The following is a 72,089-nucleotide window of genomic DNA, read 5'->3' as shown; positions in this document are numbered from 1 at the left end:
ATGTTCCTCATTTTATGCAGGATGACGTTTTCCGAAAATCAACTCCCAAGGGTGGTTAAGCCCGGGCAACAGTGGGACAGTGGGATTTTGCATTGTTTATGCCTTCTGCGTCTCCATGGCAACGAGCATTGCTTTGATTTTTTTTTCCATTCGAGGTGCGGCAGTGGCGTACCCACAAGGAGGGGCATGTATAATGAGCGGCGCAAGTGTTCTGCCTGTAGACTGCCGTAGCGAAGTACGGGTACATCAGTTGTACGTTGCGTGCTCGAGAATCGGGAAACCATCGGTGCTACACGTTTTCTTTCTGGTACATTACAAAGCATTGTAATAAATTTTTGTTGAAATTAATTGCATTTTATTTCAATTATTATTACTTTAAATGAGATATTTAGTCTCAATTTTTCACCATTAGTATAGCCGTGCGAAGCTTGGTCTGGCAGTTAGTATATTATATATATTAAATTATATTGTTCTATAACAATATTCGCTAAAAACACCTACACATTGAGTTGAGGCCATTAAGCTACTGAATCAAACACAACTTCACAACACGTTGCACTCAACGAGGTCCCTTTCATTTGAGGCGAGAAATTTACATTTCAGCTTTTCAATGTTTGAAACAGTCGTTTAAAATTATGCACCTTGTGATAATCAAACTTTTTTCTTCGTGTTATACGTACAGATGTACAGTATTTAAATGAAAATACCTGACTTGACAAAACGACCAAAAAACCTCCCATCCACCTCCCCCCCCCCCCCCCCCCCACATTTTTATAGGAGTTTTGTATGAAATTAGGTCGCAATCACTACTGTTACTCAATGCCCAATTCTACTAAGCAAATCTAAAAAAATAATCAAAGTAGTTGAACTGATTATTCCATAGACCAATCACCGCGATTTGAGAATTTAGACTGACATATCATGAACCAACCACTGCAATTAAAATTTGTTTACATTTACTTACCAATTGGGCTGCTTGGTGACGTTATTTCTCTTGTTGCTCTGTGTTTAGAAATTGAGCTCGAATGACATGAGTGTTCATAATTTTCTTGCCTTATTTGGGGGGGGGGGGTTTGAACCCCCAAAACATCCCCCCTGGGTACGCCTATGTATCACAGTTTACCCCAGATGTACTGAGCCTCGGCTAAACCTATTACATGCCAATGAAAACATTTCATGTTCCTGACTATGCCTTCATCAGAAGAGATCATAATAGATGAGGAGGGTATGTCACACTTCTCATTTGAAAACCTCTTCAGTATCATCACAAACAATTACCCCAGCTTGATGGAGCAGAAGCAACATCATTAATCATATATGATGACAGACAGCCAGTGACCATTGTGGCACTCTATATACCTCCTGGGCATATTTCTCCAACTGTGAACTTTGAAACTATGAGGGTCCTGGACACCCACCTCATCTTTGCCAGTGATTACAATTCTGCTCCCATTCATGGGGTTGCACTTCCATCTCAATGTGAAGTGAAACTCTTCTGTTAGCTCCTACAAAAGTCATTCGTGATTCACGTGCCCGACTACCCCACTTACTTCTCCATGATAGCCAAAATGGAGCTTAAAATAATCTACTAATTCCTTTCTTCGCTCTCAATGACAATCTACGATGTGAACATAGTCATTGTATGTTTTTCAGATAACAAACCTGTCACCAAACAGCTCAACATTTTGGCAAATACCACTAACTCACCACCGAAATCCGATTTGCCGAAGGCAGACTAGACACTGTTCGAACAACATACATCTACTCATCTCCACTTGGACTTTCCTCTCCACTCTACCTATCAACTATAACATCTTACCTCCAAGTTTACAGCAGTGATCAAAGTGACGGTCCACTCCTCGATTTTGTACACACAAGACACAATTGCCACACAAACTCTAACTACCTGCAAATGGCGATGGTCTTGAGGGATCAGGTCCTCCACTTTTAGCAAACAATAAACGACCCCTTTCACTGCCAAAGCTACACACTACAATGAAGAAGGTGCCACACATTCTTTTGGCATTGGCATGCTCTAGAAACTGAGCACCGACTAACTTCACTTGTCCTTGTAACAACACCATCTGGGTGTTCGTTCATTGCATGAACTCCAAATCCATCACGATTCCACCCATTGGCGATGTACAGGTATGCGAGATGCTGGAAGAAAGAGCAGACATTCTTGCCAGGACACTTGAGGCTACCTTTCTCCTACCAGATATTCCTGGAGATTTGTCGTACATAGAAGATGCTGCGTATGCTCCCACAACTGTCGCCAGCATGGCTTTTCCACCTTTGCCCCACTTACTGGATGTGCGGCTAGATTCGCTGTGTATGATATAGTACCAATTGTCGCAACTGAGAAAAGGTACTGTGCTAGGTGATGACAGAATTCCAAATGCACTGTTATACCACTTACCCATAAAAGAACTTGTGTACTGCACATGTTTACTTAATTCCATTGTTTCAGTTTGAACCTTTTTCTATCACCTGGTGCCAATTCTGAAGCCCAAAAACTGTCAGACATACCGGTGTCATATCATCCGATTTACCTGCTTTCTTGCGTAGGTAAACTAGCAGAAAGTATCATCTCATCTTCCGATGTCTTTTACAATTGGTGAATTACAGACAATTGCTTCCACTTTTTCAGTTTGGCTTATCCTTTTTACTCTACCATGCACGTGCTGGCAAGAGTCACCAGGGTAGTTCATGAAGGGTTCTCCAAAATACAGAGAAGGGGGCTTCTCCTTTTGGATCTGCAATGTGCCTTGGGCTATCCGCCACATGATATTGTTGGCAGTTCTCATGTTGGTGGTAATCCCACACACCCTTCTGTGACTGATACTATCCTTTCTAACTCAACATACATTCAGGGTTAATGAGAATGCTACCATCTCCAGGTGTTCCACTATGGGCGTGAGTCCCACAAGGCTATATTTTTCTGCGTGTCCCTTCGTCATATCACGGTACCTTGCTGTGTGAAACTCACAATGTACGCCAATAACACCGCGATATTCTCTTGCAGTACTATCAACTACGATATATGTCACACTTTATGAAAGGAGTACACTATTCTTCAACGATTCTTTAAGTCAATGGGATTCAGTGTCAATACCCAAAAGAGCACTACCATATACTTCTCATGCCTTCAGGATGAGTGCATTGCCTGCATCCAACTGGCAGCCCCATATGGCTTTCCAAGGGGAAGACTCCAAACTTTGTTTTCAAAATCACTTTCAGATTCCTATCGGCAAGGCCAAGGCAGCACCCAGGAAAATGGCTTCCATTCTTTAAGATGCAAAATCCCCTTCCTCTATATCACAAATATGGATATGCAAAAACTATTTTTGTCACTTCTTATTTATGCTGCTCAAATCTGGATAACAGAAAGAAAATCCACTTTCAGGTCACTGTTCACGGTGTACCACTAGGTACTCTAATTAATTCTCGGCCGACCTCAACTGACTCCTCGATGCATCCTTCTCTAGGGAATTGGATAATGCACCCTCTTGGAGTACCTCCAAAGGCAAATGGAGAAATTTTTTCAAAGACTGAAAATGCACCGCAACCCATTGGTTCAGCTAATATACGAGTCGATCTTGATTATTCTCATCAACCATTTAATTTTCACCATATTAGCGATGTCCAACCTGAAAGACTTTAAATAGGAACTTTCATGTCTCTTTTCTTCTTTCCACAGCATTTTCAGGACATTTCAGCTTAATTATTTAAATAAAAGACAACATGGGTTTTTTCCCATGGAGTCGTTCCATTTTTCCCATATCCATGAATAAAATACAAAGATGACTAGCCTCAATGACTAGCCTCAAAGACTAAGTCACAAAATCAAAGACATCAAACCCCAAAGAATAATTTTAAAATATGAGATAAAGAACCTAATCCAGATACACCAACAGGTGGGCAAGGATTCTCCATACCTTTAGAGTATATATAACTCGCCTTATACACCACAGCCTAAAAATTGTCAGATCAAACAAAAAAAATGTATACTTATTACTGCAATTTGTTCATTTCTCTCTCCCTTCCCTATCTTCTTTTCTGCTACCGACTCTTTAAAAACCACAGGCATCTTCCTTCCTACTTGCAAATTTTTTGAGACAGCATGCATCTTCCTTCCTGCTAACGACTCTTTGGATACTTGGGCCTTCACCTTTCGTCCTCCGTCTGCTTGCTTAACTCAAGCATTCTAATCGACAATTTCAGCCTATCATCCCTGATTAACCTGGAACAAGTCAATTTGGTGCCCAACATGGGGTTATCTTAGTCTAGATAGACTTGAGGACACCCCATCACCATTGCAGGAGCATCCACCCACCTCCAGGAATGCAGAAAATACCTGGTGATGTCTTCAGAGAGTTGTGCAGCACCCTGCTTCATAAACATGCAAAACCCAACAATTTCCAATGCATTTACCATACTAATTTTCACCTACAATATCTTGGAATTGTTAATCAAGTCATCTAACAATAGGTATTTATCCATATCTGCAACCTCTGCTGAGAGAAGCTTGTGGAGAAGAAGCAAAAAATGCCAGTGCCCCGTCATTGCTTTGCACCGAACTGCCTTCGAACTGCTCTAGTCCTTGTCACTTGCCAGACATACTATCGTGACTACCACCTCTCCTGTCTCGACTGGGAGGACACTTCGCTTAACCTTGTGGAGATGTCATTCATGTGCACCCAGTGTAGAGAACACCACTCTACACACTTAAGTACCAGATCTAGAATTGCACCCAGACCCTTCAGAGGATGAGATCATGAGGATCCTGTACAGCTGTTCTAAAATGGGAGCAGGCCTTACAGGAGCAAGCAACCCACCACACCAAATGGGTAGAGATGGTAGGCCAATTGCTATTGGAAGAAGCAGCTAAATGGTGGAACACACATGCATAGCTGTATGACAACTGGGAAGAGTTCACAGGGGGTTTCCTGAACAACTTTGGCAACCAACCAAGAATGGCAGAGCTTACTGCCCAGTTTTTTTGGCACTAAAAAGGTATGGGAGGATGTCGAAAGTTTCTTATTACAGAAAAGCAAACTCTATGAAAAGCTTCGTCCAGGAAGATATACTAATGAGTCCCCCCTACCCTACTGAAGCTGGTGCGACTCGAACTTCGGCCATTTGTGAAGTATCCACCTCACAAGGATCCATGAGAACTCTTAATGCGAACTGCTGCAGTCCAGAGAGATTGTTTTGAAACTCAAGATACCCAGGCAAGTAAAAAAGGCCCACCGACAAACTGATTAAAAGAGTATGCGACACCAATCAGAAGCTTGCCGAAGTGTTGACACTGCCTCGAAAAATACTTCCACCAAGAATGCCCAGTGTTCCGTCGCAAATAGGCTGAAAGGAAAAGCATTAGCCAGGGAAGCTCCTAGATAGATAAAATGGCGCCCAATAGCACAACCTCGGAGTCCAACATAAATGACTCTAAACCCCATGCTCCACCCGAATTTAACCTTACCCATTGTATTATGTACATACAGAATAACGCATACCAAGAACTGCCCTAAGTCGAGGTGCAACTCAACCTGCAGCCCATTCATGCCCTTATAGACTCAGCAGCCACCACCAGTTATGTGCACGAAAGTATCATTCTTGCAAGAGGGGCCCCTATGAAGTCCCAATTACGTCCTGCACAACTGGCCAAATAGGAAATCAACCTCGCCTTACAAGTCCAAACTACAGTGCATTATTGCATAGCAGATGTAGAGATGGAGATTCTCTCTCTAGCAGTGGTGGATACAGAAATAATTCAAGGGGGTGCTAAATGATATCTTGAGCTATGAGTGTGATAAAAAATCATCAATTCACATGCAAGTCTTAAGAAAACTTTACTCAAACTGTTTCCAAGACAAGAACTACAATCAACCGAATAAAAACATACATACAAGACAAAAGTAACAATTTGTGTTCTGTTCTTTAAAATGATCTGTTCTTCCTGGCATGCCCTCCCATTTCCATGAACTGCTTGTATAAAGACAGGCCAGAGGCTAAAGTACAGCTAGGTCGTATATGTAACTTCGATAAACCTGCAATGTTAGAGAGGAGATTGCTTCGAATCATGGCTGCTGATGGCCACGGTAAGAGAAGTTGTGTGTGCACATGCCTAGCCCATGCACGATGCACCTGCCCAAAGGCTAACCTAAACAAGCACAAGTACACCAGACCCCCAGGGTGCAGAACACCCACAGCCCAGCCACAAACCCTGCTAATCCAGTCGTGGATGCATGGCCAGTGAGTGCTGTGCATGCTGTAGGCTGTGATGCATGATCGGAGAAATGGCTGGGCCCATGACCGAGGTGCCGCAGGAGTGTATTGACACGCCCCTGCCGAGTGATAATGGCTTCACCACAGAAGTGCACAAAAAGCAGAAAACGAGGGAAAACCGAGAGAGGCTGCATTCCCACCTCACCAACCACGCTATCACCCACCAGCAGGCTGAGCAAGTGTACAAAACACAGGTGACAAGGCAGCACCCCAGCCAGTCAACAGGCTGAAAACACAAATGCAGGTTTAAGCCCTGCCATGCTCGACCACACTCCTCGGGCAAAAAAAGTTGCAGGTTAAGTCCCTGTACAAGGGTTACAGCTACCCTGCGATGAAGGATGTGTTGGACACAGCCCCACAGGAGTGCTGGTCGTGCATCAGTCACGGGCATTATCAACTCATGGTACATACTGCAACCATGGAGCAATACCACAGAGTAGTACGCACACTGGAGCAGGCCAGAGTGCAACACTCCGTGCTACTGCAAAGGGTCGGAATACCTAATAAGTTCGTGTTCTGTCAGGTACAAAACAGCAGTGACAAAGATTTCATTCAGGCAGAGTTCGCAGTAATGGGCTTACCAGTACAAAATTTTTGGTTCCTGTACAACATGCATCCTAGACAACCAATAAATAAATTAGTTGTACAACTGCCAAGGGCTGTAAATCTAGAGACAATTAACGACCTGAAGACCTTTGGTGGCCTCATCATTCGTGTTGAGGACTACCGACTCCCCAAAGGCCCCCTCCAGTGTGGCAACTGCCGAAGGTTTGGCCATCCTGCAAAGGGCTGTAGAGCCTCCCCTGTGTGACACTGGTGCAGCCAGGGCCACAAAACAGAGATATGTTCTCAGGGAGAGAACAGAGATAAGGCGAAGTGCGCGCGATGTGATGGCCCACAATATGTCAATTACAAAGACTGCACGGCCAATAAGAGGAGAACTGGTGCCACATACACAGCAGGAACAAAAAGAAAGGGAGCAACAGTCTAAATGTGCAGTGCACGAAAACAAGCAAGCTGCAGCTGCGGTTCAAGTCCACCCACCCTCGCAACAAGCAGGCCCTTCTAGGTAACACCCCCAGCCCCCCAGACAGTCATGGCATATGCCAAGCTACCCTGTCCCTCAGCAATAGCAGAGCCACAATCAGTACGCAGTACTGGGTGACAGGTACGAGCTGGAATACCCTCTCGTGACCAATCCGTGGAGGCCTAGAGGCCAGCCACAGCCCAAGAGATACCCGAAAAATCAATTTCGAACATACAAATGGACAGGGAAAAAGCACCTATCTGGAACAGCCTGCTCCTGGACAGGAACAGCATGATTTCCGGTACTCTGCCACCCTCCCCCACCCATCAAGCAGCTAATGCCAGTTACACCTCAACCAGAACCAGAAGCCAGTGACATGCAGGTCGAGCAGGCATCTGCAGTGCAGCCAACTGCTCAAATGCAGCCCAGCCCCACTCCAAAGACAGCTCTTGGCCATGAAGAATTTTTGAATGTCGTGGGAAAATCCAAGACCTTCACCCAGGACCCGAACCCTTGAGCCGATGTGCCAGCTGATAGTCATCTGGTGCAACCCGGCCATGTCCCTCCAGGACACGATACATTCACCATGGGCTCTGTGACGACTGTAGCTGCAAGCTTCAATGGCTCGCAAAAATAGTTTTGTTCCTGTCAACAACTCATCCCCTGTTTACAGTAGGTTAAGCATCATAATTTACTGGAATTCACGAGGAATTAATATTAAAATAATCGAGTTTACAGACCATTTTATTAGATAAGTAAAGTATTAAAATCGTGGCTATAAACAAAACACATTTAATGCCAACAGATCGCCTAGCAATCTTAAACTATAAAATGTATAGACACGACTGCAATGAAAGAGGCAGAGGGGTTGCCATAGTGGTCTACAGAAGCATAAAACTTACCGAATTTTCTTTACATGAATTTAATAAGTTAGATGCTGTTGCTATCAGTATTAAAGACAAAAACCAGCAAGTAGTGTTTATTCCAATGTATGCACCACCGGGTATGTCATTAAAAGTATGGATCAGGTCCCGTGTTTCTAGCAACTGGCGATATTAATGCCAAGCATAAAGACTGGAACTGTCGGAGCAACACAGCCAATGACTTTCTGTTGCAAAGACACAAGTATAATAAAAAATATCATGTAGCCTACATGCTCCCTCAAAGCCAACACACGACGGCGGAGCACTTAGGCAAAAATCTGATAGTTTAGATATTGTATTAAATAAAAGAGTTCAAACGGGATTCAAACTCAGAGTCAGATGAAATGTCGTCTGATCACTTCCCAGTTCACTTATTATTCGATGATGCGGACACTGTCACTGGCGTGGCTTCCAGACGTACCTACTTAATCGACAATCTGCCTGCAGTTGATTCTACAAACTAAGAAACGAAAGAACACGTAGAATCAGCAGTACAGAACTAACAGTAAAAATTCAAACTGCAATACTGGTATCATATTTAGATAAACGTTTGTTTAGAGCTATGACAGAAGGGGCACAGTCTGACGTAAAAATTAATCAAAGCAGGAGTCCCTTAAGGTAGAATTATAGGGCCCGTTTTATTTAATATAAATAATTCACGATATGCCTAAGCCCAGGTATCGGCTAGTACAGTTTGGCCTATACGTGGACGAAACAGTATTTTTTTAGCAGGTCTCGAAATTTAAATATTGCAGAAGAAAGGTTCCAAACTGCGTTCGATTAATTAGAACAGTGGTGCATTAAATTGCGAATTAAAGTTAATCCAACCAAATCTGAAGCCATTGTATTCGCTCGGAAACATCTCCCGCCACCAGGAAATAGACAGCGCTAAACACTTTTAAATGAGGAATTGCACATAAAAACTTAGTTAAATACCTAGGCATGTATATGGATAGAAAACTACTATGATGCAATCACATAACACAGAAAGAAAGGCAGTACAGTAGAACCCCTCATATCCGACCTTCCCACAACCGACTCCTCCGGATATCCGACCTAGTCTCCGTGGTTGGCGAGCCTGTTCAGACTTGAAAAAGTGATGCATCTACATATTTTCGTGTCGAAAACTGTCAGTTCAGCCGAGATTGTTGGTGTAGAATGTGCTCGTACTATAATCTTGTACTGTTCTATGTTTTTTAACGTCAATACTGTTTGTGTTTATTCACGACTACGCATAGCTTTATTGTACGGTTACATGGGTGACAATGGCAACTCAAAAACGTAAACGTGTTTGTGTTTATGTGCAACAAAAACTTGGCATGTTACAAAGATTGGACCAAGGTGAGTCTGTTATTAAGCTAGCTTCTGAGTTGGGTGTAGGGGGATAGCCTGCAACCCTCGGTGGGGTATCTCTGGAGAATTCCGCAAGTCGTGAAACAGTGCCGCCATTTGAGGGCTGTGTGTGCGGAGATTAGAAGGTAGACGATGATACGGCCAGTTACGTGACGGCGCCCTGTACCATGTGATGTAATGTACCGTGTGATGTGCAAATAAATCCAGTTATATTCACGTGTTATTTAAGTCGTTACGGTGTCCTGGGTGGCCTAAACAGCCCGGGGAGTCCTTTGTCGACGCGTCCCTGCCTGCAGCCACGAGGCAAAGAACCCCGCCCTCGGGTTAACATTCTAAATTTTCACAGCTTAAATTCACTAATTCTAAGACAGGCAGCGGGGACGGCGTCAAATTATATGAAAAGTTGGGAGGTGATCTAGAAACCTTTGCGCTAGCGAAGGGTGACTTCATAAATGGAAGTTGCGTCATGGCATACGACATGTTATAATTGCTAGGAGGGGGGGGGGGGAAATACTCTCAGCTGATGATTATGCTGCTGAAGAATTTGTACAAAAATTTAAGCAGTTGGTTACAGAACAGAATCTTGTACCTGAACAAGTCTACATGTAGACGAAACGGGCCTAAATTACAAAATGCTTCCAAAAACCACTCTTGCTGCTAAAAATGAACCTGTGTTAGGAACAAAGCTTGCTAAAGACAGACTCACAATTGCAACTTGTAGCAATGCCAACGGATGCCACATAATGCCGTTGTTCATCATATGAAAATCCAAGAAGCTAAGAACATTTAAAAATCTAAATATGGCAACACTTCCAGTTTACTATTGGAATCAGTCATCTGCTTGGATGGATGCTGCATTGTTTAAGGAGTGCTTTTTCGATGAATTTGTCCCTGCAGTAAACAAACATTTAAAGTCTAAAAACTTACCTGCTCGTGCTGTTTTGCTCTTAGATAACGCTCCCAGTCACTCCTCTGAATGTGAACTAAAGAAAGGAAATATAAAGGCTATATTTTTATCGCCCCATGTGACACCTTTAATACAACCCATGGATCAGGGAGTCATTGAGTGGTTAAAGAGAAGATACAGAAGAAAATATGTCGGGTCTCTGTTGGACAAAACAGAAGGATGTAACCTTTTTGAGGCAATGAAAAGTTTAAACATCAAAGATGCTATCTACACCGTTGCTGCAGCTTGGGACGAAATTAATCAAACCACCCTTCAGAAGGCTTGGAAAAAAAAATTTGGCCATCATTGAAACAAGAAGAACCTGAGACTGATCTTAAGCCGACCTAGACAGAAACATAAGTTGAGACAGACACAACAGAAATATTACAAAATCTACAAGTGTTTATCAGCGTGATCTCCAGATGACAGATGTAGAAGAGTGGCTTGTTGAGGCTGATGTTTCGGAAGTTACCATTGAAAATCTCAACGACGACCACATAATTGCTGTTGTGCAGAACAAAGCCGAGGAAGAAATCGACTCGGATGAAGACGAAACAGCCAGTGACAATGTACCGTAGTGAGTCATTCTGCTGCTAAGGACGCCTTTGAAGTTGAGCTGAAATACATCGAGCAACATCCAGAAGCAACCCCAATAGATGTATTGTGGGCAAAAGAGTGGAGGGACACTTCCGCAAAATCAAGATTGACAAAACTGAAACAAAAATCCATTACTGAATTATTTAAATAAGGTATGCTTACATTGTATTCATATTCTCATTTATAATTTAATATCAGTAAATTTTTGAAATGTATATAGCAACATTTTTTTTACAAATAGTATAGCTGGGAAAGGTTTTTTTTTTTGTTCCTACGGATATCCGACCTTTTGGCCGTTCCGGCCATGGCCCGGTCCCATCATGGTCGGATATGAGAGGTTCTACTGTATTTGAGAGATTAATGACACACTATCTGGTCATGAGTAGATGACTAGGTAGTTACATTTAAAATTGACTAATCAACGTGCTAATTAAACCCATTATAACATACGCGGCACCAGTGGTGGAATCTGACCTAATAAATTTGCAGAGAATACAGATAAGATAATTCGTATAGTAGCAGATGCACCTGTGTATTGCCCCGTCAGGGTCATGCATAGGGAGCTTAAACTCGGACTTCTGAAAGATTATTATTTCAGAACTGCCCAGAAAGTTTTCGATAAGTGTGCTATAAGCAGAAACCCGTACATTTAATCTCTGGTCGAGTAATATCCAAAGTTGCATCGCAAATATAAAATGACAAATTCAATCTTGGCCCGCAGACCTCTGTGGTGCGCTGTGATTGGCCAATCGCAGCGCGCCACGATCTTTTATCTTTATTTTTACCACGAGCCTAGCTCCGCTGTTGCGGAATGGCGAGGAAATTTTCTCCGCGATTTGTACATGTAAAATTATTATAACTCATGTTAAATTCTTAACATTGCTAATTCAAATTGGTCCGAAACACTCAGGTCCCCTTCGGTTCTCTGCCGGTTGTGTTAGGACTGACTCCCTATTCCAGATGGGCACAGCCCGCCTGGCAGGCCTCACCTCCAGTGCCGGTTGTGTTTCTCAAAGGTATGATATTTTGAATTCCAAGTTAAAAACGAAGACCATAATGCGAATGCATTAAGATTTTAACATTACATACTATGATCTAGTAGCCTTTAGAAACAAAAACATATATAGAACACAAAACCAATTCGAAAAAATATCAAACCAAAAAATAAAAAATAAAATCATTATAAAAATAATAGATTTATTTATCCTGATATTTTATCTCTTAAATACTTTAAGGCATGTACAACGGCCTCTGTAGGGCTTACACACGGTGAAAGATGTTTGTTATAGGTATTATGCATAGTTTGTAAGTTGTTATATTTTTTTTATTCTTTAGTTTTAGGTCCTGAATGGCGGCGGAGCGAATGTCCAGTGTAGTCACTCACCATCGGGGGCGCTTGCATCACTGGTCACAATATCCAGCCTTGGATACAAATATAAAGCAGACAATGTGTCCAAGTGCCAAACTCCGCTCAATGTAGAATCTTTTGTACTGTAACGCTTCATCCTGACCATCCACTGTCTCCTGTATTTTCCTATATTAATGCGTGCTAATTTTCTCCCCGCATGACTGCGCCCAATGTTTTCCCTGTGTCTATGCAGGTTTAACTTGGGCCCAACCTATCTCTAATTATAGTCTAGAATTAAGATTGAGGGGAGTTAGTCATGGTATTGTGTTCTTCCCCTCGTGTTCTCTGAGGTAGGTAACCTTGAATGATACTTTAGCAAAAAAAAAATGGAAAAGGGCTAGGCAAAAAACGACTAAGTAAAAGTGGTCCAGAAGCGAACACGAGAGTGAGCACATTAAAAACATCAGTTAATATGTGTTAAGATCAGGGGCGTAGCCAGGGGGGGGGGGGGTTATGAGTTCTAACCCCCACCCCCCTTACCACCAATTATTTTTTTCTTATCTGAAAGCAGGTTAGCTAAAAGCCTGGGTATCTTACTGCTATCACCGGCCACTGCACTGGAGGGGAAGAGTAAGCGAGCCCTACCGATTTTCCTTCCCTTCCCCTACCCCTGTCGCGAGCAGAAGCTATAAGGTTGTGACGCCGTGACGGGTCCCAAGCTTTCAAATATCTTACACCTATTGTATTGAACCAGCACGGTAATTATAAGCAGGTGTTGACTAGGCTTCCAAAAGTGTAAGGATCGCTGTGTGTGTATAGAATTGAGACAACGACATGGTGTCATGTAACTCTTCAAGCTAAAGCTAATAATTGTTTCCAGGAATAGATCAGTTCTGCCGAAACCCAACCCTTTTTATTCCTTTCTTTTTTTTGTATTGTCGAGCTTCGAGTATGATTTATGATTTTGAGTGGACGTAAACAAGGCACTTGGATTGATAAAAATATCTTTAATTAATTTCTTACTTCATCACTCAAAACAATTTTTTTATTAAAAAATTAATATTTTTACCATTACAATATTTAAAGTTAAGTACCAAAAACTGCTAAAATAGCACTATTTTACACCTTAAAATCCAAATTTTTTCCGGGGCTGGACCCCCGGACTCCCCTGTTTTATTAGGGGGGGGGGGACCATGCTTCTTAACCCCCCCCCCTCATACACAAATCCTGGCTACGCCACTGGTTAAGATTGATCGTATAAAAACACCAACAAATAAAAAAGACTGCGGGCGGTCGTCAGTGAGTTTATATTTTATTTTAGAGTTATTCTGTTTTGTTTACCCGTAATCACAGGCAAACAATGATATGAAACAGTTTATGCTAACTTCTACATATTTTAGTTTAAATAGTAAAGAAGAGACATTTGTTAAAGTTTAACAATAAACCCAGTATTAATTTACTATAGTAAATAATTTAACTAATGTTTTAACTACCCTGCCGGAATTATTTTAGATTAATTTGGCTACCCTTACACATTTTACAGTCACATATAGTTACATTATGGTTTCAGACATTTGTTTATGAATTTACAATGATTGTGCCTATTGGGGAGATCTTATATTTGCGTAATAGTCCGATGTAGGAAAGTACAGAACTGCAGAACTGTGGATTAAATAACTTATAACTATAAATAATTTTTTTTTTAAATCTAGGTGTAATCTGTCTGCTGGGGCTGTGGTCACCACCGAAGTGAAGGCACCCATGCGGGATCAGTGTAATTTTGATAGCCAAGAAGGTTATTCGGTAGCTGGGGCCTGGATATCAACTTGATTGCAGAAAGAAAGACTCAAAATTAGTAAATTGGGACACTGTGAACACAAAGGTTACACAATTAAGGCAGATTTGGTCAGGACCACAAATAGAGTTAAATGCGAAAAAGGAATTCGCAATAATAAATGAGAGAAAAATATGGATGGTGGGGGGGGGGGGGGGGGGCACCGGAGTTCCACTCATCATAGTAGGGAAAAGTCCGACGATCACCACTTGATGGACGCGGAAGCGTGCCGATAGCAAATGCCTAGAAGAGTCGAGCTGTTCCGACAAAGTGCGCGGCCTTCCATTTGAAAGCATGGATTCATATGATTGCCGAATGGTCCGAGCAGAACTGATTCTACCCGAGTCGAGATAAGCCGAGCTGATTCGAGCTGAGCCGAACAAGTACGCGTCCTGCTTTAACGTTTCTCCCGTTTGGACGACTTTCCTACATTATCCTATTACAATCAATATTTGGCAGAACTGTCCTATGCCAGAGGAGCGCTGGCTGTGTAGTTCTTGGTGGGTGCTTTGGTCCACCGCTGGGTGGCACAGAGCCTTATTTTCTCTGGCAGGTGTTAAATCGTGTATATTTTGCAACGGACTTAAGTTTCTGATCGAGAACTAACATTAAGATTTGCCGTGTCCTGAAGATATGGCTTTATGTTGTAGTAGGTTTACTTTCTAAACCACAAGTATTGGACGACACGAGTTATTTATTGGAACTCAGAATTAATAAGGGCGTTTCCATTACTTTATTACAATTTAATACCAAAAACAACATGGACATTGCACGTGAAACAAATCTAAGCTTGCTTCCTAAGCCAGGGCTTATAGGACAGGCATGCCTGTAAACAAAAGTTATGATTATGTAAACTAACACAAATAATATTTCTAATTTATCACAAAGACACGTGGATCACTTTGGCATCCCATTACAATACAATACTAATTGAAATTATAACCAAATAGATTAAAATATGGCTTTCGCCGTTATTATGGTGGAGTTCTAAAACTAAAGAATGTCATTAAAAAGTTAAAAGTTAAATTAATTAAACATAACTTACAGTCTCTAGCAGGGGCGCAACAACTAAATTTCCAAAGCGGGGGGTCCGGGGGTCCTCCCCCGGGATAATTTGTATTTCAAGGTGGAAAATGGTGCTATTTAAGCAGTTTTATTATCTAAAAATTGATTACACAGCACTTTCTTTGCCCCCGTTTGCCCCCACTTCAAGGTTTCAGAGGGGGGCAAAATACCCCCCCCCCCTTGTTGTTGCGCCCCTGGTCTCTAGTTAAAATAAATATAACTTTTGGAAAATTAAATTTCAAATCGTGTTCGCTAACCGCCACAGAGTGATGCGGCTCATATCTGGGGAACTTCTCGCCTGCTGTCACGTCTGACCCAGGGACGAACACCGTGACTCGCTGACTCGTCCGCAGCCCATTTATCTGTCACCCTGTGCAGCGTGTCATTTCACTCATCTCCACACGTCATCATCTACGTCGGTTGCAGATGGCTCCAGGAAAAGAAGTGTTTTCTATCTTTATTCATCGCATGCCCTCAGCAGCGATCCCGCCAAAGAAACAAATTTTAACAACAATTTGGAAGGAACCCAGTATCATCCTTTTCACAGACATCCGCACATTAACTCTAATTCACAACAAGAGGTAGTGGGCGGCATTCCGCGGCCTGGAACTCTTCGCGGGCCCTTGGTTCGATGCTCGGCTCTGGCATACGGACCACGAGGCCCGCAACAGCTACGATGACAATACAGTGTTGTCTGACTGAGCAAACAGTCTGAGCCCCTCTGCGGAGTGGAGCTCAGCCAGCGACCTTCCCTGGAGTCGTCGGTGGCTCCTGCCGCTAGCAATACTGACCCATCCCACGATCTCCGAAACAGGTTTTATTCTCACCCCACGCGCAGTTCTTTGTCGCTGTCACAAGGAATGCCAGACCAAAAATAACCCCTGCCTAACCAAACAGCGACTAAACAAGTCAATGCTAGCTGTGCCTTCTTATTAAAAAAAATTGCATTCAAGTATAAAGCGGTGTTTTAAACACTCATAAACACCGACTCGATGCTTATTTTAAAGTTCAAAATTTAGCATTGTTATAGAAGCACCCTCAAAATGTTCTTCATAAATTGTAGCTGGATAATATTAAGTTAATATTGAACTTTGAAAACCGCTAATTTAAAAAAAAAAAATGGTGCAAGACTTTTGGTATACCTAATTAAAGTGTTGTGTGTTCATGCCCGCTATGTATTTAGTAGATATTTAAGTTAAAAGCTAATTTCTATTAAAAGTTATAAAAATCAAAGTGTCTCGCCAAAGTTGGTTAAACTCTTGAATATGAAAGTTCGTTGAGATCAGTTCAACGAGAGTAGCGATTTGCAGGATTACACAAGAACACGCTCATTCGTCCACCCACCCCCCTCAAACACACACTCGCCTAAACACCCACACACATATATGTACATATATACACTTATAAAACACAGACAAAAATAAACCGATAGCACACAATCGAACGAAAACTTGAAAATGCCACTCTAGAAGTGTGTGATACCGGTTTTGCTCGAAACGTTGTAGGGCCTACATGGATTTTTACGAGTTTGGATCATTGAAAAAAAAAAGCACCCAAAAATAATAAACGCTATTATATTTCTGTGAATTGTTACAATATTGGTACAACTACAAAATTATTACTGTACAGTTCATTCCATGATTTTTATGCATTTATATTTTTTTGCCTTTTCAATTAAACTGTGTTAATACACAGTTGACAATACTCTCTTTTTTTTTTGTTTTGCAACATGGCGTTAAGATTGAACATTTAAAACATAATGAAGAAATTATGCTCAGGAACAAAGAATATACCATAATGTTTCACTAACACACACAGTGCTATGTTTCATTCAATAGATCTTCCATCACAAATATATAAACCTAATTAAGTCACATTCACAAAAGTAAATTAATGAAATGTCCCAATGAGAAAGCTATTAATTTTTTCTTAAATCAATACCGTACCGTTCCTTCACAAATCTCAGTATTGGTGCGGTATTGTCAGCATTTTTTCGTCAAGTACAATTTGCTGGTATTTATGGTTTTAAAATCAAATAAAACTCTCAGTTATTAAAAACTCTGTACAACGAACCATATAATTGACTTTGAAAATAATACATTTTGTGTTCTCTTTCTGAAAAGTTGAATAGCGGTTAAATTGGTGTTTAAACTTAGTTACTTTAACGTGCCATTATCTATTTTATTACTTTGGAATGCAAATTAAGTATTGTAAGTAATTTTTATAATTCCTCGTAACTGGGGGTAACATTAATTTCTGTAGTATAAGGTCTTATAATGGCATTGTCATAATTATTAATTTGGTGGTTGGAGGCATTCACTTTGTAACAAATTGTAGAATTTTCACAAGAATTTAAGGAAAATATACTTTTGAAATATATGCCTACATGACCGAGGAAAAGTTAGCATCAATAGTATTTCTCACATTTACAATCTTCATTCGATGGCACAAGCAAAATGAAACATTATGTAATATACATAACACATCATGTAATGCAAATGAATTAACAATTCAATACATGTTACTTATCAAGGACCTATAATATGGTAACTTTAATATCACTGGCACCCAAGTATCATTACCATTATAAGTGTTCTCACTTGCCATAATAGTTGCACACGACGAAACTCAAACTTAACAAGTACTTCACAGTGAAACATGCATTTGTATCATAGCATAAATGTCATTTTACCATTCCCACAACTAAGTACTATTCTAGTTAATTAAAAATAAGTTTAATATTGGGTAAAATACGTTATGGTAACTTGAGAGTTATTTAAATAAGGTTCTCTCTCGTAACAAGAAATACTTCAAATAATGTGTGTGGTAATGACTTCAATCAAAAGACCATAAAACTAAAATTTAAATTTTTAACTATTTAAAAGCTTGTATTTTTTAATAATTATAAAATATTTTATTGAAATATTGCCTTACATGTATTTAGGTTTTCTTAACGTACTACCATTGCAATTGGAGTGAAAGATGAAAACTAAAGTTATGATTTTGGAAAATCTTGTTGGTGGTTCATATTGTTCTTAAAAGTACAAAAAAACTTTAAATTACTTCTTATTAAACATATAACTAGCTTGGTCATTTAAATCTTAACATGAAAGTTTTAAAACTACTGCAAACCCTCGAGTATGCCACCGGTAAAAAGTTAAAAGCTGCGCCAACCTGATTTGAAATGGAACAGTTATGGCAATTTACACAATTAAATCCCAATTATTCACAGTTTTTTAACAGTTTTATATATGTAGTTCAGTTTACTGGCGATAATATATACTATATTAATACAAGACAAATAAAATCCTGAAAAGTAGACTTTTTATGAGGCTTTTACTGTTTAAGGAACCTTCTAATTAATGGAATCCCAGTGCTTAGTTTGTGAATATTTCTTACTGCGTTTTTAATAGTCATAACTAAAAATTAGTTTATTTCACTTTGCGTTCAAAATTTAGCATCTGCCTCTGGCTTCAATCCGAATTGAATTTCAGTATGTGCCCATTTATTTAATTGACACAAATTTACACATATTTGCTACACATAAGATAGTATATTTCCTTGTCATGATAGAAACTTTTGATTGGATTTCAGGTTTTGTTGTGATCAGTATCGTAACTCTATCGACGATCGTTGTTTTCATCCCCCATTTTCTTCCTTGCTTTCGATGTGCCGCAGATAGCCACTCCTCCTTATTTGGAAAATGTAAATGGATTTTAGGCATGGTTCCGGCTACATGTGACTGAGAATGTTTCCAAGTCACGCGGAAGATAACGTAATGTTTTGTGAAGCAGGCGAAGCCAGTGCACGCAGTGGCTAGGCCGCGGGGAACAGCAGTCATTCGTCTCACTGCACCGGGCTGCTAGAGGCGTCCTAGAGCCTGGCTCTCGCTTTCTGCATCCCGCTTCTCGTCGTTCGTTGCCTAGCAACCTCGGCCAGCACGCGCGCGCTGCATTCCATGTTCCAAACAGCGAGGCGAACGGGAACCGAAGATTACTTGATTTGGTTACTGCGTATGGTACAACAGTCAGTGAATTTTTGAAACAAAGGTTTTCAATAAGAGTGGTGAATTTTATTTTACGCAATATGGGGTTGATTTTAGTCATCTATTGTGCAGTGAACACTAAAAACGTTTATATAAGTTTCATATAAGCATACTGGATTTCTTGCAAATTTTACTTATATTATTTTCGTAGTTGCGTTTAGCTGCAAATCATTCTACAATTTTAATTTTTTTTAACTCGCCTCTGACATTTGTATGGTAGAAAAAAAATGTAAACTCTCACAGCTGAATCACTAATTACTATGATTACCTGAAATATATATCATATATATTTTTAAAAAACGTGTCTTTATATGTAGATTGTTTTGATTTATGAGGATAAAGAATGCGCCTTTTAGTCACAGAAAAAAACATTTACCACATGACGAATGACTGCTGGTAATCAATTTGGCAACCCTGCTCTATTTCTCGCAGTTGCCTCACTATGGTAATGGAACAAGAAAAGGCCAAGGAAACTCGAAACAGATTAAGTCCTGTGTATAGGTAGACCAGGGGTATTGAAGACCGCGTGTCGTTTCGGGATCATTGACCAATAGTGTAAAAGAACAAACCTTGGCTCACGATCGACCAATAGAACTGTTGAAATCAGCGGGTCTAGACAACGGATCGAGCGTTCATTTGCGAATGGTACTACAACGTTTGTAAAGTTTCAAATTGACCGAGTTCTTGTTATAATGTATTGAAAATACTAAAGTGGCGTGAGCGGCTGCGAGGGGAAGTGGCTAGCGCGGGCCGAGGCGGCGGTCAGTTCTGCAGAACCTCGGCGACCACCGGCGCGACGGAGACGCCCTGCGCCTGCGCCTTGTCGCGCAGCGCCTGCAGCTCGGGCGACTCCTTGGAGTTGATGAACACGGACAGGTTGGGCAGCGGCGCCGTGGACTGCACGATGCCCGCCGGCACCGCGGCCTGCGGCGGCTCGCGGCCGCCCAGACTGCCGTCCTCGTCCTGGCTGGGCTGCGGGAAGAAGCTGACAGAGGGCGAGGCCACGGCGGCCGGGAAGTCGAGCACGGTGACCAGCACGTCCCCTTGGGGGGGAGCCACCTCCAGCACCTCGTCGCCCGAGGGCCGCGGCGGGATGGTCTGCTGCGGGCGGCTGGGCAGCGGCGGGGTCGCCGTCACCGCCACAGGGGCAGTCACTGTCGCCGGCCTCCTGCACACCAACAGCCCTTCAGCCTCGCCCCGTACACTCGAGTTCAACAAAAACAACAACTGTACAAGGTATGGTAGGCGGGATGGTCTTCTGCGGGTGGCTGGGCAGCGGCGGGGTCACCGTCATCGCCACAGGGGCAGTCACTGTCGCCGGCCTCCTGCACATCAACAGCCCTTCAGCCTCGCCCCGTACACTCGTGTACAACAACAACAACAACAACAACAACAACAACTGTACAAGGTATGGTAGGCGGGATGGTCTGCTGCGGGCGGCTGGGCAGCGGCGGGGTCGCCGTCACCGCCACAGGGGCAGTCACTGTCGCCGGCCTCCTGCACACCAACAGCCCTTCAGCCTCGCCCCGTACACTCGTGTACAACAACAACAACAACAGCTGTACAAGGTATGGTAGGCGGGATGGTCTGCTGCGGGCGGCTGGGCAGCGGCGGGGTCGCCGTGACCGACATTGGGATAATCATCTTCACTGACCTCCTGCACACGACCAGACCTTCAGCCTAGCACCACACACTCATACAACACTTAAGCCTGGAGCTGAATAGTCAGACACGTAGGTCATGGTACATTTGTATGTTCTACAAGTAATTAATTTTTTATTTTGATAATTTAAAGAATAAACTGTAATATTTGCTCAACCATTTGTAAACAAACATACTGGGCATCCGTTACTTAATTTTAATTACAGTGTGGTGTTAGCTAAAGTAAGCCAATGTTGGTCCCACGTGCAACGTCATGAAAATGTCTATATTGTGTGTTTAATCTATGTCTATCAGTATCACAGCATACATTGACCCACTTATGTTAGCCTGTAAGTTCTGTAGCACTCACTTGCTAAACAGCACTGGTGAAATAATCAAAGGTAAAAGTAGCAAAGTCTATGGATTTTGTATCCATGAAACAAGACTTTGCTATAAATTTCCAGGTTTTTTGATTAGGGATGCTAGATGAATGATATCAAAAATAGTTCAAAGACTTTTTACTTTAACAAAATGTTTAGGAGAGAATGAGGTTGTGTTGCTCAAGATCGAGTGAGCTTATTTGGAAGAGCTTCCAGATACCAAGTACTAAGATCTTTCTTAATGAAAGAACCCTCGAGGATGATGAAAAACTTGAAAGCTAAGAATACAATTGACTTGATCATTTCATGATATGAATATTCTGCGATGTATTTGCTACTTTGAGGTCTGACCTCCTTTAGCTGTTAAGTTAGATCTCATAAGAAGGTAATTTCCCGACACCTATAAAAATGATGGTTGATAATTTTGGATAAGGGGAATGCTAAAGGCATATCCCTGTTTGACTCCTACATGTCCTTGACAACACTTATGACCGACCCTATTGTTAGTAGTATAGGCTGACAAACCATTTACAAACACGAGGAATTAACACTAATAGGCGTGGTTTCAGGTGATAATAAAATAACGAATATGTAGTCTACAGCAACAATAAGTGAATTCAGTGATGTATGCTCATTCCATAGCCATGACACTGAAAAACTCAGGGACATTCGATAATACTTGGAGCCTACGACCCTCTTGTGCCTTAATACGAGATCTACCGAAAATATGCTCATGGTCATTCTGATCGTCATCAGGGGCTGTATTTATGCATGAACTCGTAAGCCACAACCAGAATAAATAAATTGAACAAATAATAGGATTATGAGCAAAGCTCTGCTGTGAGCCTACTTCTCTGGAATGCCCTGTTTAAAGTGCTGACTGCCAGTGACTGTAGTCTCTTGTAAGTTCCTGGAGAATAAGGCACAGAGTGTATTATGGTGAGGAAAACCTTACCTAGAATAATTGTATGGGCCAAGAATAATAAGCCCCTGGTGACAATGTGCGAGGGATTTACCACAAGTCTGAAATGTTTAAGGATGTGTGTGGGCTCAAAGTTTCATTTTCTCGGCAATGTGGCCAACAAGGTATGGGTTAATATTCTTAGTTTATTAATTACTACTCCCCTAGGCAAAAATGCTTAAAGGTGTGTTTATTTTCATTATTATTCATAGTGCTAGTATGTGGTACAGAATCCATTGATTGGGAAAGCGAGTGTCCACCTATAAAATCCATCAGTTGATGGCACTCAAGGGAAACCTTGTTTGGACCTTGAAGAGAGTCCAGCATTAGTGAGAAGATAATGGTTCGACCACTTGACCTCCGTGGAGCCAAGAATATCACTCGGCGACACCATGGTGTGTCCCACTACAATATCCAGTCGATTTGGTGCATGGCCAAACACAGCTGGCATAGATCGTTCATCACCGTGCTATATATTGTTGTTTCCCTCTCCTCCTCGTTTACACCCCCTCCTCTCTTGCTCCCTCTAGTGGTCTGCGCGAGAGTTTCGGGAGAAAATGGCACCCATTTCGTACAAAAGACAAAGGACATATATTCCCAGAACATCGATGAGCACCTATTGTGAAGTAGCGACTTTTATTTCCTCAACTGATGCTCTGAGGTCATGAAAGACCTACAATTTGTCATAGGCATTGCAGTTATCGCTCACATAACATGTACACACGCTCTCAATCTGCGTCACTGTTCGCCTTGTACCAGTATCGTGTCAGTAAGGATGGTGGGAGGGGGGAAGCGACTGTATTCAGCCAAATGAACTTACATTCAGCATTTTAGTGGTGCCAAATAAACTAAATTGAGTAGTAGTTACATGAAAACCTATTTTGATTATACGAAGCTGCTGCTGTTTTACACATTTATGTATTTTATCCTTAAATGTGTTATTAACAATTATTAAAGTTAGCGATGTGGCTGTCTGTAACATTACTTAATCTCTGCGATTAAAATTGTTATTTTGTGAAGAGCAGATAAGTTTTAAATTGGCAGATATTTTGTTGAAACAATTTATTAGAGTGATAAAGTTTTGTAGTTGTGGTCTCAACCCCCTAAATATTACTTAATTTACGATTACTGTGATGTTACCCAACAACCTTAAAGCTTAATCTTCAACCTCTAGCATTAAAGGGTTGTATAAGGCAGTGAAAATGCAAAACCCACCTATTGGGCAAGTAGGAGTGGAAGTTGTTGGTATTAATTTCTCTATTATAAAGGGATATATCAGGCAGTAAATAAGTACAGCCTAACTGTTGGGAAAGTAGTAGTGGAAGTTGCTTCATCAAATCCTTCTAGCATGGAGGAGATGTATTGGGCAGTAAAGAGGCAATGCCTACCTTTTGGGAAAACATCAATGAAAGTTGCTGGTACCAAATTCTACTAGCATGGACGGGGTGTATGATACAAAAAAGATGCACAGCCTATCTGTTGGGCATGCAGTAGTGAAAGTTTCTGGTATAAAATTCCTCTAACATGGAGGGGGTGTATCATACAGTTAAGAGGTACAGCATACCTGTTGGACAATTAGTAGTGGAAGTTGATCATGTCATATTCCCCTAGCATGGAGAGGGTGTATCAGACAGTTAAGAGGCACAGCCTACCTGTTGGGCAAGTAGTAGTGGAAGTTGCTGGTATCATATTCCTCTAGCATGGAGGAGGTGTATCAGACAGTAAAGAGGCACAGCCTACCTGTTGGGCAAGTAGTAGTGGAAGGGCTGTTGTTGCACGGGACTGACTGAGAGCGCATACAGCACTCTGATGGCTATGGGATGTCCGGCCGCTAGGTAGGCTCCAGCCGGCAGAGGGGCGATCACTGCGGACACCGACAGCAGTATGGGCAGTCCGTCGTGTACCACGGTGAAATCGGATGGGAAAGAGATGACGCTCTCTGGAGACGACACCATCATCGGTCTTTGCAGATACACTTTGATGGCAGGAATCATTCCATGGAACTGTAACACACAAATATTGAAACTTGTTAACACCATACATTATATAAAGTTTGATTAATTTTGAAGGTGTAATTTGTCATCCCATAGTAAATAGACCAATCCAATCGATATTAGGTACTTAATTTGTGTTTACATAGAGAATTAGAGTGATACTAAATAACTTTTATTCCAATTGTTATAGTCATTCCATTACATAATTGTCCAATATTCGAAATTTAATATTTCCGGTATTACACATGTTGGAACTTACAACATATCAGACACATAGCTCAATACTCCAATGGCTTCTTAGCAAAATGGAACCACTTTAAAATAATTAAAAATGGTTCAGATTAGCTGGGATTAACTATAACAATTATACTACCTTGAAATATTTGCTTCGCCTTTTCAATTATGTACTCATTTAATACAGGTATGAAAGTTTTCCGCACATTGTGTGTAAGTGTGTGTGTGTTGTCTAGAAAAAATACTCAGAAACTAGTGGGTCAACTTCACCACGAGGAGAAAAAGAAGGGGGGGGGGAAGAGAGATAGAGTGATTGCTGACAGGTAAAAAAACAAGAATGCAATAATTTCATATGTCCATAAATGCAAAGAATAACCACAACCGTGGTTTGCTTGCATCTGATGAAATATAAGTGGTGTAAAAGTTCGATATTTCCACATTTTTGTACAATCTTTTGGAAGATGTCGTGAAGGTCATCTAAAAACCTCAAATCATGTTATTCGAGGTTATTTTTGGCCAAATTCAAATTAAGTTTTATAGTCCTAGAACATACAATATACACTACCGATACTCATATGTGATGGGAAACACTTCGGCGTGTTTGGCTAAAGGAGCCAAAAGTCAGAATTTTTTAGTCTATCATATATTCATTGAAATTAAATTAGATGTTTTAACAATTAAATTATGGAACATGAACCACAAACTCTAGTTAATGGTGGACTTATTTAGATGCCAGACCAGGAACATTGTGTTACAAGGTCGTGGCTGCTGAAGTAAAATAGGGGATGAGAATTGAAGGGGTACAAGAGACAATTTCATCATATTGTGAAAAAGCCGTTTAAAATTAAGAGCAAACAATTGATTATTTAAGTAGTTGATTCTTACAGCGTTAGATCTCAGCACATGATAGACATTTACTTGTAGCCCTTTGTCACCATCATTTTGCATGTATTAATTATCCATAACAGCACTTAGGCCCTAACTCTATTATTTTTAATAAAGTCACTTGCACCCCTTGGCTTCTTACCCCCTCAGATTAAAAAAAAGTAATTAATAAATGTACTCTTCAAAATAAATGGGATAGTTAGAAATTATTCCCTCTCAATAGCCTACTTTTTCTGATACCGCCCTGGTTTATGACTACAAAATATAATTTATAGTTCACTGCACATGGTGTTTCCTGCCACATAACATAAAATCTTACATTTAAATCTTGCTGATTTTTAATTATACATTTTATGGCATAGGTTTTATTTAGCGAAAGATGTCATTGTATGATTACGCTATCACGTTTAGCAAATTTAAGTGCTGAATTAAGTTTTTATGGATGTGATTTTTTGGTTTATTCTATGCTCTACTGTTACCATAGCATTCTGAGACATTATATCCGTTTCTATTGCGCTGATGCCTGTTGGTTTATGTTGCACACGAACGATTTAAAATAATTTATATTTGCTTTGTAGTGGTTATGTTTTTTCTGTTGTAATACATTTGTTTTTAATTGGATCATGACATATTTTGTAGGTTTATATTGTTCTTCAGTCTTTTGGTTCCTGTCGTATCAATTATTAGAGTGGGCTGTTAGGAATATCAATCACTTTTGGATGCAAACAGTGATGTGCGATTTTATAACCACAACAATGTGCCAACTGTAGTTCATGACACGTTTTAAAAGGTCTACTGCCAAATCCCTCAATTTAGTGTTGGAACAAAAATTTTTCCACTGACCAGCTTTTGAGCAAACTTTACCTTAATACACAGAAAAAAAAATTCTTTATAAGATAAAAATATTCTTAGTGGCATTTTTTGTTAAAATTAAATGCTTTAACTTCACAACATCGATAATATTAACTAACGTAATTTATACTACTAGCAATTACTTTATTCAAGTTTTTTTTTAAATTGTGGGCATTCATGATTTTTTGTGGTCAAAATAATTTAGATTGGTTTACCTAATTACTACCTTCACAATTAGAAAGTTGTTTCATTATTTTATGACAAACAAGTTTTTTTTATTGCCAATGTTGATTTTAACAAAATTTGTTTGCATAAATGTGCCTTTGCAGTGGTTCGTGTGTAAAGAAATAAAGTGTTTGCAGAGCGAGTTCGCTGCATGCCCACAACGGAACTGGTCTGCGGGTGTAATGAACCTTGTATGTGGGTGTGAAAACCTGGTCTGCGGGTGTAACGAACCTGTTCCGCGGGTGTAACGGAAGTAGTACCTATGTAAATGTTCCTCCGGTGCCTGGTGCTGGTGCGAGGATTGAGGATTGTGCCCGTCATCTTGGATTGTTACATAATGGCGGCCATTTTTGGTGTCAAATGACTTGAAATACCTCAAAAATGTCTCAAATCCCCCAAAATTCCTATAAATTAGCCTATTTCGAGGGAAAAATTCCCGTTACAAGGGAAAATTTTCCGTTTTTATTCCAGAAAAATTTGAAATGTCCCAAAAGTTGCTTAAATTCCCTCATGGCCAAGTCTCCCTAAGATGCTGGTGGGAAGCTTTGACCTTGACCTCAGTCGCCAATGTTGCACTTTTCGTTACGGCCGCCATCTTGAAATTCCGTAAATATTATCCGATTTTAACAAGAAAAAAATAAAATTTATAAAAAGTTAATACATTTTGATTTAATAATTTCGCCATTTAAGTTTGTCACCATTTTGGATACAGGAACATTACACTTTTCATTACGGTTGCCATCTGGAACGTGTATGACATCATCGTTGCACTTTTCGTTTAGACCGCTTCTTGGATTCTAGAATGTAATTTTTGTTAGGGCAGCCAAATTGAAAATTCGTAATTATTAACCAATTTTAACGGGAACATTTTTAAAATTTATTAAAAATTCACTTAATACAATTTTATTTTAAAAGCGCACTTACGACATGGTGTCCTCGGTTAGATTCCGACGAGGTAATTCGATTAAAAATGACAACGGATCCTTCCTCCACGGAAGCCACCGGCAGACTGACCTCCCACCACTAATGTCAAGGCATATATTACGCCAGACAGTATAATGTCATGGCAGCCATCTTGGATCCGCCATATTTTTGTCGTCTCGTGGAGTTCGCCAGTTCATTTTCGTATGCTGGAGGGTGCTGCAGTCATATTAGTTTAAATTTACCCACTTGGCCTATGCGAATGATTTTGCACATGATCTGTTAAAAATGTTCGCCGAGTATCGACGAAAAATATCTCTTGGCGACTGACAGGGTGTGTTTGACCACCAACTGGATGCGCCTGGCCACCTACTGGTCGTGTTAGCCTAACCACCAACTGGAAGTGCCTAACCACCAACTGGGTTTGTCTGGTTACCGATTACGTGCCTGGCTACTGCAAACACATGTCAAGTAATGTAAAGGTCTCGCTTCGCCTTTAAGAGGCCACTCCAGTGTTTCAGGGGCACTACGCAACCCACGTTAAACTCATAAGATTCAATGATATTTTCATTTTGCTTATAACTTATTAACTAATATAGATTTAGAAATGATGCTTGCTTGATATGTAAGACAGCGATGCTCTTATCAAAGCCCCTTTCTTCAAAAACGTGCATAAATTATGGTTTTATACTAATCTTTACTAATATGCATAAGTGTATTGTCTAGGTTTGAACCATAATTTATGCACTTTTTGAAGAAAGGGGCTTTGATAAGAGCATCGTTGTCTTACATATCAAGCAAGCATCATTTCGAAATCTATATTAGTTAATAAGTTAGAAGCAAAATGAAAATAGCATTGAATCTTATGAGGTTAACGCGGGTTGCGTAGTGCCCCTGAAACACTGGAGTGGCCTCTTAAGAAGACTGTAGAAAATGAGAAACGCTTGTGTTTGCTTTTTTTTGTACTTGTAGAATTTCCGTGATACATTTTTTGTTTGAACTTTATTGTTTTATTTCTTGAATCTGTCACTTTTCTGGTATTTTAATTAAATTACCTTTTTCGTATTTATCAAAGATCGAATCGAAGTTGGATATCGGTTGAATCAGTCAGTAAATTAAAAAAAATTATTTTGATGATATAGAATTTTTCCGAATTTCCAGCTCAATATTTACTAATTCAATATGGTGGCCAAGACGGCTGACAAGATGGCCGACGCCACCTTAATAAATACTTATGCGCTCAATCAGGCAAAATTAAACTAATATGACTGCAGCACCCTCCAGCAGACGAAAAAGAAATGGCGAACTCCACGAGACGACAACAAGATGGTGGATCAAAGATGGCTGCCATGACATTACACTGTCTGGCGTAATATTTGCCTTGACATTATTGGTGGGAGGTCAGTCTGCCGGTGGCTTCCGTGGAAGAAGAATCCGTTGTCATTTTTAATCGAATTACCTCGTCGGAATCGAACCGAGGACACCATGTCGTAAGTGTGCTTTTAAAATAAAATTGTATTAAGTGAATGTTTTTATGAATTTTAAATTTTTTCCTGTTGAAATTGGTTAATAATTACGAATTTTCAATTTGGCTGCCGTAAAGAAAATTACAACATTCTAGAATCCAAGAAGCGGTCTAAACGACAAGTGCAACGATGATGTCATACACGTCCCAGATGACAACAATAAAGAAAAGTGTAATGTTTTTGTATCCAAGATGGTGACAAACTTAAATGGCGAAATTATTTAATCAAAATTGTTTTACCTTTTTATAAATTTTATTTTTTTTCTTGTTAAAATCGGATACTATTTACGGAATTTCAAGATGGAGGCCGTAACGAAAAGTGCAACATTGGCGACTGAGATCAAGGTCAGAGCTTCCCGCCAGCAGCTTAGGGTGGCTTGGCTATGGGGGAATTTAAGCAAATTTTGGGACATTTCAAATTTTTCTGGAATAAAAACGGAAAATGTTCCCTCGTAACGGGAATTTTTCTCTTGAAATAGGATAACTTATAGAAATGTTGTGGAATTTTAAGTCGTTTTTGAGGAATAATGTGTCATTTTAACACCAAAAATGGCCGCCGTTATGTAACAATCCAAGATGGCGGACACAACCCTAAATCCTCGCACCGGCACCAGGCGCTGGAGGAACATTTACATACTACTAACGAAACTGGTCCGCGTGTGTGACGAACCTGGTCCACGGGTGTGACGAACCTGGTCGGCGGGTGTATAAACCTGGTCCGCGGGTGTGACGAACCTGGTCGACGGGTGTATAAACCTGGTCGGCGGGTGTGACGAACCTGGTCGGCGGGTGTATAAACCTGGTCGGCGGGTGTGACGAACCTGGTCGGCGGGTGTATAAACCTGGTCGGCGGGTGTATAAACCTGGTCGGCGGGTGTATAAACCTGGTCGGCGGGTGTGACGAACCTGGTCGGCGGGCGTGGCGCCGTGCAGGTGGGCAGGGTCGCGCACCAGCTTGAGGCTGGCCTGCGGCACCGTCAGCAGCGGCACGGGCGCCAGCGTGTCGGCCACGCTGTACGGCTGCTCGGCCAGCACGGCGATGGGGCTGCACACCGGCGGCAGGTAGCTGTCGTACAGCGGCGAGTAGCCGCCGCCGTAGCACTCGTGGCCGCCGTAGCCTCGCCCGTGCAGCGGGCTACCCAGGCAGCTGGGGGCGAGTAGCAGCACCAGCGCGGACAGCAGCATCTGCGGCCAAGCAGTTGGGCAGTGAGCATGACGCCGTAAATCAAACAACAATACTTGCCGGTAGCAGGTACCATAGAGCATATGTCGCGTGACAAAATTTTCATCAAAACATAACATGGAACATTTGGAGCAATTGCCCTAAAATCAAAATAATGATGTGAAAAAGTATGAACTCAAAAAAGGCGGGTAAAGCATAATCATAACAAGCCTAAGTCTGACCCCGGTTTGCTATTGCGAACTCTCTCTCTGTCCACCACAGACACTACCACAGAGCAAAATTATGTAAGTTTTATTACTTTATGCTTCTAACAATACCAAATCATAAATCCCTCATTATCAAGCACATGCCAATTCTATGCACCTACATTATGTCAGAAATTCGCACCATGAGTTCTTATTAGACTAATTAGGTACTCAAAAATTGTCTTGGCGACAATGGAGAACGGGGAGTAACAGCACTATGTTCCTACTTAAGCAGAACTGACAATAATGCAGATTTCTTTTATCTACAAAGCCTTTCTGGAATATTAATAATTGACCTTTATTTCAGTTTTAAGACAATTATTAGTTATAATATTCACAACGCATCACACAGAGAACAGTAATTAACTGTGAATCTACTTTGGTGTTGAAACATAAACCATCTACATGAATGAACCTCGCATGAAGTTTAGACTCGTAGACACCGTGACACATGAAGGTCGCGCGCAGGCAACAGAGAGAGACAGTGTCTGCGAGTCACACGATGACGCGGAGGCAATTGCGAGGATGTCGTTACTGTTTCAACCTTAAAATAGACGAACAGTTACTTAGTATTGCGTTTGTAAATACTGTGAAATAAATATTAATAAATGACTTAAAACTCTAGAAGTTTCAAGCGAGATAGCATCTTTCCTTGAATAAATTATGCAGAAGAGCAATTAAATGTGTTGGTGTAATCAAGAACCGTCTTATTTTTTTCTATGGTAGAATAAGAAGTAAAACTGGCACATTATTATCCCATCATCTCTGAATTTCAAGTAATTTGCCTTTAAGTGTGTATGTTCATTCCAAGTCATTATTATTTTATATTTACGTTCCTCACGGTTAAACTTGACAAAATTTTGAGTGGCCGAACTTTCACAAAATGAATATAAAAATATATATCGCATACATTTTGCATAGTTAACTGGCAAAGTTCCATTTTTAATTTTTTTTGTATTATGTATAAAGAGAATGAAATGGAATATAAAACGGAAAGTTTTTATGTTTAAACTCAATTTTGCTGGCTGCTATGTGATATGGTTTAATTTCTTTCTGAAAAAAAAAAAAATTTTACCGGGCCTTTTAAAATCATTAGAATTTTTATAATTTTAAAAGGTTTAATAAAATTAAATAAATCTGTCTGAAAGAAATAAAAACTACACATGGCAGTAGCCACCTTTACACCCAAAATTTTTCAGTTTTTTATTCAATTTGGTTCTTCTTATCCGTACTGCACTAAAATGTTAAAAATACAACTTTACCAGCTAAGTGTGCAAAAAGTACGTATGCACTTATTTTCTTCTTTTTATTGAAGTTCGGCCACTCAAATAGTCTATTATTTAACAGTGCTAAAGGTAAAAATAAAATAATGACCTGGAAAAGGACATACACCGTTGAAACTGCGTGTGAAGGCCAATTTCGTCAAGACTGTTTGCTACTTAGAGTCATCCATGAAACGCGTGGCATTGTATTAATCCATAAAGTACCGAAAATCCTCTAGGATACCTATGCGTAATAGGTTTTGAGTGTAATTCGAAGACAGACAGTGATTTTAGGTGTATTTATGCAGCTGTGCATTATCCTTAGCATAACTGTTTTGTACACAATGTAAACAGTTAAGACGTGGTTTTAAGTCGCTCATCACACAGAGAAAGACTTAAGGGGACGGTGGAGCCATCTATGACAGTAGAGTGCGCCACATATATTTGACAGTGAAAGTTCATCATAAACTATCACAATTCCTGTCTACCCATGAGCGTAACATTTCGGCAGTTGATCGTTCAATTCCCGGGGTGGGGGTAAAACTTGACTGACTTTTCAAGCTCGTGTATTATTACAGTATATGTATATTCTCTAATTAAAACCTTTGTCCAAGTTGGCTTTGAAACCTTGAATGTAATGATTGTGTTATTGAAGTATTACTTTAACCTATACAATTGATTCTACATATTAAGATTATTCACAATAATTTATTTTAAACTCCTCTTATATGCTTCTGAAAAAAATGTTAGTATATAATTATGATTGCTGTATTTTGGAGGAAGTGAACGTCTAACCAAAGGCAAAACTTACCCCAGGGCTTTAAATGGGGGCTCAAGATTAAGTCATTTGAAATAAGGTGTTGGTTGAATCGTCTGGTTTTAATTTTTTAAGAAATTTTCCGAGAGCAGATTATTATCCTGTAACAAATATTGAATTGGTTGTGGTGCCGCAGGAATGTCAAAACAAACCTTGTCAGCAGAGCAATATAATTCATTTGGCATAAAATTCAATTTATTTGCTTTGCATTTATTGCATGTTTTGTCCAGTTCATCAATCTGATATCTATGTGTTAATAATAAAAATTTACAATGGAAGGACAGTCTCTTGGATGTAACTTTATGCTTTCCTTAAGTTAATGTATTTTATATTGTGTATTTGTTTACTGTATTGTTTGTATACAGTTTAGTGTGTGTTTATAGTAAGCATAACCTTCATGTTTTATATGGTTTTGATCATATGACGTATATTTTTATAATTTGAATATCTTTTCCACTGAATAAATTTATATGCTTACCTTGTGTAAAAAAATTAATGTGCTGAGCTAAGTATGAAAAGTAATTGTTTTATATAATTCTCAAAAGTTTAGTGTTAAAAAGTTACGGTTGTACTGGACTAACACGCAGTGAATTTTGTGTTATCGATGATGTAATCCCCTGATTGCAACGTAATTTTAAAGTTGTGGATATTTCTTTTCGTGACTAAATATCCGGGATGGTTTTGGTATTGGCTCACCAAATTTGGCTGAGGCATGGTGCGCGATCAGACAGTTACATACGGTCCTAACGAAGTAGAAATTAAAATTTCAAAACGTGATATATACATCTCCACGTGCGACCCACACACTGGCCGATACACACTTAATTCAAATATGTTATGTACAAAAGCAAAAAAAAAAAAAAATGTTTTAAAAGTTTGTATCAGCTTTATTTATAACATGGTGGAATGATAATGCTACAGTTACTAAAAACTAAAACGCTACAGAACTAAAAAAAAATATATTTTAGCAAAACTCCGCGACCCCGGAGAAACCCCCGGAATGGCCACCGTACAGTATGGGGAGCCCTAAGAAAAGAAACGGGCTCCCCAATATTGGAAGCCACCCTAGAAAGTTTTTTTTTACTACCCACCATTTCTTTGGTAACCTGACATGCTGCAAGGTATTGTATTCCTTCAGACAAATGCCGCCATCTGCCTGAAGCAATCCGCCTTCGAGAAACCGGGGCGCGAACCCGGGTCCTACAAGTCACAAGGCAGGCGCTCTACCCCAGAGCCAGAGTGGTAGAGCGGATACTTGCAGTCTTCTTAACACTGACATGATGTTATTACACGTGCAGTACGTGCAGTAACATCTAACCTCGCTAACGAACAAACTTGTGTGTTCTTATTGTAGCGTCCCGGGACTGCACGAGTCCCGACAGACTACAAGACGGCGAGAAAGTCAAAACAATCATTATAAACCAGGTAAGGTAGCCTCATACCCACAGTGCAGAGCACAAAAAAATGTGTGTTATAAAGTAATTAAGAAATTACTTGTTAGGTAAGTTTCGGCTATGATTATTCAAAAACATGAAAAAGGCAAACAAAAAACATATGCACAACGTGATACATGTTATAAAAAAATTTGAACAGCTTAGGGAAATTTACACGTAATGGTTATTAATTGGCATGTCAAGATTAAGCCAATACACATTAATAATATCCCTTGTGGCTGTAGCCATTCAAGACACACTAAATATATGAATCATTAGCCTATAATAAATATTAAAAGAATTTAAAACAATTAACAATTACGATGCACGCATGCACGTTTACACGTAACAAGTTATACCTAAAGTACAGATACATCAAAAAGTTATACGAGCCTGTACTGCTCCAAGGTAGTATTCAATTACGAAAAGCATGACGTGAATGCTTTGACAAAAGCTAGTGTCATTAGAATCTTTACGTCATGAACAAGCGTTGACACGCAGCACGCACAAGAGAATCGCGACAGGCACAAGAAAACCTCCATGACATAACAGTGAACGAAGCAAAAATGAAAAGAAACAAAAATAAGTTAAATATGCTGAAAAATTGGCGTCCGGGACACTCTCACTTCCTGCATGGCCTCGTGGTCGTTCGTCGACAATTTATACAATTATATTTAGATGATGGCGATCCAAATAAAATAAATAATAAAGAAAAAAATACATGAAGTAAATTTGCGTTACTTTACTGCAGCCATCGTACAACACACACTTATGGCGACCCATGGAAATAATTAACAAACTGAAACTTTAAGTTGAACTCGGCCATGCAAGGGTGAGGCTCCCAACGCATTACTCAAAATCAGGCCTAAAAGAAGGTGGAGGCCTCGCCGACTACAGCGCATGCGCCAAGCATAAGAGGGGTGGTGCACACACAAAGTGACGTCACAGCACTGCGGTGAGGAAGGAGGGGGAAAGGAGGGGAGGCGGCCGGGGTGAGGACCACTTCATTGTGATGTTCGTTCAGCATGAATTACGTAATTTCATAACAGTGAAATGTAATTTGTATAACTGGTCTGGCATTTTTTTAGTCGATTTCCTGCAAACAAACTTACAGTCCCGCTGTACAATCATTACATAGAAATAAAGACTAGTAAAAATATATGTAGGAGCTTGCACTGTCGATGGTAAAGTTATTTTGAAATAAATGTTGGATATTAAAAGAATGTGTTTAGTTAAAATATGTGTGTGCTTACAAGCATGAAGTTATTGTAAACACGTTTAATTTATTTGGTTTTAAAGCCACAGAAAAGTTATCTTTTTGTTTCACTGTTGGCATTAACACCTAACCTTAAGGAATTTTCTCCTTGGGTCAACTCAGTGACTATACACTCACGTAAATGCTATTGCAATTTTGGTAATTTGTAAACTGTGAGTTTTTGAAGCAACTAACATGTGAAATATTTATTACTTAAAATCTCTGAACTTTTTAAATGATGTTTTTGTGTATGTTTTTGCTATTTGATTAGATCGTTGTTTTGGCTGGTTGCAGTGACAATTTCAGTGTTTGAATTTTGAACTGGTTTTATTATCAATGTGTTTTAACATATGAATTTTAAATTTTTAAGTAATTAAAAAAATATTATAAACGATATTCTTCTTTAGGAATGGCAGCATTGCGTCGTTTCTCTGCGATCATAATTATATTAACACTATTACGCATTTATGTAATACATCGTTGGCTTACATACCTGGTCGCGGCTGCCTGAGGTGTCTGATGAGTGTAAACTTGATATATTTTTATATTTCAAAAGGGTTTCCCAAAATCTTAAATTAAGTAATAAATATATGATAGTGTTGGAGATGTCAAATTAAAAGATACATTTTCATACTGACATCGCCGGGATTTCAGGTAATGATAGTACTGACCTTAAATCGATCATTTTGTGAAGACTAAGAATTTAGATGACACTACTATTGTGAGATTTTCTTACTTATTTAGAAATGTTCACATTATTTGAATACCATTATATTTAATTGGAACTTGCAGTACTCCTGAGTACAGAATTCTTGTTTAGCAGGAGCATAAATCAGAGTTTAGCAGGAGCACAATGTTTTATTTCATACCATGAAACACTCAGAAACTTAATTAAATTATCGGCATTATTAAACATGAACTTCTTTGAGTACACAACCACAGACAGTTTTTTAATTATTTTTGCACATCGCAGTGACATAGCTATTTAATTATTTGTAATTTTAATTGTAACAAAAGTTGGAATACGGTGTTTTAAATATTTTGGTTGTGTAATATTTCTACGTGTAATAGTATAAAACATGTATTATGTTTTGACTGTTACAGTATCAAAAGTTAATTTAATGGTTGTGCGTGTTTATTTCCGTCGAAAGTAAAATATCCTTCAACAAGAGATTTCACTTTTCTTATAATTTTGTTGTTTTAAACTATTATGTTCGAACCTTTCCTTCCGTTTTAAAACTTAAGTATATATAATAATTTCGCTATGAAATTAAATACTTTATACATACTACACTTGATATTTCAGATTATTACGAAAAAATATGTAATTTTATTTTAAATACATTTTATTTTTGCAAACGTAGAGGTTTCGAATACCAAATAAAACAATATTTTTTTTTAAGGGTTATTGCAATTGGGAAGATTGATTATATATATCATTTAGGACATACACAATTACTGATTACAATGTGTGTCATAAGAAACCTCAATAACAGACAAGAAAGATTAATGTGCAAACACACAGAAAACAAGTGAAAATCAGAGAACATCAAAACTTTTAAAACATAGACAGCACAGAAAATTACGTAGAAAGAATTGGTATTATTACAGCACAGACGGACAAAGTGGGCTAACAACGACGAGACAGTAGCAACTAGAACAGTAAATAAAGACGAAAACTACTTTGGACAACTCACAGAATTGAATTTTCAGTACTATTACAAAAGATTCTATTGGAAACCAGTTGACAAGGAATTGTTTGCAATACTAAAAGAAAGATATTATAACTTTGTACATCACATGGCTTTGGTTATTTTTGTATATATGAAAAACGGTTTATCACGGTATAATTTAGTATTTCTTACAAAAATTAACTAATAATTTTATACTTTAATTGATGTGTTCATTCGGCATAAATTTATTTTTGAACCCATAAAAAATATAATTGATTGAATATTCATTAATTGGTTTTCTTTTGTTTTACCGTGCTTAATATGCGCAGCTAATACTGGAAAGCTATTCAAACAACGGTTTGCAAATAACTTTAAATATTGGAGGTACTGGGGCAACACAAAGCATAAATGGTAACACTATTTTGTAGTGATACAGTTATTTTCATGTAAATGTACAAATTAACAAATATGTAAGTTTACGTGAATATTTCTCTTCCATTTACAAAGAAAATTTACGGTGCACAACTGCAAACAGAATAACCCAACGATGAAGTAAAGTCGTAGTGAAGTCAGTCCACGAAAATTGAACCCCAACAGCCCATCAGAAACATAATGTGGGCATTATTAATGACGTAGTAACGTTAACATATTTTTGTGAAATCATGCATGTTTAAGTTTATTTTATATTCTTTTGATAGACGTGGCGTAAAATAAAATCAATCGATTTGCCACATCAGTACTATAGATGGCTATACACCTGATTGTGACAATCTGTCGTGGCACGTCCGTCGGTTGTCAGGTAATTGTGATTTTCGGTCTCTAGATTGCATTTAATTTCAACTAGTGACCTGGAGTTAACGCATCAATTAGAATCACAAGACTTTGTATGCTGCTTATTTCTACAAGTTCTTTCTTAAGATAACAGACACGATTTACTCTTGTCGTTCGAGTATTAGGACTGTATGGTTGCATTTTAACTTATGGTAGTTTTCCGTTATGGCACTTTTCCGTCGCCTCCAGGCGTAATTATCTCATTATGGTAGTTTTCCAGTGTGGCAGTGTTCCGTCGCCCTCCGTCAAAACAGGAGGAATAGTGCCATATTTTTTTTTACAGATAGTTTTTATAAGTATACAGTGCTGCTTCCTACAACCCATTTTTGGAAACATTTGTTTCTACTGGTGCGCGATCTGTTGAGTTGATTTATGACGTGCTATCTGTAGCCTTTTAAGTTAACCTAAGAAACAGCTAGGGGGTTAACAGCGCTACCTAGTGAAGTATTCTATACACTACTTCGAAAGCAAAGCAATTGTACTCATTCCATGGAGTGTATAAGAAAATATGGCAGAATTCCATCTCGTTATGGCAGTTTTCCTTTATGGTACTTTTCCGCCTTTTTCGAAAAGGTCAGGCGGAATTCTGTAATTATGGTAGTTTTCCAGTATGGCAGTCTTCCGTCGCCCCGCCTGGCTGACCAGCCATCCTCTCTGCCACGAGACTGCCGAGACCTGCGCCCCACCAGCCCAGCCAGCCGGCGGCAGTTGGGCGACAGTAATTCAATAAACAGCGGTGGTGTGTGGTGGCCTGTCACGTGACTCCGGCCGGGGAGAAAGTGAAAGGCGACCGGGCCGGGATAGTTAGCCTACATGGTAACTCGCCGACTACGACACAATTTCCATCAAGTTTTTGGGCAGCGAACTCGCGGCTGGCGCCCGACGCACGTTGGTACATCTCGGCCGACAACAACGGCTGGCGCGCGTCCAGCAGAGCAGGCCTACCAATCCGGGCTTCATGAATACCAGCCTGTTCCCGCTGATGACTGAAGCAATCCAGGCGGAAAAATCGCTTCACGAACACGGCCTCGAGGACTAGCAGCCCGTCAAAATTCAAATGGAGGAAGAGTTACTTAACGTTAGTAAGAGTTACTTAACTCATTTACGGCTCAACGACACAACTGTCACAATTATGTGGGTTGTATTCAAAAGACAATCTAAACTTTACTTTTTGTTTAGTTAAATATCAATAAATAATTTGACGCGGTGCATATTCAACAGTAAAAGTAAATCACCGCTGTCTAATCAAAATAACGATCCCACAGTAGGAGAGACAACAATTTAGTTCGGATTAAGGGGGATAATCAATGGGAAAATTATACATGCAATAGATTCAAGGATTTTTTAATCAGCAAAATGAATTAAATTAATATTTGATAAAATACTACAATATATTAATATTAGAAATGATACTGTTTTACTAAGTTTTTGAAAAAGTTACAATATTTTTCAAATCTTCCTCCGATGCTTACAGAAATTTAAAAAATCTACGCAAAATAGTTCAATAAAGTTTTTTGGCAGTCTTATACTTACTGCAAGAGTTTTACACGTCAGAGATTGTGGTACCTAACTACACGGGGTAGGAACTCTAAAAATATATAACATCTTAGGACTTCACATTATTATGTATTGAGTTCCAAATTCAAATATTGAGGAAGAACATATTTGTCGGGTTTAGGTAAATTTTGTGTTTTTTTTTTGTACAGAAGTATGCTCTTATAAACATTTTTAGGGGTTTTATGGAGAAACATTACGTGTTCTGAAATATTTCAATTACTGTAGAATGGGGTTTCCTGGCAAATGATATACAGTATAAACTCTAAACAACGACACTAACGGACTGAGCATTTTTCGGCGTTATAGAGAGTGGTCGTTAAATGGAGAGAAATAAAAGATATCATTTTACTATTCTATAATAATATGTATTTACTTATATAGTACACATTTTACATGTCTATAAAACCACGATAACATCGCTTGATCCAGATCTTCGTATTGAGGTTTCTTTCATTTCTTAGCAGATTATTCATATTGTAGGCACGGTAGAGCGGCTAAATCCAAAGCGTCTTCCAACATCACTGATCTTTTCTCCCGCCTCTATTGAGCGTATTAATAAAATTTTTTAGTCAATACATAAAGATTTTCGTTTCCTCGCCATGTTTACAGTTCGAAAGTCTGTAAGCAATTGCGATAATGATAACGTGTAACAACTTGACAAAAGTCTAGTGACCGAGGTAAACATGTGCAAGTTCATCATACAAAAACAAAAGAAAAAATTACTTAGAATCTCCGGTACGTCAGTCGAAGTAAACACGTGCTAGATAATACAACTAAACAGCAAAGAAGAGAACGTACACAGCTGCAGTTCTTATCAACTTCGGCAACTTAGAAAGTACTGCTTAATGATTTATAATGCCGTATTGTTGTCGTTAAATAGAGTGAGCTTGACGCTATATAGAAAGTATTATTGTATAGAAAAAAAGGTAAACCAACCAAAGTTAAGCAATGTCGACGTTTAAGGAGTTTTACGTTAAATCGAGTGACGTTATAAAGAGTTTTTACACTGAATTATAATTTATTCTTACATGCATTTTAAAAATACGGAATAAACATGTACGTTTTGAATTTGGGGCTATATTACATTTTATTGTAAATAATAGAGAAATTTTTTGCAAATGGAACATTGACCTTCTGAATTATATTTAACTGAATGATGTTTTACAACCACCGCGAATTTTGTGGCTGTAGCAAAATTATTTCAGTGAAATAATTGGAAGTAGCACCTTTATTTTCCACATTTTTTTGGGACGTGTTACTGACCCCAATTATTTTAATGAGCTAATTTTTCTACAGACACAAAATTTGCGGTGGTTGTAGAACTTCATTAAAGTAAATATAATCCAGGCAGTAAGTATTAAATCTGACATTTTTTCTTTATTGTTTACAATAAAAAAATGTTGTTCAGGTTCAACTTCAAAGACATATACCAGCTTTGGGAAGCACTTTAGACCTACAGAGGTTTTCAACTTATTTTTTCGTAACGAACCTGCATCCAAAAATTGTCGGTCGAATTCAGCCCCTCGCTCTATTATATAAAAATGTTATCACCAATGTCTTTTCCGCAGAGCTCTTCACAATAGCCTGCAATAAACTCAGAAACATTTATCGCTCAAAAATATTTCGGAAATATGAATTAATTTTTTTAGATAAATTTTTATTTTTTAAACAATTAAGAAACTGCGTCATACATCAATTTTAATAAAAACGTAATTTGTCTCTTCCTACTTTAAAATTATAGACACAAATATATATATATATATATATATATATATATATATATATATATAAAAGAAAATTATTAGTGCTTTGTGTAACTACGTAAAAAAATTTATTTTGGACCGAATTGATTGAAAAAGTCATTAAAACTACAATTGTATTGTTCGGATCAAAATATTTGAATACCAAACCGTTATTTTTACTTTAAAAGGATAGAAAAAAGGATAGAGAGACACCGCAGTTTGTGATGGCCAGGCTAGGCGTCTCTTGAGAAGAAGTGGAGACGTTTCCCGTGAAGAAGACCCTCGGTTAGTCGCCAAGCGATATTCTTCCAGGCGGGAGCTGTCTGCGCCTCGCCAGTTTTCTGTCAGCCGGGAAAAGTTGCTTAGGCCCGCTGGCCTCGCGTCTTCAAGGATAGAGAGGCACCGCAGTTTGTGATGGCCAGGCTAGGCGTCTCTTGAGAAGAAGTGGAGACGTTTCCCGTGAAGAAGACCCTCGGTTAGTCGCCAAGCGATATTCTTCCAGGCGGGAGCTGTCTGCGCCTCGCCAGTTTTCTGTCAGCCGGGAAAAGTTGCTTAGGCCCGCTGGCCTCGCGTCTTCAAGGATAGAGAGGCACCGCAGTTTGTGATGGCCAGCCTAGGCGTCTCTTGAGAAGAAGTGGAGACGTTTCCCGTGAAGAAGACCCTCGGTTAGTCGCCAAGCGATATTCTTCCAGGCGGGAGCTGTCTGCGCCTCGCCAGTTTTCTGTCAGCCGGGAAAAGTTGCTTAGGCCCGCTGGCCTCGCGTCTTCAAGGATAGAGAGGCACCGCAGTTTGTGATGGCCAGCCTAGGCGTCTCTTGAGAAGAAGTGGAGACGTTTCCCGTGAAGAAGACCCTCGGTTAGTCGCCAAGCGATATTCTTCCAGGCGGGAGCTGTCTGCGCCTCGCCAGTTTTCTGTCAGCCGGGAAAAGTTGCTTAGGCCCGCTGGCCTCGCGTCTTCAAGGATAGAGAGGCACCGCAGTTTGTGATGGCCAGCCTAGGCGTCTCTTGAGAAGAAGTGGAGACGTTTCCCGTGAAGAAGACCCTCGGTTAGTCGCCAAGCGATATTCTTCCAGGCGGGAGCTGTCTGCGCCTCGCCAGTTTTCTGTCAGCCGGGAAAAGTTGCTTAGGCCCGCTGGCCTCGCGTCTTCAAGGATAGAGAGGCACCGCAGTTTGTGATGGCCAGCCTAGGCGTCTCTTGAGAAGAAGTGGAGACGTTTCCCGTGAAGAAGACCCTCGGTTAGTCGCCAAGCGATATTCTTCCAGGCGGGAGCTGTCTGCGCCTCGCCAGTTTTCTGTCAGCCGGGAAAAGTTGCTTAGGCCCGCTGGCCTCGCGTCTTCAAGGATAGAGAGGCACCGCAGTTTGTGATGGCCTGCCTAGGCGTCTCTTGAGAAGAAGTGGAGACGTTTCCCGTGAAGAAGACCCTCGGTTAGTCGCCAAGCGATATTCTTCCAGGCGGGAGCTGTCTGCGCCTCGCCAGTTTTCTGTCAGCCGGGAAAAGTTGCTTAGGCCCGCTGGCCTCGCGTCTTCAAGGATAGAGAGGCACCGCAGTTTGTGATGGCCAGGCTAGGCGTCTCTTGAGAAGAAGTGGAGACGTTTCCCGTGAAGAAGACCCTCGGTTAGTCGCCAAGCGATATTCTTCCAGGCGGGAGCTGTCTGCGCCTCGCCAGTTTTCTGTCAGCCGGGAAAAGTTGCTTAGGCCCGCTGGCCTCGCGTCTTCAAGGATAGAGAGGCACCGCAGTTTGTGATGGCCAGCCTAGGCGTCTCTTGAGAAGAAGTGGAGACGTTTCCCGTGAAGAAGACCCTCGGTTAGTCGCCAAGCGATATTCTTCCAGGCGGGAGCTGTCTGCGCCTCGCCAGTTTTCTGTCAGCCGGGAAAAGTTGCTTAGGCCCGCTGGCCTCGCGTCTTCAAGGATAGAGAGGCACCGCAGTTTGTGATGGCCAGCCTAGGCGTCTCTTGAGAAGAAGTGGAGACGTTTCCCGTGAAGAAGACCCTCGGTTAGTCGCCAAGCGATATTCTTCCAGGCGGGAGCTGTCTGCGCCTCGCCAGTTTTCTGTCAGCCGGGAAAAGTTGCTTAGGCCCGCTGGCCTCGCGTCTTCAAGGATAGAGAGGCACCGCAGTTTGTGATGGCCAGCCTAGGCGTCTCTTGAGAAGAAGTGGAGACGTTTCCCGTGAAGAAGACCCTCGGTTAGTCGCCAAGCGATATTCTTCCAGGCGGGAGCTGTCTGCGCCTCGCCAGTTTTCTGTCAGCCGGGAAAAGTTGCTTAGGCCCGCTGGCCTCGCGTCTTCAAGGATAGAGAGGCACCGCAGTTTGTGATGGCCAGCCTAGGCGTCTCTTGAGAAGAAGTGGAGACGTTTCCCGTGAAGAAGACCCTCGGTTAGTCGCCAAGCGATATTCTTCCAGGCGGGAGCTGTCTGCGCCTCGCCAGTTTTCTGTCAGCCGGGAAAAGTTGCTTAGGCCCGCTGGCCTCGCGTCTTCAAGGATAGAGAGGCACCGCAGTTTGTGATGGCCAGCCTAGGCGTCTCTTGAGAAGAAGTGGAGACGTTTCCCGTGAAGAAGACCCTCGGTTAGTCGCCAAGCGATATTCTTCCAGGCGGGAGCTGTCTGCGCCTCGCCAGTTTTCTGTCAGCCGGGAAAAGTTGCTTAGGCCCGCTGGCCTCGCGTCTTCAAGGATAGAGAGGCACCGCAGTTTGTGATGGCCAGCCTAGGCGTCTCTTGAGAAGAAGTGGAGACGTTTCCCGTGAAGAAGACCCTCGGTTAGTAGCCAAGCGATATTCTTCCAGGCGGGAGCTGTCTGCGCCTCGCCAGTTTTCTGTCAGCCGGGAAAAGTTGCTTAGGCCCGCTGGCCTCGCGTCTTCAAGGATAGAGAGGCACCGCAGTTTGTGATGGCCAGCCTAGGCGTCTCTTGAGAAGAAGTGGAGACGTTTCCCGTGAAGAAGACCCTCGGTTAGTCGCCAAGCGATATTCTTCCAGGCGGGAGCTGTCTGCGCCTCGCCAGTTTTCTGTCAGCCGGGAAAAGTTGCTTAGGCCCGCTGGCCTCGCGTCTTCAAGGATAGAGAGGCACCGCAGTTTGTGATGGCCAGCCTAGGCGTCTCTTGAGAAGAAGTGGAGACGTTTCCCGTGAAGAAGACCCTCGGTTAGTCGCCAAGCGATATTCTTCCAGGCGGGAGCTGTCTGCGCCTCGCCAGTTTTCTGTCAGCCGGGAAAAGTTGCTTAGGCCCGCTGGCCTCGCGTCTTCAAGGATAGAGAGGCACCGCAGTTTGTGATGGCCAGGCTAGGCGTCTCTTGAGAAGAAGTGGAGACGTTTCCCGTGAAGAAGACCCTCGGTTAGTCGCCAAGCGATATTCTTCCAGGCGGGAGCTGTCTGCGCCTCGCCAGTTTTCTGTCAGCCGGGAAAAGTTGCTTAGGCCCGCTGGCCTCGCGTCTTCAAGGATAGAGAGGCACCGCAGTTTGTGATGGCCAGGCTAGGCGTCTCTTGAGAAGAAGTGGAGACGTTTCCCGTGAAGAAGACCCTCGGTTAGTCGCCAAGCGATATTCTTCCAGGCGGGAGCTGTCTGCGCCTCGCCAGTTTTCTGTCAGCCGGGAAAAGTTGCTTAGGCCCGCTGGCCTCGCGTCTTCAAGGATAGAGAGGCACCGCAGTTTGTGATGGCCAGCCTAGGCGTCTCTTGAGAAGAAGTGGAGACGTTTCCCGTGAAGAAGACCCTCGGTTAGTCGCCAAGCGATATTCTTCCAGGCGGGAGCTGTCTGCGCCTCGCCAGTTTTCTGTCAGCCGGGAAAAGTTGCTTAGGCCCGCTGGCCTCGCGTCTTCAAGGATAGAGAGGCACCGCAGTTTGTGATGGCCAGCCTAGGCGTCTCTTGAGAAGAAGTGGAGACGTTTCCCGTGAAGAAGACCCTCGGTTAGTCGCCAAGCGATATTCTTCCAGGCGGGAGCTGTCTGCGCCTCGCCAGTTTTCTGTCAGCCGGGAAAAGTTGCTTAGGCCCGCTGGCCTCGCGTCTTCAAGGATAGAGAGGCACCGCAGCTTGTGATGGCCAGGCTAGGCGTCTCTTGAGAAGAAGTGGAGACGTTTCCCGTGAAGAAGACCCTCGGTTAGTCGCCAAGCGATATTCTTCCAGGCGGGAGCTGTCTGCGCCTCGCCAGTTTTCTGTCAGCCGGGAAAAGTTGCTTAGGCCCGCTGGCCTCGCGTCTTCAAGGATAGAGAGGCACCGCAGTTTGTGATGGCCAGGCTAGGCGTCTCTTGAGAAGAAGTGGAGACGTTTCCCGTGAAGAAGACCCTCGGTTAGTCGCCAAGCGATATTCTTCCAGGCGGGAGCTGTCTGCGCCTCGCCAGTTTTCTGTCAGCCGGGAAAAGTTGCTTAGGCCCGCTGGCCTCGCGTCTTCAAGGATAGAGAGGCACCGCAGTTTGTGATGGCCAGGCTAGGCGTCTCTTGAGAAGAAGTGGAGACGTTTCCCGTGAAGAAGACCCTCGGTTAGTCGCCAAGCGATATTCTTCCAGGCGGGAGCTGTCTGCGCCTCGCCAGTTTTCTGTCAGCCGGGAAAAGTTGCTTAGGCCCGCTGGCCTCGCGTCTTCAAGGATAGAGAGGCACCGCAGTTTGTGATGGCCAGGCTAGGCGTCTCTTGAGAAGAAGTGGAGACGTTTCCCGTGAAGAAGACCCTCGGTTAGTCGCCAAGCGATATTCTTCCAGGCGGGAGCTGTCTGCGCCTCGCCAGTTTTCTGTCAGCCGGGAAAAGTTGCTTAGGCCCGCTGGCCTCGCGTCTTCAAGGATAGAGAGGCACCGCAGTTTGTGATGGCCAGCCTAGGCGTCTCTTGAGAAGAAGTGGAGACGTTTCCCGTGAAGAAGACCCTCGGTTAGTCGCCAAGCGATATTCTTCCAGGCGGGAGCTGTCTGCGCCTCGCCAGTTTTCTGTCAGCCGGGAAAAGTTGCTTAGGCCCGCTGGCCTCGCGTCTTCAAGGATAGAGAGGCACCGCAGTTTGTGATGGCCAGCCTAGGCGTCTCTTGAGAAGAAGTGGAGACGTTTCCCGTGAAGAAGACCCTCGGTTAGTCGCCAAGCGATATTCTTCCAGGCGGGAGCTGTCTGCGCCTCGCCAGTTTTCTGTCAGCCGGGAAAAGTTGCTTAGGCCCGCTGGCCTCGCGTCTTCAAGGATAGAGAGGCACCGCAGTTTGTGATGGCCAGCCTAGGCGTCTCTTGAGAAGAAGTGGAGACGTTTCCCGTGAAGAAGACCCTCGGTTAGTCGCCAAGCGATATTCTTCCAGGCGGGAGCTGTCTGCGCCTCGCCAGTTTTCTGTCAGCCGGGAAAAGTTGCTTAGGCCCGCTGGCCTCGCGTCTTCAAGGATAGAGAGGCACCGCAGTTTTTTTTTCGGGAGGTATGCTGTCTGAGGCTGGTCGGTATTCGTAATCGCTCTGGTAGCCGGCCGGCAGTCACGGTGCGTACCAGAAGGTCGCCTCGTAAATAAGTCACGATTAGCGAGCGGATTCATGGGAGAATTCTGCGGCTCTCTTATCTGCGAGGCACCGAGTGAGGTGGCCAAACGGTAAAACGTTTGGCTCGCATTCAGGAAGACCTGGGCTGCGTTCCCGATACATACATTCTGATTTGGGTTTCTCGTAGTTTCCCGAAACACTCCAGGTGAACGCTGGAATGGTTCCTTGCAGGCCACGGCACGTCTCATTACTAATATTCCTGCCCTGTGTTGTCAAGTGTTAGCGTCTCCAACGACTTCGTTGTCATCGCTACATAAAACCAAAACTAAATAGAACGAAACATCTCGTGAGTGGCTATATGTGACCGTGATGGAAGCAGGGAAGGTGAGCCTACGCTAGGGTGACCAAACGTCCCGTAAAAACGGGATTGTCCCGTTTTTTAACGATCGTACACGGGGTCCCGAAAAAGTCTCCCGGGACGCCTAAATGTCCCGTATTTACGTTGCGTTGATGATACACTTTTGTCGCGCCTCTTCTCGGACCGTCTTCCCCTCTTCTCGACAGTTGATCCCACCCATTTTAGTTACCTTGTTTAATTATGTTTTTAAGTATGTCAGACATACTTATAATAAATAATTATTCACTGCAAAATTATTGTTTTTATTTATTATACGCCTCACAATTTAAATTACATATTCATAGGTAAATTGAAAAAGAATTATAGGTCTCAAATTAGCAAAAAAAGAGCATGTTTCAATGATTACGTCTCGATGGAGGCCCCTCTGACTCTTTAGCTGGAGGGTATCGCCCCCAAACCTTCTTGGATGTGTCCCGTTTTTTCAAGTTTATGATATGGTCACCCTAGCCTACGCGGACGCTGCTCGTGACGTCAGCTTGCGAGACTTGTTGAGACATGCACATAGGTATACGCTTCTCGCGTTTATGTGTGGGACATAAACCAAATACAATAGAGACTAATACCGGACAGATCCAGGGTTTTGTGTGAAAACTTAGTGTTTTTGTCACTTCAGTCTAATATATAGCAGACATTATGCCTAGTATGAGTCATGAGGATACTTCTTACCTTAATGGTATTAAAAATGCATATTTTTAATACACATGGTATCAACACTATAAAAACGAAAATAAACTTATTTTCTGTTAAAAAGTTTTTTTAGTCATTGTACAGATTCATGCGGAAAAATTAACCTCCAGTACTTCAAATTCCTTAAAAAGAAGTTTACCGTGTTTGACACCAGATAATATAATATATAACATACAATTTATGTATAGAATATTTTGTAGTCACATCTCTTGCCACTAGGTTATTTTTCACACTCTCCCCTGTGTTGTTAGTATAGAGCAGTCCGTTATTAGTCTCTAATGTGTTTGCATAAAATTTTCGGCTTACATCAAACTCTCAGTTGATTAAGAGACAAATTAATAATAAAACAAGGAAAAACCTTCCATTAATTCCACATGCAGCAAACCCGAACAAATCCTAGACACCTTGCATATAAATCATGTAGCACATGTGACAAAAAACGTTGTTAGACCAAAATTTAAGATGACATTATGAGTATCGATCACAAATTGAGACGAATTTTGTGTAAAATAAGTGGAGAATTTAGTTTGAAAAATTTGTAAAGAACAAATAAAAAACTACCGGGTTGGAGATTAAATCATTTATTCATACTATAAAACCCGCGTAAGCAGCTATCCTTGAACAAAGAAGAAGAGGTTAAAATGTGTTATTTATCAACGGACATTTCTCACAGACAACTCGTAACCGCGCTGCGCTGTACTGTCATTTATGTTCGAAGACCTTTCCCAGCTCGGGCTTGAAGTCTCCTCGACAGGGGTCAAGTGACGATAACTTGCCAAAAGACACAGACCAGACCAGATGTACTGGAGAACGCCTGTACTTCCCTGGAATGATGTCGGAAACCCTGGAAAAGTGAAAGCCGGACTGAAATTCCACCCCGGATACTCTGGATGCGAGTTTATTTTATTACCACTGCGCCACACACGCGGTAGCTCCATTTCCAAGACTCTAAATATCAAAATATGTTACGGTTGATTCAGCACACAAAAAAAACACAAACAAATATTAGCCTAACCCTAAAAAGTTCATTGAACTGGTCTGAGCATGGTGCAAACATAAGCAGGATAGCAATAGCTAAACTACATTCCTGAAACATCTCAAAAATTTACTCTCTGAGCATATTTAAAAAATATTTATACACGTTTTGATTACTGTGATTTTGTTTATAATGACCTGCTGATCAAAAAGCTAACAGACTGCAGAATAAAACACTTGCAACCCAAAAATACAAAATTCCATAAATATATCTAATCTGTAAAAATAAAAAAAATAAAACGACTTTATAGCTTTACTTTGGCTACAGTAAATGCATGCAACTGAGGAGTAACAGGACCTAGGTGAACCCGTTTATATAGTAGGATGCCATATTTGGGAACGGGAAGTATTGATACACACATTAAAAAATTATGCCCTTTCGTAATATTTTTCTGTTATAATAAACTTGATAAACCAAGTGTCACAAAATAAGTGCTCTGCACGACTATACATTTCTGAACATGAAAAAAGATAGGCGTGTTGTTTTACCGCTCTAACCGAAAAGAATAAGAAAATAAAGTTCATTAACATCAGTTTGATTGTCCGATTAACTTCGGTTCCGTTAATTTTTTTTTAATCATAACACGAACTCAAAACTTTTATTTCAGGCTTCTAATTTACACATTTGTTATCCACAGGGAATGTGAAATCGGGCATGACCTTGCGGTAGAGCTGTAAATAACGTCGCCTGACTCGAGGGAGACGGAATACGAGTGAACGCCACTCCGTGACCGGTTCAATTACGACGTCATCCAACAAACCGGCGAGACTTGAGACCTAGGTTTTTGGGCCCACCCGTTAGACAGTAGCTTTCGTAATATATTGCCAACACAGCTACATTGATTGTGAGGAGTAATACATAAGCTATTATCAGGCAAACAAACCAGTGAAAATTAATTCACTCTATTTTGGTAGACACATATTTTGTGGTGTGGCATACCAGAAATTTTTGCATCTCCTACTCATTTATATATAACATGACCTTTTTTTTTATTTGCAAAACATCATTAAGTATTTTTCCGCACAGTTTAAATAACTTTTACTAAACAATTAATCGTCACGTAGATAAATTAAATTTTTTTTTTACCTGAAACTCTATCCCGATTTTTTTTTGCTAGTAGTTATGGGCCCACCCAACAGATAGCGTCACATGTCGCGCGAAACATGGTTTCAGTTTCCACTGTGAGAGTCGCACTTACATTTATCTCCGTTCTTGTTCTGTGACGGCGACCACGTCGCCCTCGCGTGCTGAGGGTCGCGGGTTCGACCCCGTTTCTCCGGTGTCACTCAGGTGCCTCAGATGCCTCTGTAGCCTTGCAAGCCCCGCCTACCCAAGGTTGCCGCCCACCCAGGCACGCACGGGCTCCGAAGTGCCGGGCTTCAGAACAAACCACGCGATCCGAGTGGTGTCTGTCTACGCTGAGGGTAGATGAGTAATTCTGTTTCAATATTTAGTTTTCAGAATAACATGTAGGCACGAAACTCCCGATAGGGATTCTTCAAAGCACTCGAGAGACTTGCAACACACCTTTATCTTCATTTCTCCGCCGTATGATGATTCTAGCTTATGTACCTCTGCGTCGCTACAGAACGATACAGTTACAAACTTTCGCACTGCTCACTATGAACGAATGGGACGAAATATCCGTAGTGCTGTTACACTGACTATGTACCTATGTTAGCCATTAAAACATTTTTATTTAGATATACTGTGATCAGTCAGTGAGTGACTGCCACACTACTAAATGCAGCTCTGACCCTCATCTTGGGCACGCCACTGCAAGTCCTCGTGGCTATGCTACTACCATGCTTCATGGGTCCACCCCTTCCGCGACCCGCAATATAATATATAGGCGTGTGTGTATGTGTGTGTGTATCGAAGTATTAGAAACCATCTCACGAAACAACAATAAATATATTTGCATTAAGAATAAGGAGAATAAGTATAAATAAAATATGTTATCTTGGATTGAAAAATGTGTGGTTTTAAGAGTATTTAGTTCTTTTGTTACACATTTGCCTTTGTTAAGACAGAAAGAACGCGTTAATAATTTAAACAAAAATACCACAGAGGAAAAGTCAAAATTTAAACGGTTCTATGCCGAACCTAAATCGAAACTGCAATTTGAACGACCACACATGACTTGTGTATAGAAAGGAATACACTGATAAGATGAAATATGGCGCACATCAAATTTAACAGCTTGGAACAAACATGGCGACGACGAACCAGCAAAGAGTCTGACAGTTGTTCCTCTACTTGAAGACTCACGCGGAATATTGTGGGGTGAAAATCGATACTAAGCTATAAACGTTAAAAATTAAATTATAAAAAAAGTAAACTCTTTTTTAATCGCTTCGAGCTGCAAACGGACTGCCCCTAAAGAATCTTGTACCGAATTTCACGGTAGTGGGTTTCTTCGTCCGTGCGCTACGCGAAAGACAGACAAGCGCTCTCCTTCACTGTGTAGACATCTAGTGGTGGTCCTGCGGGGAAGCCTACAACTCACATAGTTTCGGTTCCCTACCACGTTCCTGCCACTTCGGATTTCTCTCAAAAAATTGAAATTAAAAAAATCGAAGGGTTAGGTTATGTTAGGTGAGTCACAACATGCTTGTTTTCATTGGAAACTTCTGATTTAGCGGCTGAAGTGGCGTTAATACCAAAACGCAAAACTTGGGAAATCTTCGGAAATTCTTGCAGGGAACCTAAACTACGTGAGTTGTAGGCTTCCCGGTCCTGCGCACGACGAGGAGACCGTGAGGCGACACCGCGCATGGGAGCACCTATCGCCCTGCCTCACCCACACACGCACACGTCTGACGTGAAGCCATGTGTGTTCGCCTTGACCTCAGCAACGCGCGGGATGCAGCTCTTGAACTTGCAAGCGTGCGCGGGTTCCGCAAGCGAGAACCGGCCGAGATGAGATGAGTTGTGGACGTGTCCGCCGGCGCAGCATGACCTCAGCTTGCGGGAGCGGCCTCAGGCGGGCGAGACGTGCACTTCTCGGCACGCGCTCACGTGCTGCACGCGCTCACGTGCTAACAGCTCTTCTCGCGGACAAATTACACTTGTCCCGAGGAATTATGGTACGGCGGATCTGTCGCTGAAAACGTGTTCGGAAAACAAACTTCCGTTCGCTACGGGTACAAAAAGAGTACGTTCACTTAAAAAAAAAAAAAAGAACAAATTGCAGCTTGTTATGGCAAGAAAAGCACATTAAGTAACTACTTGCATAAAGTATGTGTGCTATAAATCTACTAAATAAAAACCACATTTTTATAAACATGACATTGAAACCAATCTACATGCCTATACACCATGGTTTTTGCAAGTTAAAACATATTATTGGTAAGAAAAAACACGTGTTTGCCGGTTTTAACTCGCAATAAAAACATTAAGACTTCACAGAAGATGTATTTAATGTAAATCTAATAACAGGAAATTAAAATTCAAATAGATGAATCAAACTTTTCCTATATATTTACAGCTAAACTTTAGAGAGTGTTTTAGAATCTTCTGCCAATTTATCTTGTAACCCGTATGTACTTAATTCCTTAAGTATTTAATTATATTTGCTGCATCGGTTAGCCTCTCAGCATCATTAACTTCAAACAATTTATTATAGTTCAAGTGTTATGATCGTATAAAATCGAAATTAAACTTAATAAATGTATGAACGATTAAGAAGATGCGACGAAAGGAAACTCATTTAACATTATGGAATAACAGTAACTAATACGCTAATAAAATATTCAGTTGATGACTAATATTAAAAAAAAAAATACTTTTCTATAATTACTTTTCTAAACGTCAGAAACTATATATTGAAGTTTCATGTAAAAAAAATTAAATTTGCGACACATTTCCTCTTCGTTCGTTGATTGTGACATTAGGTAATGGAAACGTTTTACGGATAAGTTTTAATAATGTGTTATGGATTTTGTGGTCAAGGAAAGACGCTTCAGAATAACATCTGCCGAAAGATATTAAAATATTTAAATAGTGATTGCACATTTATGTTGCAGAATAAATAACGCCGTTTTGACGTGTAACATCTTAGCTCTCCGTGTACGGCATTTAGTGGAGTAATTTCGTGAATGGAACGGAAGTAGTATGGAACGGAAGTGTGTAACCACGGTGCTGCGATCTGTTGCCAATGGCGGGTACTTAAGTTCACAACGCCGAAAGGGAAACTTTATAGTATTAACTGTTTAATGAATTTTAACAATATGGGCAATATTTTAATAAAGTCCCTTATTAAAAATCAGGTCCAAAGCCGGGGTCTAATAGTTTCTCAAGTGTTTTCCGCTTTTATCGGAGAAGTTTTATTATATAGTTTAACCTTTCTTTCTGCAAATCAATTGATTCGATAGTTGACCTAACTACTCCGGCAATTAATTCTAGCAGAGGGTGCTGAAACTACGTTATCGCGTCCAGAAATTTAGTTGAAAACACTATTTGCGTATATTTGGCACGATCGGCATTAATTTAAAGAACTCTACGTTAAATTACGTGTCCAAGTATTGTATTATAAGTGTACTTGCAACACGAGAGCACATGAATATGCTCGTTCTCGAAGTTAGATGTTACACATCTTTGGCGAGTACTGAAAGACTTTCTCACATTTTATTTTGTGTTTGACCATTAGTCTGTTGTTTACGACAGTTTTTTTTCCTGTTTGCTCTTATGATAACGAAGTATTACTTTTTTCCATAAAAATATGCATTTATATACACAAAAACACAAAAAGCAAGACCACCAAACCATTTTTTCGGAATTGGCTTACAAATTTATTACTATTCTATAAGCTGAATAATGAATTAATGTGACAGATAAAAATTGTCGCTGAAGTCAATCATTATGAACTAGCCAAGGTCTGAAAGGCCATTAAAAATGTTTTCATTGATTAAATCAAATTAGATCTGTATTATTAAACATAATGCTTCAGTACAGTTTTAATTCGATTATAATAAATAGATTCATTCTGAAATAGACTTGTGTGAGCTCCATAATGTAAACGGAAACTGAATTAAAGAACAGTACCTGGGCGACCCTGCTTCGTTCGGTGTCTTATTTTTTGTAAATTAGTTGTTTTTCAGGGAAGACACCTATTTAGATTAACTTGAAAAAAAATTTAACTATACATAAATTTTCATCCAAATAGTTGAAGCCGTTTCCGAGATAAGATAGATGTAGGTGTTTTATATTTATAAAAATATCTATGTATGTATTTATTTATACGAGCAATTTAAAGTTTAATGTTTTATGCAGTTATCGGAATAGGCAAAGTTTACCTATAACTCTACCTATTCCAGTCACTGGATATAGATTACATATATAGACACTATACGTTATATTATGAATATTTTGCTATCCTCAATTTACTTCATGTCTACATAAGCACTGCAGTCGGTTAAATTTAAAAAAATTACCAGTGCTCATAGTTCAACACTTTATTTTTAATAATCACCTATATTATTTTTTTTATTCATTTTCACTTCACAGTTATCATTAACTATAAGTTTTTGAACTTAAACTAATACTTCCTTCCATACTACGTTGCTGGTAAGTCGAGAATTTTCATTTGAGAGGAGTACTATTAATGTACTTGGTCGCTTTACACGGGAAAATGCCACGTAGGCCTACATCATGCCATGCATAAAAACTGATGATCTTAAGTCCACTCTAATAAATTTAATATGTTGGCCTTGAGATTTGTGTACTTTTATGGCAAATGCAGATCTTACTGGAAATTGGTGTCGCTGCATGGTACATTCCAGTATACCTTTTGGTGGGTCAAGAGTGACTCTAGGTGTATGTACTTCTTTGCCGAATTTTTCACCAATAACGATTTTTTTTCTTTATTATGTTATCATACAGACTTGTCAAAATGAGTCTTACACAGTTACAAAGACATTCTCATACCTCCAAATGATGCAACAGCATTATTAATACAATATTTTTTTTTGTTTTTCGATTTCAATTCGCGTGGTGGCAAGTATGAAATGTTGACAGTATTAAGTAATAATGTTCCGAATTCGAGTGCTTAGTAACCAAAGAAACCCTTAGCTATCATGACACGGTGATTGCTTAACACAATAAAAATGCATTGCTATTGGATGTGAGTGCTATCTGTTGTTGAGTATCTAATTTAAAAGATACAACTTGAGTTAAGAAGAATAATTTAAAAGCTCACAACAGATGGCACAAACGAGCTATAAACCAATTGTTAGAAAAAAATAGTGTAAAATCACGTTTTTCCATGGAAGACAGCTACATAAATAAACTTGAAAAGCAAAACGTTATCTAACTACAAATTTTCATCTAAATCGTTAGAGCCGTTTCCGAGTTGCCAATGTATAAATGTATATACAGGTACATACAAGAATTGCTCATTTAATTAAATAATATTTATGTTCTTGTTTTTAAGAAACAAATGGTCTCAGAGAAAGATATGATTCGGTCCCTAGAAGTAAATACACAGACTGATTTCGGTTCATATCTTAAAGGCATACTTCGCAACTGACATAGTTATTTTTAACTAACCTGAAACATGTTATGAATAAATATTTAGCTCCATATTCTCTCTAATAATAATAAATTTATCACGTTTATTTTATTTCAATGCAACGTTTGTAGATTAAGGCACGAACGCTGTGCATGTGATTTCATTAGCTATTTATACTACAACCCGAAAACTGCCATACACATTATTACAGGAACAACATTCCGATAAACTGTTAATTCAAAACATTCATTTATTTCACCAAATGTTAAGACTTTCAGCGTATATGATTTAAAGCAATCGAACCAAAACCAAACATCTTCCATCTGTAAGTAGCAGCTGCTATTTCTGAAGCTTTCTTGAGTTAATGGGCATGTCGATAAACTGAAGTCGAGGCTAAGGAACATCGATCACGCATGTTTCTGTTCGCGCTACTGAACGCTATGTGGATGGACTGGCTGCTAGTTAAGTTGACGTCGAGAACGCGAAGACTTGAAGAAGGACGCTTGTGCTCAACTATCATCGCGAGACTTGAAGAACTCTGTCATGTCCTGCGCTAGGATCCGGCCAAGTGCTTGGCACGGAGTCGTCTCGGGATTCGAACCCAAGAACTCTTGAGCTCGAGTTAACAATCTCCACGACTGTTAGTTATGTTTTCGCTTCGTTATTCGTCAGCTGTGCACTATCCCTCTGAACACATGCCAACATTTTATCGCCAAAAACACACAACATTTTAAGTTTTTTTTTTCTTTTGAGATCATGTCTACCGAATTAATTTATACGTATTACTACGCACAGCAAACTACTTCCAACAAAGACGTTAATACATTCTGTCAGTCCAAACAATAAAACACACGAATCAGTTTGATATTTTTATCTCAATAAAAGTTTTAATTTTTTTTTACTTTGGTGTTTTGACAGTCGTTAATATTCAAGACAATTAGTCTCATCACTATTCAGAGCGATGAAATCTGGTTTCCCATCACATCCTCTGGGGTCTAGAAAAAAGTACACTCACTTTTCATTAAATTGTTTGTGGCAGGCAGATGAAAAAAAAATGAAGATCGAAATGTAGTTTCCCGCCTGAGGCAGGGTCTCCATGGATGCCCTACCCGAGGGTCAGACCGGCCTGAAGAATGCGCGAGGTGTGGTGAGGTGGGTATGGAGCAGCGACGGAATGAACAGGTGGGGTGAATGGGAGCGGGCCACGGCCAACGTCTGCCACGTTTCTCACTCGCGAGTACTCCAGATCACCAAACCACCGCGTCTCTGCTGACGCGAGGGTGGCCGAGGCAGGTAGACGCCGCGCGGCCTTCAACTGGGGCGCCGCTCGGCAGGTTCAAACAGGCCACACGCAGATATCTGTCGCCCGGGCGCGGTGTGAAACACTCGTGGCGCAACCACCGGTCCTGTCCGCCGGCTGGGCGCGTTTCGCCGCAGGGAGGTTTCCACGCCCTGCATTCGGAAGGTCACTGGTTCGATCCCGAGAAGCGACACCAGCGGAGAAAGCGGCAAAGTGGTTCATCCACAGGGTTTCCCATTACTATTCCTGGAAAACGCTGTTGCAGTTCCTTACCACTTGCCTTCCTATCTTTAGTAAACCCACACGAAATAAAGAAAGAACCGCTTAATATAAAATATTAAACCATTCACATTTTCCCCCCATTAATATTGCATTCAAAACCTTTTGCTTACTACAAATGCTTGCCTCTTACGAAGATTTTAGCCAATGTTACTAAACATTTTAAACTATTGTAATTGTTAATAAACTTTCCAAAACTTTATTAGTATTACTCACGAATTCCATATTATAATAAATTCATAAAAATATACAGACTAAATTAATAATATCAGATATTCTTCATAATTCACATAAGAACAATCATATTGTAATCGAGAAATGCAGCAAATTACCACTGGTGCTTACTTAATTTTATGCAAACCCAATACAGTGCAAATGAGTAAAATATTATACTGTAACATGGGTTTGTGACCTATATGCAGTTTATGTTCATGTGGCACACCACGCAATAAAAAAAATATTAAAAAATATGGAAATTACATTTTTAAAAATAAACTATTAAATTTATCAATGTAAATAAACGTTTGACTTTTTCGGAAGAGAATTCTTTTTTAAATAACCCTCTAGTCTGTGTGTTCTTGTATGTGATTTTTATGCATGTATGGTTACCATTACCCTATTTAAGTGTTCCATAGTTCTTGGTATCATTTATTTAGGCCTATTGCTGGTCAAAACTGGTTAACAAACTATACCACATAAGTTAGGTTCTAAACCACACGTTCCGAAATAGCTCCCTAAATAAATAAAAGCATACATAATTTTTACGGCCAAGAGTTTTCTGGTTTTGAACATATCAATTTAAACTGAAACGTATTTAAAAAATAATTTTATTTCTGTTTGGCAATTCTAAAAATAATTTATTAGTTTTTAATTTATATAGCCTATTAAAAACGACGCTATTTTAACCTATATAATATAACCTAATTTTATCAAATATGTATTGATTTGTAAAGACGAATAACGTAAACCCTCTGAAATATTTTTACTTTTATTAACTATTAATTAATTTTGAGAATTCGTGTTTATCAATTGATTGAAATGATATTCTTCTAAATTTGTTTAGAAACTCTTCAGATTCGAAATTCTTATGAAGTCAGCTTTTGTTCCTCAGCAGAGAATGGCTGATTAAACCAGCCCTGATTTAAATCACTCTAAGCAAGCATGCAATTCTAAAGTCTGATCTCAGAGTAAGGGAGACCGTAATAAAATTGCTTGAAAGAAATTTGTTCCATTTTAAAATAATCGTATTATTTATATCAATATGTTTATGTTAACGTCTGTTTAAAAAATACAAACTTTTTCACTACTTATGTAGTACCAAATTTAAATATACATGTGTGACATAAACATTACTAACAGAATTTTTATTAATGCAATGGCAATTTTAACATGCACTAACCTAATGTAAAATGGATGTTGAAAAAAACTGCAGCATGCCTTTGGGTTTCTAACGATTAGTTCGGTTATAGCTGTACGAACAAAAATAAGGCCTCATGAAGTATTCATATTACCGTGAGATAAGACTAGCAACACGCATATTCGTTACATCTTCTACCTGCGTTGTGATGAGAATAGCTGGTAGAGCTTGCGTCCACGGCAGATCGATGTCATTATTCAATTTGAGAGGGATTCTCCATAAATATTTTAAAGTATGATTTGATAGTCTTCTGTATGTATAAACTATAATTTATGAAATATTTAGAAACTGTAAGCAACTACGATTCCCGTTTTCTTGGTCATCCGAAGATCAAATTCATTTAGGTTGTGTGGAATCTTAAGAAACTCACGATTTTGCGCACAGTTCTCTGCACATGAAAGCGAGAGCTATTTTAAGCCGTATCGCTTACTAATCAGCAGTAATTCAAACAATGTTGTCAAACCAGAATTCTCTACTTGTTGGCTAGGGATTGGGCCTGCCCGGTTCATTCCTCGTGTAAATTGTTCTAAAAGTAAGGTCCGTGTTGCAGCTGGGACGTGATCTGCCGCCCGATAGCTGAACATGATTACGCGCGTAATTACATGCAAATGGGCGACCTCGGGAGTCGAGGTAGTTAGCACGTAACCTTCAGGCAAAGGAATTCCTGGTTGAAATACCGGCTAATTCATGGATTTTGTGCCTTTTTAAGAAGTTAGCTACGTTTTTATGACATTTTTACTCCTTTCCTCCTTTGGAGAGCACCCTGGCCTAAAATAAGCCTAACAAAAATTAATATAAATATTTAAAACAATGTAGATAAAGAAATTACTTTGGTAACTGTTATCAAAGTATCGTGTGTCATTATGGATCTTACAATTTACCGAATAGTTGACGGGGTTAGTAATTCTCCAGGTTGGTAGGCAGGTTCGCAACTTATGAAAAACTGGTTCAAAGATATAGGTTATGTCAACGTGTGAAACATATAGTAATTCCTCTTCTGTGTCTGCTAGCGGTCACATGCTTGGCTGGAAACGAATTAATGATTATGGTCGGTTGCAAATATTCGGCACTGTAGCTTCATAACAAATAGGGTGTAACAATACGTCAATATTTTGCAATGCAGAGAAGTTGACAAAGTAACACACTTTTAAAAAAAAGATCTGACAGTGCTGAACAAGATCACACATACTGGGGAACTAAAGACCCTGAAAGATAAGTAACAGCAACACAGCACTGCACATGACATGCACAACACCAGAAGAAACATGCACTGAAAGGTTTAATGATCGACTACATACATCTAACGCTTTGAAGCGTCGAACACGGGTGCACACGAGCGCGAGGTTGGTAAACTCTGTGATCAAAGACTACAAGTAGAGGGCTGGAAGAGAAGAGGCCGGTAATGGCAGAGGCGTGGGTTGCGCTTGTTACGGTAACACGAGGGTTTCAGCGCCCGATAGCAGGCATCCAGAACTGTTTGCGTTGAACCGGTCCGCGGCCCAACACTTGAACAACGCCTACAAGCTATCCGTGCAAATATGGACACTTGGGATGTCAAACATTTGAAAAAAAAAATGAAACTCGAATGAATGGGCACGGCCATTGTCTGGTGCAGGACCAGTTTCATTTGCAGCGACAAAAGTAAATACTATCGTGATTTTTATTATGAAATAATAAGTTTGATTCGGTGGCCAATGAAATTATTTACATCGTATTTTATACAAATTGAAACAACATTGGTATAATTATAACATATTCGTGTTTTTAGTTATACCACCGTTTCAAGAGATCGGTCCATTGAGAGTCACTAATCTCTCTCTCATATTAATTTTGACTTGCGACGGAAGACTGTGTTCATTCAAGGGGGTCAGGTGAATTCAGCATTCACCACATTTAATATTTGCGTGAAACATTATTTGGCTTGTTGGATTTTAATTTTATGTAAATTTAAAATCAAGCCGATACTTATTTTTATCTCTCATAATTGTCTTGCCAGGTCCTATTTTTACACGAGGAGAACTAAATGGATACAGAACTAAAAAAATTTATATTGGAAAATTCAGTAAAAAAATGTATATCCACTATATAATTTTGACATAAATTAGCAAGTAACTTTTAACATTTATTTCTGTAACCCGTTAAGTTCTCCTCCCGAAATGCTGAGCTGATCATGCAGATGTTGCAAGCACGACACCCACGGAGCTCGGGAGTGTGCATGCAGTCGTCACCTGGCGGCGGGCGGACAGCTGAGGAGCCGGCATGTTGTTGTGCTGCGTTGCCCGAGCGACGGCGGACTGAAGTCACACCGAGACGCCGGTGTCCCGCCACCAAGCCATCCACTCCTCCATTAACCGGACGCGCGGGCCCGGTATTGTTTTCGCGGTCCGTCCGCGAAGGCCGTCTGCTACGGGCGAAACCGGTCCCTCGGCGGCGAGGACCAGTTCTCAGTTCTGGCCGCAGACGTGAGCTCTCAGGGTCTTCCCTGCGCATGCGCCGCTCCCGCCGGCGCCGCGGTGCAGGCTGGGACCCGCCGCCATCTTCCTTCATTGCGCGCCCGTGCGTGTCATGGTCGCCCGCCGCGAGCTGACGTGTCACTCATGTTGCATGGGCGCCAGTCTGGTGCTTCGTTCAGCTGTCAAAGCGACACCTTAACTTGAATGACTGTTCTGTGTTTGTGTTAGTGCAATTGACTTCCGCTTTCACACGTTCAAAACATTCCTTCATAAAAATATGGAATTACCAAAATAATGCAACATGACGGGAAGCCAGCATTGAAGAAGCTGGGGGTGGGTGTCGTTCACTATCTGCAGAATGCAAGTTCTGTCTGAAGTGAACTCCTACTGAAGTCAAAGCCTATGCAGCAAAAATGTTTCAGACACATTTCTGTAAAGTTACAAAAACGTTAGAATGTTTCCTTTTTGACAACGGTACATCTTGAGATGTATCTGAAACACTATGTGCTGGAGCAAAATAAGACTTTCCTATAACATATAAAATAAAATATATTAAATTGACTTAAAAGTTTAAAGAAGGGAGAATTTAAGGTTTTCAAACAATAAAGCTTACGACTTTCGTTTTTTATTTCAGTAAATTCAACAAGTGCTTTTAAAAACACGCTACAAAAACTCTACTTACTTCTCGGCCAATTATTTCAGTTACGCTTTACTCAATATCACTCACCTCATTGTTCTCAGGCGTGAGCAGCTGCCATTTACACATTACAAAATAGCGACTTTAGTTTTCGTTTTGATCTTAGCCTGACTGCTCAGCAAATCCGGATTAAGCCATGCAGAAGCCCCTAGGCAATGCAAGTGTCGGGGTCTTAGGTAGGTAGCATTTAAACCTTATAACAACACCACATTTTAATATTTCGGCACTAATGAATGCATGTCATTTATTTAAACAAAATTTTTTAGGTAACGTAATATAATTTAAATTGTGTATTATTTGTAAATAGTCATTAAAGTAAAATTTAATAATGATTTATTTCTTGACTAACTGCAAATCATCATTTATCATCCAGCAGTAAAAAAAAAACGCATTAAAAACTACTTAAATATTGAATAATATTTTCAAAACATTAACTTTCCTCAGTTATTTTAATGTTAATTCTTCCTATATATCCTGACGGTGCATTTAAAAGTTATTGAGCCCTTGATGATCGAAGAGAGTTTTTTATAAGTTTCAACTTTGAAAAGCTTCGTTCGTTAGTTTCGTTTGTTATCATCAGATTTTCTGTATATTCTCAAGGTTGTCATTACATTTGGAAATGTTGATTTAGCCATTGAACCAAAAAATCTGTATATATAATTTCTCTGCAGGCCAATATATTTTATTTATTTTCGAGCGTCGTCGTCTAATTTTGAGATTAAGTGCTTAAAGTACACTATTTCGTCTTTAAACCCAGGTTTAAGGTCCTCGGAATAATGTTTCCTAAACTATTCACAAGCATCTTTAATTTTATCGTCAGACTTTGTCAAGAAATTTACCACAAATCCAAACAAGGAATTAATTTCCCGGTAAGCTTCTAAGCGCTGCGACAATTCTGCACACAACATAGCTAATACAGGCCAATATGTTTCAATTTTGAGCTATTGTTTTCTTTTGAGCACAACGTCTTCTGCGCTTCCATCATGATGGCGCTTTTTCCTTATTTGCATACGTTGATTTTAGTCACTGTATTGGCCATGACGCAAGTCCAGGGCATCAGTTTTCTTATTTGCCTTCATCTCGTAATCGTCAAACATTTCTCTCTGTGACATCGACAAATCTAGAACCAATGACGAGTCTTGCGTTGTCCATCTTCTTCGAGGTACTTAAGCATAACCTCCCAGCGATAAGTTGATGCCGGGAAAAAAAGTTTTCAGTTCCTGTACGAATCCGAAAAAGGAGATTGCTCCAAGGCAGCTTTTTACAGCACTTACTCCAACAAAATTAAGTACGTAAGTGGGCTGCACACGGAACATAGTGGCGAGCTTATTTATTCTCTTAATGTGCGCCTGAAGGTCTTTGTAACCACCAGGCATATTTGACGCATTGTCGTACGACTGACTTTACAAATTTATCATGTCAATTTTGCATTTATTTAAAAAATTATAACAGTGGTGGCCAACATCATCCTGGATAGACTATCCCAGATAGACTACACTTTGGTGAAGTAATTGGACCTCACTCTCGGTCTCACTTTTCTCTGCATGGTCAGCACTCACCAACATGACTGTGTGTTAGTGGTCCTGGATAGGGCCGGTCTGTTCTCAGGAGTCATAAGGAATCTCCGTCTCTACCGCCTTCATTGTGCTGGCAGACGTACACGGAGTTGGAGAGGCACGATGAGGTTCACTTTCCGTTGATTCACAAACCAAACCCGAGTTGAAAAAGTTTTTGTGTCTTTTTTATTTGTTCATTAAGTCTCTGTATTTGTTCTTGCTTTTTTTTTTTTGTTTATCTTATGCACTTTGATGTTTTTTTTTTTCCGGGAGCTGCCGACATTTTGCTCCTGAAATAAAAACGGCTGTAAAATTAGTTGAAACGTGACGTTTAAAGTAACGGAAGACACACCCGATTGTCCGGGGCCGGGTTAACCGGGCCGTATTTCACTTTCATAAACCATAAACACAAAAATGATTTTTGACTTTTTGTTTTCGTGCGCGCACAATAGCAACGGCACTTGTGTTGCATTAAATACAATGAAACGAATTAATACTGCAACGAATTAGTAATGCAACAAATTAATAATGTGACGAATCAACCATTAGACTAATATTTTGCTTTTTCCTTAATACCTATTCGCTTCCTTCATTGAATATTTATTTCCGATGATGCCCGAGTGTTCAGTCAACCCTTATATGTATTTTGTCCTCCCGCTAGTTTACATTGCGCCTTCTAGAATGCGCTAATTAGACACGCACTTATTAAACAACTGAGTTGGGAATTATTACGTTAACAGGTAAAATAAAATTTCCAATAATATATAACATTAAGTTCATGTATTTTTAAATTTTACTAGAACTAAAATATTAATAACATTACTATTTTGTTATGTTATGCCAAAGCCCCTTTATCTAAACAAAGCTAATTTTTTTTTTAAATCTCAAGATGTTATTCAACATTTATTTAAATCTTCAAATGTATTTAGGCATGCATTATAACTGTAAATTAATTTTAACAATAGTAGTGTCTTTATTAAAATGACAGTCAGGAAGCACACTTACCTGATTGGAAAACAATTTTTTTTTATTTATATACTCTCTTGTGGAAAAAACTTATTTGACTAGTGCTGTTCCTGCTCCTGTACCTGGAACTAATTAGAGTGTTACTTCGAGGGGTGGGTGTAACAATGTTTGTCCAGATAATTAGGATGAAAAAAAATTAATATTTTTGCATTATTTTAACCTTTTTTTCTGTTATCCATGGATCTCTTGCCAGTCATTACCAGAATTATCGGGAGTCTACTATGTAAAGTAATAAACACTGTATTTTTCAAAATAAATGAAAAATTATATATTAAATTACTTAAATAAAAACTTACGTACATGTCACTTAATTTTTCTACAGTTATTAGAATGTCTTTGCTACGTAGTTTTGTCGATTTTCAAAGAACATTTTTGCACAATCTATCTATAACAGTGTCGCACTCTTTTCTACCTGTATATTTGAAATACTGTAAAACTTTCCAAACACAGTTCATGATCGCAACTCACTTGGTTGAACAAAATGAAATACATTGTCTTTGATAAAACATATTCAAGCGAATAGCGGAATACTCCAGCATTCTTTTTCAAGCGGAATAACAGTAAATAATCAGTACTGACAACCAGGACCAGGCTGGCAGTACTGATTACTTACGACCTAATTAATGAAAGTGCGTGAAGATAATTTGGAAAGCGTTCTTAAATTATATTTAAACATGGTCGAGGTTGCATCAGGATAGTTTTCTGTCACGGTCATCTTGTCAAGAGCTGGCAAGTTAGCAGGCCACTAGAGAGGGCCGCGATCAGGAGACACCACGAGCAAAGGAGAGTGCTGCTTTAATTTGCACCCACAGTGTTCGCGGGGTGATAGTGCTTTACAACGACAGTTAGTTGCACGGAATTTAAGTAAAGTCTTCTCATAATAAACGTTAATATGAGACATATTTTTGTAGACTTTAATAAAGCTTATAGATGTTTTAAAGGTAATCGAAGTTGAAATAAAAGAATATGAATGTAGATGTTGCTGATATATATTTTGGGTATATATGTAAAATGATTTATAATGAACGTCAAGTAATAGTACAGCTTTGTATTTATTTATTAATTTAGGAGAAAATTCAATAATTGTTTTGATAAAAGTAAAATTGTGCTATAACATTTCATTGGTTAAAAAGATTTTATTGGGCATGCTTTCTCTCTGGACAGAGAATACGCCTCAAATTAACAAGTGTTGTAAAATAAATGGCGAATTTCTGATAATTTAACACATACAATTTGTATATTGCAGCGATTCAGAGTATTATGCGAATGGTTGTACCTCAAGACTAATCATTGAACCAGAGAACATTTGCTTTTGTAAATAGTTTATGAAAGATAAGTTTAAAATAAACCACTATTTTCGTTTAAAACTTTTCTAGCTCGTAATTAAAAATCTACGTCTGGTGTTGCACCTCCCCAGGTACAACACTGGGCAAGAATGCTCAGGAGTTGGAGTGGTAAGGATGATATGTGCAATCTGCACTGCACACTGTCACTGTGTCTCATCTGACGTTCAGAAGCAAGAAGTGGTAAGGGTAGCATGTACCATCAGTACTAAATGTGTCTCCATGTCTCGTCTGACGCTCAGAAGCAAGAAGTATTAGAGGTAGCATGTACCATCAGCACTACACACTGTCTCCATGTCTCGTTTGACGTTCAGGAACTATAAGTGATAAGGATGTCATGTTCCTTCAAAACTACACGCTGTCTCCTTGTCACGTCTGAGGCTCGGGAGCTAGAAATGTTAATGGTAGCATGTTCCATCAGCACTGTAAGCAGTCTTAGTGTCTCGTCTGAGGTTCATGACCTAGAAGTGGCAACTGTAATCCTTACAACACACTGTCTCCATGACTCGCCTGATGCTGAGGAACTATGAATGGTAAGGGTGGCATGTATCATCAGCAGTGCAGGCTGTCTCCGTGTCCTGTCTGAGGCTCAGGAGCTAGCTGTGTTAGGGTGGCATGTACCTTCAAAACTACACCCTGTGATCGTGTCTAGTAATGGGCTCAGGCGCTAGGAAAATGTATTGATGGTCATGTGGTTGAAGGCTAATGTTTTCCAACCCAGACATCAGAGCTGTGATGTTTCGAATCACAATACTTCCAATGTATTTTGCATAAAAAATTAAATTGAATATGTCGATAAGGACCATAACAGCTCTGGTAGATAATGGAACATCGACCATATGTGATGAGACAGAGCGGCACTGGCGCTCTCTAGGAGTAAACAGAGGAACCAGAGATGTCGGTATCCAAGATGGCGACCTCCAACAGAATAGAAAAAACAATATGGTGGCTGTGACATTATCCAAGTTGGCGCAATCAGCAGACAAAAACAAAATGGCAGACATGATATCAGAATCGAAAAAAAGTGGCTGTGAGATCAGATCTAAAATGGAGACATGTTATTAGAATTCAATATGGCGGCCATAACGAAAATTTTAACATTCAATAATACAAGATGACGGCTGTAACGAAACGTGCATCGATGACGTCATACACATCCAAGATGGTGTGCGTAACGAAAAGTGCAGCATTAGTGAGCGGGGCGCTCGGCTTATAGATGGTGGATCCAAGATGGCCACCGGGGTCAAGGTTATTCAATATGGCCGCCTTGACGTCACAATCCACGATAGCGTCGACAATCCACAATCCACAATCCACAGCCTGAAGCCTGGGCCAGGAAATACTTTTCTATACTACTCATAACTTCATACTTGGATAATAAAATGCCCTATAATTATTTCCTACCTAAGAGACTACTTTTAGTATTCGATTTATACGAAACCAAATATTCTCATTAAATTGCCCTAAATTCCATGAAAACTTTCGACTACATGAATTTAAATTTTAGCAATTATCTTACTTAACCTTTTATTTAGTGCAAAACGAAATAAATAAAGCCTGAAGATCTCAAGAGCATTAAGAAAAGTGATGGAGCCTAAACAGCAGTTTTGGAAAATCTCTTTATCCCTTCCACGCACTGGCAATCTGCCATTAGGTGAGTCCCGTGTCAACAGTTAGGCGAGATTGCGTAATGGGTAAGTAAACGGATTTGTAATTCTTGTAGATGATTGATATTCTCTTTAATTTTGATTCGATGTGCATGGGTAAAAATTGGCAAGATGTTTACACGAGTCAAAATGAGGTGCAAAACAAATGGAGTTCCTTAAGAGACTATGAATTTATCAAAACAATTTGACGCAAAGCGAAATGAACATTCTTCTAGAAAACAAAATTATTGTATTGTTTTAATCTGATGCTATAAAATCGCAATAATTAAGTGTGTAATATTGCTTGAACTTATCATTGCTAAAAGTCTAAATGTACGTACTTATCACAGTATGCCGCGGCTGGGGTAGTTAAATCTTATTAAGCTTCCTGATGGAGTAGGCTACTGTTTTTCGAAAAGAAATTTCGAACTATTGCCTGAGCATCTCCTCTATTAGCGAGATAACTAGCAGTTACTTCGTTGAATAAATTATCACCCTTAATGCACGATGATTTTTGAAGTTATACTTCTTTAGGCGCGTTAAAAAATGATGAGAGTGAAATTAAAAGATGCGCGCGCATCACTGTAACACAAAATTAACAGGTTGAAGCTGCGCGCGCACCATGTAACGACATTTTCACGGGAAGATGGCGCACCCACGTGTATGAACATAAACCCACATTAGGGGACATACCAAACGTATTGGTGTGCCAAATGAAACTTCATGATAATGAAATTACCATGGAATTTATTTTGGTAAACTGAAATAGTCATTGTAAAGAGTAAATTCCAAGGTTTAAAAAAACACATTATTTTGCTAATAAATCAAACATAATACACATTTTCCTCGTAACCTTCTGTCAGAGCAGTGGTTATACTGCCCGGTCAACATGCTGAATGGCCGTGGTTAAAACTCGACGGTAGGTGTCTTTTTTTTTTTTTTTTTTTTTACTTTTTTGAAGTTTTACTTCTTTAGGCGCGTTATGAAAAAATGGTGAGAGTAAAATTTTAAGATGCACGCGCATCACTGTAACACAAAACTAACAGGTTGAAGCTGCCCGCTGAACCGATCATTAAGTCTCGAAAAAAAGCTACCAACAAAATAGAAATAGAACCTCTCTTAGTCGCGCATGTTGGCACGCTCGTCGCCTCTGATCACTGTTTTCATATTTATAATATGTATCCACATGTTTCTAGTTTATACATTCACAACACGTGTTTTAGTTTCATACAAGTGTGAATTATATATGTGCTAATAAATTATATTCAGTAGTGATTTAAATTGAATATTTTGATTAATATTATTTACTATTCGTAAATATTAGTAAAAAAATTGTGCTTATATACTTTTTCAAGTGCTCCAATATAATTGAGGTTAACTATCCATATGTATTATTTATTGATATCAATTAAAATATTAGTATTTAATATAATTAATACTAAATATTATTAAATTATTAATGTTAAATATTTATTATTGGTTATTTAATATTTACAAAATAAAAAAATAAATTTAATAAAACATTTAATAAAAAATTTGTGATAAAAATTAAAATCGAACATCAAATTAAAATATTAATTTTTAATATTTATTATTAAATTGAATAAATAATAAATATTTATAAAAATAAATACACAAATTTAATGAAAACTTTTTGATAAAAATGAAAAGTGAATATTAAATTAAGAAAATAATAAATATTTAAAAAATGAATAAACTTAAATTAAATTTTTGAATTTATTATTAAATTTATTTATTTTCTTTTAAAATATTTAATAATCATTAATAAATATTTAAAATTAAGAATCTTATAATATTTAGTACAAATTATGTCATATATATTTGTTATTCTCCTAATTTTATTTATTTAATTTTTCAAATTTAAACTCAACTTTATTGACTGTGTTGACTATCTTTTTCCAGCCCTTTTATTATTTTATTGTAATTAATTATTTGCATTCAATTAAAAACTAATTTTTAATTATGTCAAAGAAGTATAACTTCTCACGCGCGTACCTAAGTACACGCACCCATTTTATTTTTACATATTATTCATTTGCTGTAGAAAATACGGATTGGCTAAAAACACACACACCGCTAAAACAGCTAGAAAAAACACTCGAACGGTCTGATTGGTGACAATTAAGTTGATGTGAAGGTGAAGTGCTCTTTTTGTTGCGTCATGCCTGACTCCAGAAGAGGGTACCGAGCAAAAAATATTCAGTCTTGTAGTGTACAAATGGAGCTCCGGGGACTGGTTTCTGGGTGTGGTGGCGGTGCCGGGATTCAGTCTGTGGATCCCGACGTCACGGCGGCCATCTTGGATTACCTTGACCTTTGACCTTGACCTTTATTTTTGACCTTGGCCCCGGCTGCTATTTTTGATCCGCCATCTTGGATCCGTCATCTTTAAATCGAGCGCCCCGCTCACTAATGCTGCACTCTTCTTGTAGGCATACGAGTCTCCAACATAAAACGAGTAATCGAAATGTCTACACGTAGTTCCATAGTAGGCATACGGTTTCACCTTTACAGTTTTTCGCATGTCGTCTCAAACTGTCAATACATGTAAACCAAACATGAAACTTGTAGCAGCGAAACTTCATACGAGAAGTATTCTACACACACATTTACTCCTCTCGTGTCTTCGCGCATCATGATGAAATGCCAACGACATATCACAGTGGCTGCAAAGATGTCTAGTCGATGAAGACGAACCTGGCAGACCTGAACCAGATACTGATGTTAATGCTGTTGTATCAATTCCCGGTGTAAACTTAAGCTGTTGCAGCGAAACCTTTACCTTCTGCCGCGCAGCACGGCCTTTGCATGTCTTCATGTGTGTTTTCATATTGTCTTTTCTGAAAGACTGCATGTGGCATTTCTCACATGTCAAACGTTTTTGTGAGGTGGATTATTTGCACATTATCTTTTCTAGTGACGCCGAGCATTACTGTTGTTCGAGGACATCTTTTAATAGTGGCAGCATCGATGCTCGAAAGATGCTGCTGCACCTTCAGTATTCATCGTCGATAGGTTCACCATGTCGAACTAGTTGATGATGCAGACGACATAGATATTTCCTCTGCAGACGGCACTGCATCCGTTAATGTCTCTTCTCGTGTTTTTGGAGGTCTGCGTCACCGTCGCAGTTGCTGCCATCAGGCTCCCCGCCGTAGATGGTACACACCAGTGGCGTAGCCAGGATTTGTGTATGGGGGGTGTTAAGAAGCATGGCCCCCTCCCACCCCCGTATTAAAGCGGGGGGTCCGGGGGTCCTCCCCCGGGAAAATTTGGATTTCAAGGTGTAAAATAGTGCTATTTTAGCAGTTTTCGGTACTTAAATTTAAATATTGTAATGGAAATTTTTTTATTAATTTTAATATGAAATTTGTTTGAGTGATGAATAAGAAATTAATTAAATATTTGGTGCTAAGGGGGTGGGTGGGGGGGGGGTTGAATCCCTAACCCCCCCCCCCCCCTTGGCTACGCCCCTGGTACACACTCCACCAGGATTTCCTCGGCCGTTGTGTGCAATAGTGTCGTCAGGATCTGCGACGGCGTTGGTGCTTCCTTTTCCATCGAGGTTTGCTTTAGAAATGGTAATTACAACGTCGAGTTTACAATAATAGGATTACTAGACTTATATGTCAGACGAAACAGCTAGACCATACTTACACCACCGTAGCCAGTAACAAACTAAGAACCACCAACGTCTGCACTGTACTTGTATACTCACTGTCGCTGGTATAATATGCAAGTCGAATCAACGACCATTTATTATTAATACACGAGTCAAAACAACGGCCATTTTCATTCCTTTATTTGAATATAATATTTTTAATGTCTATAAATTTAAGATTAACTAATCATGGCCACAAGGCTACAAGTCTACAAGGCTACATGTCTACAGCAACCATATATCAAAATATCTTCGTATAAAAAGGCCAAATTAGCAAGCTTTGAGCTCACTAACCAAAAATCCTTTAAACATATATTTTATGCTTACTACAAGACCAAAGAAAGCATGTGTACCACAGATTTTCTAAAGTAGGATATATACAAACTATATTTGTAAAGTCACTTATAGTCTTGCTATGTATATTTTTTCTGAAAGAAAGATAAAAATATGTAAAATCCAAACAAACAAAATTTATTTTGTTGCTGAAGTTCTGCCACTCTAAAATATTTTGGACTTAGTTTATGTTCCTCTCTGTTTTTGGTATGGTGAAGGGGCGTACGCCCGTTACGTTTCCGCGCGAGCCAGCAGCGAGTGGTCTGACTCTTAAGCCGTTGAAACGTCCCGCGATTTTGAATGACGCAACAGAAACATACATAGGATCAATCAGCCCAACAGTTTCCTGGGCTGTGTTGGAGCGTCCTTATCCTTATCGCCCGCTGCAGCCAACAAGTATTTAAGGCCGCGAAGCAGGCGACCATCAGGAGTCACCAGGAGACTCGCTTCGACGATCGACGGCAGCCCGACGCCACGCCAGAAGAGGGCGACAGGACGCTGGTCGGCACGACCGAGAAACATGGCGGACGAGCCAGCGAGCCACGGAGTTCGTCAATGGGTGAGCCGCGTCACTCTGCTGCGGTTAGGGAAATCATATTTATAATTTGAATTTTTATAAGTAATATTTACATGAAATATATATACTGTTATCATCAGGGGCGCAACAACAGGGGGGGAAGGGTATTTTGCCCCCCCCCCCTCTGAAACCTTGAAGTGGGGGCAAACGGGGGAAAAGAAAGTGCTGTGTAATCAATTTTTAGATAATAAAACTGCTTAAATAGCACCATTTCTCACCTTGAAATACAAACTTTCCCGGGGGAGGACCCCCCCGCTTCAGTAGGGGGGATCGATGATTCTTTATAAAAAGTTATATTGCTCCCCCCCCCCTCCATTTGGAAATTTAGTTGTTGCGCCCCTGGTTATCATATCGACGCAAGATTATGTTTATTTTGAGGAACGTTATTTGTTTTAGAGCTCCACCATAATAACGGCGAACGTGTTCTTTAAATATATTTGATTATCATTTCAATACTATTGTGATGAGATGCAAGGGTGAATTAAGTGTCTTTGTAATGTATCAAAAATATTTCTTGTATTAGTTTTCATAATCATAACTTTTGATTACAGGCATGTTTTTTCCTAGAAGCCACGGCTTTAGGAAGCAAGCTCGGGTTCCTCCATAAGTTGTTGATTTGTTTCCCGTGCTCTACATCTAAGTTGTTTTTGGTATCAAATTTT

The 72,089-nt window shown here is 40.0% G+C and overlaps 1 protein-coding gene across 1 annotated transcript; it reads right to left on the bottom strand.

The window, feature by feature from the left end:
- Positions 1–16,940: 16,940 nt before the first annotated feature.
- LOC134529557 (uncharacterized) lies at positions 16,941–60,562 on the bottom strand. Its single transcript, XM_063363776.1, has 4 exons — positions 60,343–60,562; positions 29,954–30,232; positions 24,152–24,414; positions 16,941–20,597 (listed from the first exon to the last, which is right to left on the bottom strand). The coding sequence occupies exons 1-4, from the start codon at positions 60,373–60,375 to the stop codon at positions 20,192–20,194; spliced, it is 981 nt and encodes a 326-aa protein (XP_063219846.1). The 5' UTR covers positions 60,376–60,562; the 3' UTR covers positions 16,941–20,191.
- Positions 60,563–72,089: the final 11,527 nt, after the last annotated feature.

This window comes from Bacillus rossius, chromosome 2 (genome assembly GCF_032445375.1).
Source record: "Bacillus rossius redtenbacheri isolate Brsri chromosome 2, Brsri_v3, whole genome shotgun sequence".
Lineage (NCBI taxonomy): Eukaryota > Metazoa > Arthropoda > Insecta > Phasmatodea > Bacillidae > Bacillus > Bacillus rossius.
This window is presented reverse-complemented; position numbering and strand designations above follow the sequence as displayed.

Excerpts from the sequence above, each read along its gene's own strand:
- LOC134529557 (XM_063363776.1), bottom strand. The coding sequence starts at position 60,375 with ATGCCGGCTCCTCAGCTGTCCGCCCGCCGCCAG. Across the intron at positions 24,415-29,953 it reads GCGCCACGCCCGCCGACCAG|TTCCATGGAATGATTCCTGC; the intron begins GTTCGTCACACC and ends TGTGTGTTACAG. Across the intron at positions 20,598-24,151 it reads CACTACTACTTGCCCAACAG|GAGGCCGGCGACAGTGACTG; the intron begins GTAGGCTGTGCC and ends GTTGGTGTGCAG.